The sequence below is a fragment of the Saccoglossus kowalevskii genome, chromosome 1, assembly GCF_978046115.1.
Source record: "Saccoglossus kowalevskii chromosome 1, keSacKowa6.1, whole genome shotgun sequence".
Lineage (NCBI taxonomy): Eukaryota > Metazoa > Hemichordata > Enteropneusta > Harrimaniidae > Saccoglossus > Saccoglossus kowalevskii.
In genome coordinates, this window is record NC_140641.1 from 42,839,412 (window position 1) to 42,906,101 (window position 66,690).

Consider the following 66,690-nt stretch of genomic DNA (forward strand, 5'->3'; position numbering starts at 1 on the left):
CTCGGAGGCAGAGCTACGTCACAGAACGTTTTATGTTGAAAGGACGCTCACCACTATACCATGCATTTCTATGGGCTCTGCCCAAGCTGCTGTAGAATGCAGGTTGAAGAACCGATGAAAACAGCCGAAATTGAGGAAACAGCACAAACTCAACTTTGAAGTATACATGTAGTTATGATCTTCTTACAATGTTTAGGGAAGTATCAACAACTATCCAAAAGTACTGTTTTCTGAGAGTTGTTGGCCTTTGTTTTCACCATGATGGTTGCCAGATGGCGAAAATGCCTGGATGTCTTTAATTATGCCAATTAGGTAATTAATATGCCTCTTTCTGTGCATTGTCCTATGTATCTATTTAAGTTTCATTCAAATGTGATGATTAGTACACGAGATATCAGTGTAAATCATTATGCAAATTAGGTTAATTATATGCATTTTTACCCAAAACTAATCAAATCTGTGCATTAGTCTAGAGCATCTATGTAACAAGTTTCATCAAAATCCAATGAATGGCTCTTTAGATATCAGTGGAACAGCTAAAAATTAGCCAATTATCATGCAAATTAGGTAATTAATATGCATTGATTTCAACCAAAACCTAATCAAATCTGCACATTAGTCCAAAGCATCTATGCACTAAGTTTCATTAAAAATCAACATACGGTTTTTGAGATATCAGTGGAACGGACGGACGGACGGACGGACGGACAGACAGACAGAGACACACACACACACACACACACACATACTTGTATTGCAATATGTTCCGAGGACTCCATTGGATTAACTTTTAATATAGTTGAATTAACTTTTAATATAGTTGCGATATGAACTCGATTAAAACGCGTTCCTATATAGGGTTGCGTTTTAATTGGAGTTTAATTAAACTCAATTACAATGCAATACAATGGAGAATTGCATTTTAATCAAGTTTAATTAAACAAGAGTTGAATATCCCGTGACTGAACATAGAAATGTTTGCAAAGCTTAGGTTTAGTATCAGGGTAAGGTATGGTATAATTATATTAATATTAATACAAGTCATTGTCAATGACACGTCCCCGTTCCGTTCATATTTGAGTGACATATACATTCAAAGCAGATCATGACCGAAATGCACCTGCATATGTACAACACATTGTGCTAAATCTGAACAAAATCCATCCATGCATGACTGAGATCCGGTTCTGGAATTGTGAAAATACGTGATTTTGATGCATTTTCGGCCTTAAAATGGCCATCATTTCGCTATTGTTAAGCAGATCATGAAACAAAGGCACATATCTATTTGTGACATGATGTACCATGTGTGTGTGAAGTTTGAACTTGATCAATCCAGACATGTCTTGGATACGGATCCAGAAGTGAATTCTTTAAAACAAAAAGGCCGCCAGTCGGCCATTTCGAACTTGATCCGAAAAAAAAAAAGACGTGCATCAAGGTCCTATTATGTTTAATGTATGTACCAAATTTGAACAAAATCCATCCATGCATAACTGAGATACGGGTCCGGAATGGTGAAAATGTGCGATTTCAATGCATTTTCGGCCTTAAAGCGGCCGCCATTTGGCTATCGTTAATGAGATCATGAAACAAATGCACATACATATTTGTGACATGATGTACCTTGTGTGTGTGAAGTTTGAACTCGATCAATCCAAGCATGTCTCGGATACGGATCCAGAACTGAATTCTTTAAAACAAAATGGCCGCCAGTCGGCCATTTCGAACTTGATCCGAAAAAAAAAATGACGTGCATCAAGGTCCTATTATGTTTAATGTATGTACCAAATTTGAATGCAATCCGTCCATGCATAACTGAGATCCGGGTCCGGAATGGTGAAAATGTGCAATTTCAATGCATTTTCGGCCTTAAAGCGGCCACCATTTGGCTATCGTTAATGAGATCATGAAACAAATACACATACATATTTGTGACATGATGTACCTTGTGTGTGTGAAGTTTGAACTCGATCAATCCAGACATGTCTCGGATACGGATCCAGAACTGAATTCTTTAAAACAAAATGGCCGCCAGTCGGCTATTTCGAACTTGATCCGGAAAAAAAAATGACGTGCATCAAGGTCCTATTATGTTTAATGTATGTACCAAATTTGAATGAAATCCGTCCATGCATAACTGAGATCCGGGTCCGGAATGGTGAAAATGTGCGATTTCAATGCATTTTCGGCCTTAAAGCGGCCGCCATTTGGCTATCGTTAATGAGATCATGAAACAAATGCACATACATATTTGTGACATGATGTACCTTGTGTGTGTGAAGTTTGAACTCGATCAATCCAAGCATGTCTCAGATACGGATCCAGAACTGAATTCTTTAAAACAAAATGGCCGCCAGTCGGCCATTTCGAACCCGATCCAAAAAAAAAAATGACGTGCATCAAGGTCCTATTATGTTTAATGTATGTACCAAATTTGAACAATATCCGTCCATGCATAACTGAGATCCGGGTCCGGAATGGTGAAAATGTGCGATTTTGATGCATTTTCGGCCTTAAAATGGCCGCTATTCGGCTATCGTTAATCGGATCATGAAAAAAATGCATGTGCATATGTCCCATATAATGTGTGATGTATGAGTGAAGTTTGAACTCAATCGGTCCATGCATGTTCGAGATACAGGTGATCACGGACGCACGGACGCACGGACGCACACAGGGCAAAACATAAGTCCCCGTTTTCGGACTGCGTCCGAACGGGGACTAATAACGTGAACCATACCTTCCCCCGATACTAAACCTAAGCTACGCAAAACGTATTAATAATCGAATTAACTATTAATATAAATTATGTTTTCCGAGGACTATGAAAAAGGTCCTCGGAAGGTGTGTATGTCCTCGGAAGTAGCTATATATCTGAATTTTTGTCCTCGCAACATATAGCAATCCAAGTACACACACACACACACACACACACACACACATACATACAGACAAGGTAACTGCGAAGACTCCCATTGTGTGCTTTACACACTGGAGTCAAAAAATGAGGTAAGTTTCAGTGTTATATTTGTTCCCATTAAAATCAGTTTGCACATCTCTGTGTACTTAAAAAAAATATCTGTAAAGAATGAAGCATAATATTACCTAAACTGTGTTAATCTCAAGGCGAATTAATTATTCAATAGGTTTCAATTTGTTATTGTCTGAGAAATTAAATCCATGCGAGCAAATAAAATTGCAATAGAATTTAAAATACAGTGAGCATGATCAAGCAAACCTGTGATTTTAAAACCAACGGTAAATATGCGCCATGATTATACATTGATTGACAATGAATACAAGTTTGGGAAAGATACTTGGAAAAAAATAATTTTTAACGATAATACCAGACAGATAAGCTAACCCTGAATATCATTATTTTTTTTTCTTTACAGGCCAGTCAAATAAAAATGTTAAAATATTAAATTGATGTGCCAACAATTAATTATGTCCAGTGAAAAAAACATCACCAATGTCATGCTTGTGTTTGCATATACTTCTGGAAAAATATAGATCAAAAAAGAGCTGTTAGGAAGTAATGAAGTGAAGGCATAATGATGGTAGTCAACCATCATGAAAATATGCATCCAACAATAGATTTGTTTCTTTAGAAATTATGGCCATATAGATGGAAAGTACAGATTACAGTGTACATACAAGTATGTAAGTGAAGGCAGTGGGCCAGTATATGCCAACAAAATAAGTAAATAAGCTTGGAATGACTTTGATGTTTGCTACTTGCAATTCAACACATGGCCTGTTTATACTGCTATGTACCATTCAGCAGGCAATGTGTTATATTGTCAAATCTTCATTGAATAATCTTCCTAGAAAATAAATAAATGACAAGCCACTATTGTACATTGTAATAAATCTACAGAAATCCACAAAACTGATGATCAACTGAGGATAGGAAATATCCATCTTATATTATACTGAACAATTTCAAAATTGGTTTTACACATATTTGGTGTATGAAAAAATTTGAAAAATCTGTTTTTACGAAAAATAAAACAAGCAAGATTTCTTTTGGAATCAGTAAAAATAAATTTCACTATACTCAAAGCTACATTTTGTATATGCATTGCTGCATCGCCTACATAACCTCAAAGCTATATGCATTGCTGCATTGCTGCATCGCCTACATAACCTCAAAGCTATATGCATTGCTGCATCGCCTACATAACCTCAAAGCTATATGCATTGCTGCATCGCCTACATAACCTCAAAGCTATATGCATTGCTGCATCGCCCACATAACCTCAAAGCTATATGCATTGCTGCATCGCCTACATAACCTCAAAGCTATATGCATTGCTGCATCGCCTACATAACCTCAAAACTATATGCATTGCTACATCGCCTACATAACCTCAAAGCTATATGCATTGCTGCATCGCCTACATAACCTCAGCTATATGCATTGCTGCATCGCCTACATAACCTCAAAGCTATATGCATTGCTGCATCGCCTACATAACCTCAAAGCTATATGCATTGCTGCATCGCCTACATAACCTCAAAGCTATATGTATTGCTGCATCGCCCACATAACCTCAAAGCTATATGCATTGCTGCATCGCCTACATAACCTCAAAGCTATATGCATTGCTGCATCGCCTACATAACCTCAAAGCTATATGCATTGCTGCATCGCCTACATAACCTCAAAGCTATATGCATTGCTGCATCGCCTACACGACCTCAAAGCTATATGCATTGCTGCATCGCCTACATAACCTCAAAGCTATATGCATTGCTACATCGCCTACATAGCCTCAAAGCTATATGCATTGCTGCATCGCCTACATAACCTCAAAGCTATATGTATTGCTGCATCGCCTACATAACCTCAAAGCTATATGCATTTTTCCATTGCCTACATAACCTCAAAGCTATATGCATTGCTGCATCGCCTACATAACCTCAAAGCTATATGCATTGCTACATCGCCTACATAACCTCAAAGCTATATGCATTGCTGCATCGCCTACACGACCTCAAAGCTATATGCATTTTTCCATTGCCTACATAACCTCAAAGCTATATGCATTGCTGCATCGCCTACATAACCTCAAAGCTATATGCATTTTTCCATTGCCTACATAACCTCAAAGCTATATGTATTGCTGCATCGCCTACATAACCTCAAAGCTATATGCATTTTTCCATTGCCTACATAACCTCAAAGCTATATGCATTGCTGCATCGCCTACATAACCTCAAAGCTATATGCATTGCTACATCGCCTACATAACCTCAAAGCTATATGCATTGCTGCATCGCCTACATAACCTCAAAGCTATATGCATTGCTGCATCGCCTACATAACCTCAAAGCTATATGCATTGCTGCATCGCCTACATAACCTCAAAGCTATATGCATTGCTGCATCGCCTACATAACCTCAAAGCTATATGCATTGCTGCATCGCCCACATAACCTCAGCTATATGCATTGCTGCATCGCCTACATAACCTCAAAGCTATATGCATTGCTGCATCGCCTACATAACCTCAAAGCTATATGCATTGCTGCATCGCCTACATAACCTCAAAGCTATATGCATTGCTGCATCGCCTACATAACCTCAAAGCTATATGCATTGCTGCATCGCCTACATAACCTCAAAGCTATATGCATTGCTGCATCGCCTACATAACCTCAAAGCTATATGCATTGCTGCATCGCCTACATAACCTCAAAGCTATATGCATTGCTACATCGCCTACATAACCTCAAAGCTATATGCATTGCTGCATCGCCTACATAACCTCAAAGCTATATGCATTGCTGCATCGCCTACATAACCTCAAAGCTGTATGCATTGCTGCATCGCCTACATAACCTCAAAGCTATATGCATTGCTGCATCGCCTACATAACCTCAAAGCTATATGCATTGCTGCATCGCCCACATAACCTCAAAGCTATATGCATTGCTGCATCGCCCACATAACCTCAAAGCTATATGCATTGCTGCATCGCCTACATAACCTAAAGCTATATGCATTGCTACATTGCCTACATAACCTCAAAGCTATATGCATTGCTGCATCGCCTACATAACCTCAAAGCTATATGCATTGCTGCATCGCCTACATAACCTCAAAGCTATATGCATTGCTGCATCGCCTACATAATCTCAAAGCTATATGCATTTTTCCATTGCCTACATAACCTCAAAGCTATATGCATTGTTGCATCGCCTACATAACCTCAAAGCTATATGCATTGCTGCATCGCCTACATAACCTCAAAGCTATATGCATTGCTGCATCGCCTACATAACCTCAAAGCTATATGCATTGCTGCATTGCCTACATAACCTCAAAGCTATATGCATTTTTCCATTGCCTACATAACCTCAAAGCTATATGCATTGCTGCATCGCCTACATAACCTCAAAGCTATATGCATTGCTGCATCGCCTACATAACCTCAAAGCTATATGCATTGCTGCATCGCCTACATAACCTCAAAGCTATATGCATTGCTGCATTGCCTACATAACCTCAAAGCTATATGCATTGCTACATCGCCTACATAACCTCAAAGCTATATGCATTGCTGCATCGCCTACATAACCTCAAAGCTATATGCATTGCTGCATCGCCTACATAACCTCAAAGCTATATGCATTGCTGCATCGCCTACATAATCTCAAAGCTATATGCATTTTTCCATTGCCTACATAACCTCAAAGCTATATGCATTGCTGCATCGCCTACATAACCTCAAAGCTATATGCATTGCTGCATCGCCTACATAATCTCAAAGCTATATGCATTTTTCCATTGCCTACATAACCTCAAAGCTATATGCATTGCTGCATTGCCTACACGACCTCAAAGCTATATGCATTGCTGCATCGCCTACATAACCTCAAAGCTATATGCATTGCTGCATCGCCTACATAACCTCAAAGCTATATGCATTGCTACATCGCCTACATAACCTCAAAGCTATATGCATTGCTGCATCGCCTACATAACCTCAAAGCTATATGCATTGCTACATCGCCTACATAACCTCAAAGCTATATGCATTGCTGCATCGCCTACATAACCTCAAAGCTATATGCATTGCTGCATCGCCTACATAACCTCAAAACTATATGCATTGCTACATTGCCTACATAACCTCAAAGCTATATGCATTGCTGCATTGCCTACATAACCTCAAAGCTATATGCATTGCTGCATCGCCTACATAACCTAAAGCTATATGCATTGCTGCATCGCCTACATAACCTCAAAGCTATATGCATTGCCTACATAACCTCAAAGCTATATGCATTGCTGCATCGCCTACATAACCTAAAGCTATATGCATTGCTGCATCGCCTACATAACCTCAAAGCTATATATGCATTGCTGCATCGCCTACATAACCTAAAGCTATATGCATTGCTGCATCGCTCACATAACCTCAAAGCTATATATGCATTGCTGCATCGCCTACATAACCTCAAAGCTATATGCATTGCTACATTGCCTACATAACCTCAAAGCTATATGCATTGTTGCATCGCCTACATAACCTCAAAGCTATATGCATTGCTACATTGCCTACATAACCTCAAAGCTATATGCATTGCTGCATCGCCTACATAACCTCAAAGCTATATGCATTGTTGCATCGCCTACATAACCTCAAAGCTATATGCATTGCTACATTGCCTACATAACCTCAAAGCTATATGCATTGCTGCATCGCCTACATAACCTCAAAGCTATATGCATTGTTGCATCGCCTACATAACCTCAAAGCTATATGCATTGCTACATTGCCTACATAACCTCAAAGCTATATGCATTGCTGCATCGCCCACATAACCTCAAAGCTATATGCATTGCTACATTGCCTACATAACCTCAAAGCTATATGCATTGCTGCATCGCCTACATAACCTCAAAGCTATATGCATTGCTACATTGCCTGCACAACCTCAAAGCTATATGCATTGCTGCATCGCCTACATAACCTCAAAGCTATATGCATTGCTGCATCGCCTACATAACCTCAAAGCTATATGCATTGCTACATTGCCTGCACAACCTCAAAGCTATATGCATTGCTGCATCGCCTACATAACCTCAAAGCTATATATGCATTGCTGCATCGCCTACATAACCTCAAAGCTATATGCATTGCTGCATTGCCCACATAACCTCAAAGCTATATGCATTGCTGCATCGCCTACATAACCTCAGCTATATGCATTGCTACATTGCCTACATAACCTCAAAGCTATATGCATTGCTGCATCGCCTACATAACCTCAAAGCTATATGCATTGCTGCATCGCCTACATAACCTCAAAGCTATATGCATTGCTGCATCGCCCACATAACCTCAAAGCTATATGCATTGCTGCATCGCCTACATAACCTCAAAGCTATATGCATTGCTGCATCGCCCACATAACCTCAAAGCTATATGCATTGCTGCATCGCCTACATAACCTCAAAACTTTTTTTAGTTATCTTAAATGTGGAGAGACAGAATGATATGAAAATCTCAAGCACCCAAATAATGTGATCAATTCTTTAGTTAAGATTTTATAGATTAAGATTTGTTTTTTAAAGAAATGAAGGTCTTTTTTTAAAAATCCAAAATATTTGGGGAAAAAAAAAAAATTTGTTCTGGATAAAAGAATCTTGCATTTCATATTCTGCAAATCACACAGAATAATGTACATTCAATACGCTGGTGGATTTTAATTGTACACAGGTGGTGCCAAATGATATGCATTAAAGGCACCTAATGTATTATTCACTTTACATTTCAAGGTCTATGGTCCAGATACAAAGTGAAGGCAAGCAAAAATACAACAGGAACCTATTATATTTTTACCTGAAAAATAAGCATTATATGTAAACAGAGTCTCTGCAACAAAATTTGTGCTAATTATTAAAATTTTACCATTAAAATCAAAAAATAAATTAAAAAAATTAATAAAACCAACTTGAATTTATTTAATTGCTACATCCCTTTAGAACAAGGGCTCACTAATTAAAAAAAAAATAGTAACCAAGTGTCATGAATTTTCTGGAAACAATAAAATTACATAAAACATAAAGCTATAGGAAACCTAATATAGGTCATATCATGTGACTTTCTCTTAAAACATTCAAAATTTACTACATCTATTAATTCAAATAATAACTGATGAATAGATGAATCACAAACTGTTGTCTACATATCAACAGACATTAATGGTTGATTTTTTTCTTGAAGTTCAATCTTATTTGAGGATGCCTTCAATGCGTAGCGACCAGTACGAAACTGTTCAAGTGCTGGTCCCCAGTCATCAGTTGGCTTAATCAATGACTGCACACGCTGTAATGAAAACAAGTCTTTTGTCAATGCATTGTACCAGCTTGTAATTGGCAGAACACGAAGGAAGAAGGTTATTAACCAGACATTGAATTAATAAATTGGCATGCACATAAAAACATTCTGTCCTTTCATTATACAGAATTTAAACAAAACTGATCAAGTATTACATAAAGAGAACAATAAAACAAAATGGCTGCCAGTCAAACTCCAACAAAAACATTCAAAGATAATATTATGTGTTGCCTTTGTAACAAAGCAATATGTGTGATATCCGTAATGTAATGTGTGTAGTTTAAACTTGATTAGTCCTGCCATGTATGACATATCTGATAAACTGCATTTGTTTAAACCAAATATGACCGCCATGCAGTCAGGCTCTTGAGATTTAATAGTGATAAAAATGTGTGTTTGTGAAGTTTGAACTGACCAGTCTGGCATGTAAAATTAATGGATAAAGACTTGCATGAAACAAAATGGCAGTCAGTTGGCCATTTAAACCAAATTTGTCAGCACACAAATGCCATTTGGCTATCTTGAATCAGACCATGAACAAATGCATGTGCATATGTTTGATCATATGGGTATGGAGAAGCGAATAGTATTTTGCTCTAGCACAGATTTGTTGGAAATTGCCCTCCTTCACTTGACAATTGGTATATTTGTGGAGTTTTTACCAGCCTGTGAACCGACGTGGTTTAGTATCGTAATTTTTGAAATTAATCAATAATATTTTCCCCATTTCCCCGCTCTGTCAAAAGGAGTTAGGTATGTATTCTTCACGTAACTGTCTCCTTAAAATAAAATAAAATAAAATATTACATATACAAGAAGCACCCAAATCATGTAACAAGAAGTTGCAGTTCAGTTGCTTCATACAACTATTAGATTTGAATAATAGTTAATACTAGTTGTATTTTCACATTTTTACTATCAAAACCACCATGTTTGGGCGAGCGGTTGGTGTTTTAAATGAGCGAGCGAGCAAATAAAAAGCAATCGCGGTCGGTTTCTGACAAGACCGTGCAGTCGAAAATTAAGCGATAAGCGCGTTGATTAAAAAGCAGTAAAAGTGGAAGGTTGGGTGAAATGAGTACTGTAGATGTATCACTCTGCAGAATAGTGAGCAGTATAGATGTATCACTATGAAAAATAATGTTCAATCCTGATTCTATTGTGTTTTTTTGTTTATTATAAGTAAATTTGATACACAGTATTTATAAAGAAGCATTTAGGTAAATATATATCAACACCTTTATTTACAATAATTATAATAGCAATGAAATTTTATTTCAATTTGGTATTATCTGCAGTACACCTACTTTCCCCTTGATTGCGATCACCATAAAAATTATAAAATTAATTGCCTTGGTAACAAATCTTGAAATATCGGAGCACTGAATCAAGCAGGCACTGAAGCAAGCTGACACCGAATCCGAATCAAGCCAGCACTAAATCAAGCCGGCACTGAAGCAAGTTGACACTCAATCAAGCCCGCACTGAATCAAGCCAGCACTAAATCAAGCCGGCACTGAAGCAAGTTGACACTCAATCAAGCCCGCACTAAAGCTACCCTGCACTGAGTCAAGCCGGCACTGAGTCAGGCCGGCACTGAGTCAGGCCGGCACTGAAGCAAGCTGGCACTGAAGCAAGCCGGCACTAAGTCAGGCACTGAAGCAAGCCGGCACTAAGTCAGTGCCAGCACTGAAGCAAGCCGGCACTAAGTCAAGCTGGCACTGAAGCAGGCCGGCACTGAAGTAGGCCGGCACTGAAGCAAGCTGGCACTGAATCAGACCGGCACTGAAGCAAGCCAGCACTGAATCAAGACTGCACTGAATAAAATCTGCAATAAAGCAAGTCGGCACTGAATGTCATTCTGCTAAATTACCAAACCAAACATGATGTGCATGTATGCTACTACATGATAGTAGTTACTCTAAACTATTACATGATTACCCCTGGGTACGTAGGATACAATATTTTATATTACAGGGGTCAATGAGAGGTTTTCTGCACATCATACAAAGCAAGAATGCAACTTTAATTCGCTGGTTCACTTTCTGGAACCAGGAGAGCTTAATAATTGATACTCACCTTTACAAAAGTGTCGCCCTCAGATGATGTGAAATACTCCACAACCATCCATAATGGTATCATAGCAACAGATGAAGAGGCAATGATCCAACCAATAGCTTCAGCCCAACTTGGATAAACATAGTCACCCAGGTAAATTGGTACATATCCAATACCTATCATTATGAGTATAAACTGAACAGAAAAATAGAAGAGTGTTCGATCAATCACTGGTTCCAGCAGTATATACAATTAGATCTACATCATGAATTAACTCTACTGAGTATATATACTGTTACTTACCACAATAATCAATGGAGTAATAACTGCCCACCATAGTTTCCACCATCTGAATTAACTCTACTGAGTATATATACTGTTACTTACCACAATAATCAATGGAGTAATGACTGCCCACCATAGTTTCCACCATATGAATTAACTCTACTGGGTATATATACTGTTACTCACCACAATAATCAATGGAGTAATGACTGCCCAGCATAGTTTCCACCATATGAATTAACTCTACTGAGTATATATACTGTTACTCACCACAATAATCAATGGAGTAATGACTGCCCAGCATAGTTTCCACCATATGAATTAACTCTACTGAGTATATATACTGTTACTCACCACAATAATCAATGGAGTAATGACTGCCCAGCATAGTTTCCACCATATGAATTAACTCTACTGGGTATATATACTGTTACTCACCACAATAATCAATGGAGTAATGACTGCCCAGCATAGTTTCCACCATATGAATTAACTCTACTGAGTATATATACTGTTACTCACCACAATAATCAATGGAGTAATGACTGCCCAGCATAGTTTCCACCATATGAATTAACTCTACTAAGTATATATACTGTTACTTACCACAATAATCAATGGAGTAATGACTGCCCAGCATACTGTAAAATGACTAATTTTCACTGGGTTTAAATTTCACTGATTTACCATTTCAGGCATATTCAGTGGGTTTTAAATTCACGGTTTTATCATTTAGATAATATGTTTTATGCTAAATTTTACATATTCACTGGGTTTTAATTTAGCGCATTTTCCAGTCAGCGAAATAAACCAAATTAAAACCCAGTGAATAATTAACCATTTTACAGTAGTTTCCACCATATGAATTAACTCTACTGAGTATATATACTGTTACTTACCACAATAATCAATGGAGTAATGACTGCCCAGCATAGTTTCCACCATATGAATTAACTCTACTGAGTATATATACTGTTACTCACCACAATAATCAATGGAGTAATGACTGCCCAGCATAGTTTCCACCATATGAATTAACTCTACTGAGTATATATACTGTTACTCACCACAATAATCAATGGAGTAATGACTGCCCAGCATAGTTTCCACCATATGAATTAACTCTACTGGGTATATATACTGTTACTTACCACAATAATCAATGGAGTAATGACTGCCCACCATAGTTTCCACCATATGAATTAACTCTACTGGGTATATATACTGTTACTCACCACAATAATCAATGGAGTAATGACTGCCCAGCATAGTTTCCACCATATGAATTAACTCTACTGGGTATATATACTGTTACTTACCACAATAATCAATGGAGTAATGACTGCCCAGCATAGTTTCCACCATATGAATTAACTCTACTGAGTATATATACTGTTACTTACCACAATAATCAATGGAGTAATGACTGCCCAGCATAGTTTCCACCATATGAATTAACTCTACTGAGTATATATACTGTTACTTACCACAATAATCAATGGAGTAATGACTGCCCAGCATAGTTTCCACCATATGAATTAACTCTACTGAGTATATATACTGTTACTTACCACAATAATCAATGGAGTAATGACTGCCCAGCATAGTTTCCACCATATGAATTAACTCTACTGAGTATATATACTGTTACTCACCACAATAATCAATGGAGTAATGACTTCCCAGCATAGTTTCCACCATATGAATTAACTCTACTGAGTATATATACTGTTACTCACCACAATAATCAATGGAGTAATGACTGCCCAGCATAGTTTCCACCATATGAATTAACTCTACTGAGTATATATACTGTTACTCACCACAATAATCAATGGAGTAATGACTGCCCAGCATAGTTTCCACCATATGAATTAACTCTACTGGGTATATATACTGTTACTTACCACAATAATCAATGGAGTAATGACTGCCCACCATAGTTTCCACCATATGAATTAACTCTACTGAGTATATATACTGTTACTCACCACAATAATCAATGGAGTAATGACTGCCCAGCATAGTTTCCACCATATGAATTAACTCTACTGAGTATATATACTGTTACTTACCAAAATAATCAATGGAGTAATGACTGCCCAGCATAGTTTCCACCATATGAATTAACTCTACTGAGTATATATACTGTTACTTACCACACTAATCAATGGAGTAATGACTGCCCAGCATAGTTTCCACCATATGAATTAACTCTACTGAGTATATATACTGTTACTTACCACAATAATCAATGGAGTAATGACTGCCCAGCATAGTTTCCACCATATGAATTAACTCTACTGAGTATATATACTGTTACTCACCACAATAATCAATGGAGTAATGACTGCCCAGCATAGTTTCCACCATATGAATTAACTCTACTGAGTATATATACTGTTACTTACCACAATAATCAATGGAGTAATGACTGCCCAGCATAGTTTCCACCATATGAATTAACTCTACTGAGTATATATACTGTTACTCACCACAATAATCAATGGAGTAATGACTGCCCAGCATAGTTTCCACCATATGAATTAACTCTACTGAGTATATATACTGTTACTTACCACAATAATCAATGGAGTAATGACTGCCCAGCATAGTTTCCACCATATGAATTAACTCTACTGAGTATATATACTGTTACTTACCACAATAATCAATGGAGTAATGACTGCCCAGCATAGTTTCCACCATATGAATTAACTCTACTGAGTATATATACTGTTACTCACCACAATAATCAATGGAGTAATGACTGCCCAGCATAGTTTCCACCATATGAATTAACTCTACTGAGTATATATACTGTTACTCACCACAATAATCAATGGAGTAATGACTGCCCAGCATAGTTTCCACCATATGAATTAACTCTACTGAGTATATATACTGTTACTCACCACAATAATCAATGGAGTAATGACTGCCCAGCATAGTTTCCACCATATGAATTAACTCTACTGAGTATATATACTGTTACTCACCACAATAATCAATGGAGTAATGACTGCCCAGCATAGTTTCCACCATATGAATTAACTCTACTGAGTATATATACTGTTACTTACCACAATAATCAATGGAGTAATGACTGCCCAGCATAGTTTCCACCATATGAATTAACTCTACTGAGTATATATACTGTTACTCACCACAATAATCAATGAAGTAATGACTGCCCAGCATAGTTTCCACCATATGAATTAACTCTACTGAGTATATATACTGTTACTCACCACAATAATCAATGGAGTAATGACTGCCCAGCATAGTTTCCACCATATGAATTAACTCTACTGAGTATATATACTGTTACTCACCACAATAATCAATGGAGTAATGACTGCCCAGCATAGTTTCCACCATATGAATTAACTCTACTGAGTATATATACTGTTACTCACCACAATAATCAATGGAGTAATGACTGCCCAGCATAGTTTCCACCATATGAATTAACTCTACTGAGTATATATACTGTTACTTACCACAATAATCAATGGAGTAATGACTGCCCAGCATAGTTTCCACCATATGAATTAACTCTACTGAGTATATATACTGTTACTCACCACAATAATCAATGGAGTAATGACTGCCCAGCATAGTTTCCACCATATGAATTAACTCTACTGAGTATATATACTGTTACTCACCACAATAATCAATGGAGTAATGACTGCCCAGCATAGTTTCCACCATATGAATTAACTCTACTGAGTATATATACTGTTACTCACCACAATAATCAATGGAGTAATGACTGCCCAGCATAGTTTCCACCATATGAATTAACTCTACTGAGTATATATACTGTTACTTACCACAATAATCAATGGAGTAATGACTGCCCAGCATAGTTTCCACCATATGAATTAACTCTACTGAGTATATATACTGTTACTCACCACAATAATCAATGGAGTAATGACTGCCCAGCATAGTTTCCACCATATGAATTAACTCTACTGAGTATATATACTGTTACTCACCACAATAATCAATGGAGTAATGACTGCCCAGCATAGTTTCCACCATATGAATTAACTCTACTGAGTATATATACTGTTACTCACCACAATAATCAATGGAGTAATGACTGCCCAGCATAGTTTCCACCATATGAATTAACTCTACTGAGTATATATACTGTTACTCACCACAATAATCAATGGAGTAATGACTGCCCAGCATAGTTTCCACCATATGAATTAACTCTACTGAGTATACATACTGTTACTCACCACAATAATCAATGGAGTAATGACTGCCCAGCATAGTTTCCACCATATGAATTAACTCTACTGAGTATATATACTGTTACTCACCACAATAATCAATGGAGTAATGACTGCCCAGCATAGTTTCCACCATATGAATTAACTCTACTGAGTATATATACTGTTACTCACCACAATAATCAATGGAGTAATGACTGCCCAGCATAGTTTCCACCATATAGACATTTCACGTTGAAGCATCATATAAATATCATCATAGAAATTGTTGATACCTGTGAATGAAATAAAATCAGTTTTTATTGACAGAATAACTGCAAATCAAGTACTATAATTATGTAAATAAGACAGGAAGAGACTTACCATACAAAACAACAAATATTAGACACTCTATCAGGGCAATAACCATCAAACCAATATAACTAATAAACCAATCCAGGAGATGCATTATATAATTACCACCCTGAAAATGTATACAACAATATATTGTTATTTAGATTACATGAAGAGCTGGTTTATCTCAAGCTTTCATTGTCACCTGTATTAACTACCAATCTTTGTACAAAGTCTAAATGATTAGCTAACACTCTGATGAAATGCAAATCATAACATGAATCATCTAACAAATTACAAACAAAATAGTTCATTGAGTAATATGTTGTATAACATTATGTATAGTCTTTCTAGTAATATGTTGTATAACATTATGTATAGTTTTTCTTGTAATATGTTGTATAACATTATGTATAGTCTTTCTTGTAATATGTTGTATAACATTATGTATAGTCTTTCTAGTAATATGTTGTATAACATTATGTATAGTTTTTCTTGTAATATGTTGTATAACATTATGTATAGTCTTTCTAGTAATATGTTGTATAACATTATGTATAGTCTTTCTTGTAATATGTTGTATAACATTATGTATAGTTTTTCTAGTAATATGTTGTATAACATTATGTATAGTCTTTCTAGTAATATGTTGTATAACATTATGTATAGTCTTTCTTGTAATATGATGTATAACATTATGTATAGTCTTTCTTGTAATATGTTGTATAACATTATGTATAGTCTTTCTTGTAATATGTTGTATAACATTATGTATAGTCTTTCTAGTAATATGTTGTATAACATTATAGTTTTTCTAGTAATATGTTGTATAACATTATGTATAGTCTTTCTAGTAATATGTTATATAACATTATGTATAGTTTTTCTAGTAATATGTTGTATAACATTATGTATAGTTTTTCAAGTAATATGTTGTATAACATTATGTATAGTTTTTCTAGTAATATGATGTATAACATTATGTATAGTCTTTCTTGTAATATGTTGTATAACATTATGTATAGTCTTTCTTGTAATATGTTGTATAACATTATGTATAGTCTTTCTAGTAATATGTTGTATAACATTATGTATAGTTTTTCTAGTAATATGTTGTATAACATTATGTATAGTCTTTCTAGTAATATGTTGTATAACATTATGTATAGTCTTGTAATATGTTGTATAACATTATGTATAGTCTTGTAATATGTTGTATAACATTATGTATAGTCTTTCTTGTAATATGTTGTATAACATTATGTATAGTTTTTCAAGTAATATGTTGTATAACATTATGTATAGTTTTTCTAGTAATATGTTGTATAACATTATGTATAGTCTTTCTTGTAATATGTTGTATAACATTATGTATAGTCTTTCTTGTAATATGTTGTATAACATTATGTATAGTCTTTCTTGTAATATGATGTATAACATTATGTATAGTCTTTCTTGTAATATGTTGTATAACATTATGTATAGTCTTGTAATATGTTGTATAACATTATGTATAGTTTTTCTAGTAATATGTTGTATAACATTATGTATAGTCTTTCTTGTAATATGTTGTATAACATTATGTATAGTCTTTCTTGTAATATGTTGTATAACATTATGTATAGTCTTTCTTGTAATATGATGTATAACATTATGTATAGTCTTTCTTGTAATATGTTGTATAACATTATTATGTAGTCTTTCTTGTAATATGTTGTATAACATTATGTATAGTCTTTCTTGTAATATGTTGTATAACATTATGTATAGTCTTTCTAGTAATATGTTGTATAACATTATGTATAGTCTTTCTTGTAATATGTTGTATAACATTATGTAAAGTCTTTCTAGTAATATGTTGTATAACATAATGTATAGTCTCAAGCAAGTTTGAAGAAAATCAACCTTCAAAATACCTCGAATTTGGTGCATTTTTATCACTAAAATGGCTGCCATTTTTGACCAAATCACGAAATTACCACATGTGAAAATGTATCAGATAAGTATGCACAAGGTTTGAAGTGAATCGGTACTGGAGTGTCTGAGATATAGCTGTGAACGCACACATTTGTTCAAATCAGGACTAGACATAAAAGTAGCCTACATGTATTGATTTTAGAATACAAAATAACCACAACAATTTTTTTTTAGCTTAAATCTCAGTAACATCTTTTGTGATCTATGCTGTTGTAATATTGTAATAACTTACTGATGTTGTCATGGGCAACCCAAGGACATACGAAACCATACAAACAAATAACACAAATAAAGACTTCTTTGGTCGTAACAACTTTGGAAAGTTGTCAATAAAGGCGCTGCAGACATTTTCAACCATGACAAACTGTAATTCAACAGAATACAATGTAATGTTAAGTGGTATTAACACAGCTGTCATACAATATTATGTTACTATAATCAGAGGTACATTACTTAAAGTGCCTGTGAAATGGCTGCTATTTTCACGCCTAAAATTATCAATTGATACATAAATATTATTAATTTTTATGTTTCTAAGCATGAATTATTTGTTTTAAGTGAAAAAATGTGTTTTAAACTCAGTCTACGGCAACTTTATTTTTGTGTATTTTAAAACGAGGCTCCTTATTAGCTTCTCATTTGCATACAAAAATTCCCCTTGTGACGTCAGAAGGGGAAGTCGCATGGCAGCTTGCATTGCCAATACGTGTAAATAAGGCAAAGTTCTTGTGCAGTTTTCTCGTCTTTGACTATATTGTCACTTATGTACTTGTTCGTCGAGGAAGAATGGACCATATTGAACACATAGTATCAATTTTTGTTGCATGGGGTTGAGTTAGATGCGAAATATGTCCGTTCTGGTGTAGCTGGTCACCGTGATCGTCACCGACACCGGCGCACGTTTGTACACTGTCGCTGGACAAAATAGAATTTGACGTCGGAATTATCTCGTTATTTAGCAGGTTACTAGGCACGTCACTACACTGTTTTTATTTCATCGATCGTCTGAGTAAAACTTTCAAAATTAAAATAAAAGAGAACATATTTTGACATTCTAAACATTAGACTATAGTGATCACTATAAAATAATTTAAAAAACGACAAATAACAGTTACTAAATAAATGATAGCCGCGTGGAAATAAATTGACATTTTGTTGAAACAGGTGAACGCGTTGGGTCACGGCGAGGGCAAGTGCGTTAAAAGCGGCGTTTAATTGGATAACAAAAATAATCGAGATCGACACACATACAGATAAATTCAGAGTGGATTCGAGTTATCGTGATCCATGGTGTGATTGTCATAAACATCATATTAAAACTTTATTTGGTGGAAACACATTGACAAAGCCCGGATTCTTATTTCATAAATTATTACGCAGATCATGGAGCTAAGCTCCATGCGCAGATAAAGCTGCAAGCATGGAGGTAAAAAAGAACAGAGGTGTGAATTCGACATTCAACACCAATCACCAAACAATTCAGAAACTTTTATCCTTCGAAAATGAAAACAGTCAACAGTGTGTAATTTCTTGTTTGTCTGACGCTTCGTTTTCGTGTCACTGTCAAAATTATTGCTACCTTTTACTTAACAGGGACTAAATGGTCTCTATAAAACGATAATCAGGATCGCAAAAAAAGTCAACTGATTTAAAACACTTGCCGGACGTCTCTCTCTCTTCTGAAATCCGCCTCGGTGATCATGGGCTGGTCCGGAATCTATTTCTTTCAAAAGTGTTGCGCCAGGTTTACGTTGTCGACGTTTCTCTTTAAACCTAGTCGTTTTTTTATGAACGAGGACAGTTTTTCCCCCAAAAAAGAATCCAAGTTTAAGTGATGTCGCACCTTCGGATCGATTAGAAACGTGTGAATACATACACTATGGCTATACGTTTCACTGTAACTGCCCACAACACATCTAAAACTCTCTCAAAAAAAAAAAAAAAAAAAAAATAGACAAAAAATAAGAAAAAACGCCGACCGAAAAATGTATATCGTTTAAAAGTATACTGAACGACCAGTGTTATTACGGCTCAGGGGTATGACTTCCTCTCAAATTTTGTCATTTGGTGGCGCACTTTCGGCGAGAGTCGGAAATCCGGAAACAGTCGACCGTTTCAAGATAGGTGGGCGTGGCTACAACACGAGAAATATCCCAAATTTACTTGGATACGAGTAATCATTTTCAGCAAAAAAATCAATAACTACCCTTTTCAGTGGGACACAGATCTAAAAAGGGAAACGTAAGGGTGGGCATTGCACAGGCACTTTAACTAAAATACATTAAATACTGGTACTGCATAAAAACAACAAACAATGTAATATTAATACTATAATGCAACAAGTACTGTTAACAACATGGAAACTTCAGACAAGTTTCAATAAACAAGTCATGCATGGCACAGCCCCAGTTAGTTGCAATTAAGATATATAATTTTGTTTATAGTAATAAAGTTGGAACATAAACATGCCAGAGATATTTATTTAGAAGCTGATGCTTAATTATTAATTTTTAATATTAAAATGATTGACATTCAGTCATATTGTATTTGATCACCAAACAAGTACTTGTCTATATTGAGAAATATTGATCTGGAAAAGCATTAATAACAAGCCATGCATGGTACAGTCCTCATTAGTTATGAAATTTAAAAAAGTCGACCCCTATGCCTGGTGAGTGTGCCACAGACTCAGTGGGAAGGCAAATTCCACTGGCTGAGAATGCGAATTTGGGGGAACCCTGGTTGACACAAGGGTAGCACATTAAAATTGCCATTTGATAGGGAGATGGTCACATAGCCCTGTTATGTAGTCCGAAACATGAATATGCACTAGCACTTGTAATCTGCACATACAAAAATATACTTGTCCATATTGAGAGATATTGCACTGGAACATCATTTATTAAAACAAAATGACCGCTGGTTGGCCATTTTGAATTGGATCATCAAACAAAATCCATTCATAAATAACCAAGATCCGGTTCCAGGATGCCATAAATATTTTTGGTGAGTTTTTAGCACAAAAATAGTCACCATTTGGACATTATGAATTGGATTGTCAAACCAATATATCCATGTGATGATGTACTGTATAATGAATATTTAAAATTTGAACATAATTAGTCAAAGCATGTCAGAGATATGGCACTAGAACCACAATCATTAAAACACAAGCGACCTGGCGGCCGAAATAGCTCCGCCGTCTTCATTATCATGGAACAAGAATCAGTAAAGTGGCATTGTGGTTGAAGGTTTTAGACTAGTTGTCGAAAATAAAAATTTTTACCAAAAATGACAAAAATATTCACTAAAAATCCAAATTTGCATATTTTGACACAAATTTAACGAATCTGACAGAGAACCACCGCACATATTCTTGCTGCAAATATGAAAGCAATTGGACTTATGGTTTAGGACTAGTTGTCGAAAATGACATTTTTTACCAAAATGACAAAAATACTCACTAAGAATCCAAATTTGCATATTTGACACAAATTTACCAATCTGACAGAGGACCACACCACGCATCATGGCTGGAAATATGAAAGCATTTGGACTTACGGTTTTAAACTAGTTGTCAAAAATAAAATGTTTTACCAAAAATGACAAAATTATTCACTAAAAATCCAAATTTGCATATTTTGACACAGTACCTTTTGTACGAATATGAATGGAATTGGTCAAGTACTTTCTAAGAAGAAATCGCTTAAAGAAAAACTTCACGCGGGACACCCATACCAACAGATCCGCTGAGTCATCTACGATGACAGCGGTGCTAAAAATGCCCAAAACAAAATAACGTACATTAAGGTCCCCCAATGTCCAATGTACTGTATGTAATGGTATCAGGTATGAACAAAATCCATCTGTAAACAGCTGAGAAATGCTTGATTTTGATTTTTCAGTACAAAAATGGCCGCCATTTGGCCATCATGAATAAGATCATAAAACAAATTGATGTTCATATTTTTAATATTATGTATGTGTGAATTTTGATTGTGATTGGTCCAGACATGTCTAAGATACAAGTCCGCATGCTCAGAGGTCAATCCTACATCCAAATGGGAAATAAAAAGTGCAAATTATCTAAATCATTGTTAAGGAAATGATGGCTACACTAACCTGGCTGTCTAAACACACTGTGAACATCATAAGAAAGAACAATGCTGACCAGAATGCTGATAACGGGATACGTGATAATGCTTCGGGGTAAACCACAAAGACAAGACCAGGACCTTTAATATAAATGCACATGGATTAGGAAAGCATTGTATGAACAACAAACAATTATATATAATAAATTATTATAAATGAATACTAAAGAGTAATAAATAAATGAATAAATCAATGCATTTGGTAGTATGACAGAATATTTATACATGGGGTATGTAATTTATTTTCACAAGTTATGTGGTGTATACTGTGGCCTTAAAATTACTTCTATAAGGCAGTGACCTATTTTACAATCTGTCCAATGATTGGCTAATCCACCATTCTATTCATATACAAATGTTGGCAGACATGCTCTCATCGATGTGTTTTCCACAGAGCAAGTAACAAAAATGCTTACCAAAAAAAGCAAATGATACAAAATTCTGTATTTCTTTCAAAAACGAATACAACCTTTGGACATTTCTCGAGGCAGTTTTTTTAGCGTATTTTAACATTGGTGTCAAAAAATAAATGGCACCTTTATTCTGACCGATACTTTGCATCCAGAGAGTAACATCTATATGTCATTGCCGGGACAATTTACAACAAATTTGATTCATTTTTGATACTTTACAAGCTATGTGATTTGCTGATCAATAAAGAAATGACGATTAGATGTGCTGCTCAATTTCTGAAAAAAACAAATACATATTACAGCTTGAGACATGGGCACATTACTTTGGTTTCAACATTGTTTTTAGTTTGAGTAGTACTGCACCAATTCAAGTTGTGCATGAACTGCCAAGACAAGCCACCTGACGGTTGAAATAGCTCCGCTGTCACACAAGAACATTGTGGTAGCGCACACCCATAAGACTTCTGGAAAACTGCCAGCTCAGTTTGATACCAAGTATCAAAGTAATTGAGCTAGTAGTTTTCAAGAAGAAATTGAAAATAGCATTTTTTACCAAAGATTACAAAAATATTTGCCAAATTAAAGGAATCATCATGAAATAAATAAATCTGATAAAGGTTCACCCAAGGTACATACATACATAAGTATCAAAGCAAATGAGATGGCAGTTTTCAAGATGCAGTTGAAAATACAATTGGTGACGAATAATGAACAAGCAACATTAACAGCTCTGCTCTGTCATCCACGAAGTCAGAAATAATATTTTTTATCAAAAATGTTCGTCAAAAATAGAAAAATTAAAAATATCGTTATGAAATGAACATATCTGACGGAGGTTCACCCATGCTGGCAGTTTACAAAAAAAAGTTGAAAATAAAAATTTTTACCAAAAATGAAAACAAAAATATTTGCCAAAAATAAAGGATTAAAGATGTTGTCACAAAATGAACAAATTTGACAGAGGTACCTACAAACCAAGCATCAAAGTAATTGAGCTGATAGTTTTCAAGAAGAAGTCGAAAATTCAATTATTGATGACAGTGGAGCTAAAAGAAGCGACTATCTTTGCAGCCAATATCAATATTTTTGAGCAAGATTGTAACTATGAATACCCCTGTATGTAGTAATAAAATATTAGGGTTGTACAAATTCATTTGTATACCTAATCATACCTACCAGAAAATCTGTGGAAATAATAAATTTCATTTATTACTTGTTAGGCTTAATTACAGATTACAGCGCGAACGGAAACAATTAAGGAAAATATCTGGGTCCACAAAGAACACCCTAGGGTAGCATTTCCTACAGAAAAAAAGGCCTCTCCTGTGGAGTCACCCATATGGAGCTCACGCACGCGAGACCTGATCCGTTCATTCTCACAAACGTTTCCGCTGCACCAACGGGCCGCCGGAAGCTTGTGGGGAGGTGGACGTATTCCCCAGACTTTCTGGTAGGTATGTACAACCCTAATAGTTTACTACATCACCTACCAGAAAGTCAGTGGAAATAATAAATTTCATTTATTACTCATTAGGCAGAGTAGCACGCTCCTTGGAGGTGGTAAAGCTCCGACGGCTGAAATGTATATTTTTTGACACAAAGAAGAAAGGTAAAAAAACTGAGAAATCTAAAACTACTCACTAACAAGGAGTCTCGTCCCAGGATACAACCACTCGGGCGACTCTTCAGGGACCGGGTGTCTTGAGAGTAGACCCCCCAATTTAGGGAGGCTTACTAAAGCGGGCCGACTGAACAATAAAATAGAACCCCAACAATTCTAATGCATCAAAACAGTGTATTGCTGGGGTTCGCGAGCGCTGATCAAAACCAGCAGCGTCAAGCAAAGAAGGCTGGTTTCGACTGAAGACACTATCTCACTAACGCTTTCGTGCATGGGGCCCCTTGGTGGTGTGGACTGGGTCAACGAACACTGTCTGACCCGTCACAAATGGACCCAACCTGTAGAGACCCTCCTCCAGTGCTTGGAAGTCTCTCAGGTAATAGTTAATGAAGACATTCTGAGATCTCCAGAACCCTGCTCAGAGCACCTGCTCGAGTTAGTCCCCAGACATCAAAGCCAATGAGTTGGCTACCCTGCGCACTTTGTGTGCCTTCACCTGGTGACATTCCAAACGAGCCGATGAAGAAGCAGTTAAGTTAAACTCTTCCACGATCGTATCAATCCACTGTGAAATGGTGATATTCGAGGCAGGGTGGCTCTGTTAGCCCCGCTCATAACAGACAAACATGCGCTTCTCACTGCCCCTAGACACCTTGGTGCGGTCGCAGTACCAGCTCCGAGCTCGGACAGGACATACAGTACAGTTCTCGCGGAAGCTTTGGCTTCACTTCAGCGTCAGCTTCGCTTCAGCATCGCATCAATATGGCATTGTTATGGCTTCAGCATCGCTTCAATGTCGCGACATTAAAAAGTTAGGCGATTATCGCTTCGCTTCATTGTGGCCTCATTATGGCGACAATGTGGCATCAGCATCGCTTCATCAAACAAAGAAGTACTGTACTCATTTCCCTCAAACCTGTTGACCGCTTCCGCTTTTGACCGGTCAATTTCCGTTTTATTTTCGACCGTGCAACAATTCGGACTACTAAAAATTTTCTGGTTTTCATAGATCACGGTTACTAGTTTAGTAACCGTGCATAGATGTTGAACGACCGTCAAAAGTTCAAATAATTTTTGTTTTAACTATCTATAATTATATGCACGCAATCTGACCCTTTGACCTAGATTTGGCTGGGATTGAATATTTTATTTTAGACGATATTCCGACGTGACTCACTGCTACAAAACGTATTCAACAGAAGTACAACATGGTTGTCTGGGTTTCTTTTCCTGATTGTGTTGAGTTTACGATTTGTATAATTATTGTTGTTTCCCCCCAAGCAGAAGACAAGCCGAAGGACCATGAAGCTAAATAGAATTCCCACGCATGGACGTGGACTGAGTGAAAGAAAATATTTCTAAGGCTAAAATAAAAATGACCTACTATTACACATCTTTGTGTATTTGTCAATTTTGTATATATTTGATATGACTGTATGATCGTAAATACCTAGAAAAATCTCGCCTTTCGTTAATAATTTCATTTGTTTGAAATGTCTACCGACCGTAATTTGTTTCTCCAAACGGTCCCGACGTCCGTCATTCAACACAATCAGCATTTATTTACACAATTCATGGGGATCATGTCCCGTAATTTGCGGGCTGTAAAACCAAATAATTAAACAAGTACTATTTATTGTATTTTTGTTTTACCTTGCGAAACTACAACAGAGTGTAGAGTTGTCGCGGTTAAATAGTCGCCTTGAAATCGATGGAATTTCAACTACTAGTATCCATTTCTCACCTTGAAATAAAAAAATCGAAGAGCATCGAGGGATATATTATTAACCAGTCTTACGAATCGCTAGCTTTATTTTATTCGAATTTATAAAATTCACGAGTTTTCTACATTTGTTGGCAACTTCCGCGCTAAAATGGTTGAAAATGTGGGTGTGGTTTTCTCGCAAAGTCCTGTTGATAATATGGACTAATATGGTTCTGTGACCCAGGTCGTGCTCCGATCAGGTGACTCTCAGCCAATCAATGATGTTGTAACAAAACATATTTAACGTAAATTGAAGGGACGTCGTACCATCCAATCTCCATCGTCGATTCACAAAGTTTTTTTTTGTGCTGTGACAGGCTTCGCAATTATTCACTGGAAAACATCAGTATATTTTGACAAACGGATGGGATTTTACCTAAGTTCAAAAAAAAGAAAAAAAAAAACAGGGCTGAGATACAAATCAGTTTTGCAAGTTGGGAAATAAGGTAAACCAGACTGGGGTCGATGATTTTCAGTATCGAAGGACTTCCGTGTGAATCATGACTTTCAAATTGTTCATCGGCTGGTGACCAAATATTTACGGCCACACTAAATGGACACGTTTTTTTTCTGAAGCCCAATAAATTATTTCTGCATGTCAAGTGCTATTCGATTTTTTACAGGGCATGGCTCGTTTTCATTCGAAAATATGTTTGTGAGAATACTTTTAAAGTACGTATAGATCGAGCTCAGATCACTGATCGTGACTTAATTTTGAGAATTGGTTGTCAAATTTTACCAGACCGACGCCACCACAACCAACCAATCATATGTTGGAAATGTACGCACTTGTTTTGGAACTTTGTATCAAGATGACTGGCGACGACGCCGACGCACCGTACGTGTGTGTTGCATGTTTTAGTAGTCCGGGCATGGGGTCGGACTCGGCTAAAACTAAACGAAACACAGAAAAATACCACCGAAATGAGGAATCTGAATCTGCTCTTCTAGCAGCAAATAAAATGAGCGAAAAAAGGTAAATTTTATAACAAGAACAGTTTCACTTCGTATACAGCAAATTGTGTTGTATCAGAACGACGATTGCATCGTGTGATTTGAATTTATCACGATTTTCCTTCCAGTCAATATGAAACTTGTCACCTTGCCGATTGTAATGTACTTCGCAAAGTTTTTGGTGCCCAATACTCGCAACACTAAATTAATTAAACAAGATATCTTTTTAAAATGTCATTTTACTCTTGATCATATTATTTTATTCGCCTTGAATTTCAAATCGATTACATATCGAACTTCTGTACATGTTTTTGTCTACTGCCCTTCTGCGTGCAAATAATGAGGTCATACTCATGTCACAATAAGTTGAAGCTGATGCCATGAGACTGCGAAGCTGAGGCCACGATGATGCCACAAAATAGCGAGGCGAACACAGCTTCAATTTTCAATGACGCGAAGCTGATGCCACAATGATGCGATGCTGAGGCGACAATGAAGCCATGCGTAGGCGACAATGATGCCACAAAAGCCAAAGCTTCCGCGAGAACTGTACTGTAGAGTCCGTTCGTGATGGTCCTCCTTGCCCACTAAGTTAGTGGGATTTGATTCTTGGAAAAAAGCCCAACCAAGTCTTCAAAATAACTTGTGAGTTCATAAAGGAGGCAGATCCGTCACTAAAGAACAGTGCCCCTATCTCTGAGCACCGCCTACCTGACGCCAGAGCCAAAAAAAAGGTATTTTCATAGTGACATATTTCATGCCCGCCTTATCCATAGGCTCGTCGTTAGAACCAACAACAAGTCCCAGTCAGGAGGATTCGCTAGTCCCTTGTGTGTGGCCTCTTCGAGCGGAAAGACTTAGACCGATATCCAAGAGTTGTCAATTGTAGATTTTTCTTGATCAAATAAATATAGGAAAAAACCGGCTACCTCGCTAATAGAGGGACTGAGATGATCAATCTCCCTTCCGTCACACAAATCAATGTACAGTCTCCATCTGGATTTGTGGCGTCCGACTGTGCCGAAGCGAGGAACTTGGACAACTTTGCAGAAAAGCCTTGCGCTTGAACGAGTTTATTGACAGCATCCATGCGTGAAGATGGCAGTTAGCTGCTAACAGAATCGGACGAGACCGGATGAGACCGGAGAGCTGCTAACGGAACCAGACGACGAATTGAAGTCATTTTGCCAATAAGCTACATCAGTTCGCGCATCAACGCCGATCTCATCGACCGGAGTTGGCTGGCGAGCTCTGCAATTGAGTCGGATCGCTCCTGAGAGGGACGAACAAGCCCTTGCTCTGTGTCGAACTGCATACCCAGAAAAACCAGGCTATGGGACGGCATTGGGTTGGACTTGGCTATATTTATTAAAAAGCCCAACTAGTGGAGGAGCATTTGCGTCAGTCGAACGTGCTCCACTAACAACCCCCTGTCTCGGTTGTGTAATAACCAGTCGTCGAGATGAGTTCAGATAGACCGACGACCGGTGTAGCAGCTGGGTCACCTGACTTAGCACTCTGGTGAACACATACGGTGCTGTACACAGACCGAAAGGCTGGGTGGTAAACGTTGCCCTGTAATGGGAATCTGAGATACCGGCTGCATGAGTGGTGAATGGGAATGTGGAAGTAAGCGTCGCTCAAATCCAGCGAAGCCAGCCTATCGCCCGAGTGCACTGACAGAAGTACCGAAGCTGGTGTTTCCATCCGGAAGCGATTGAGTTCCACAAACCCGTTCAGCCGACTGAGGTCCAGGACTGGACACCCCCCCCAAACTCTTGGGAACGAGGAAGATGTGGGAATAGAACTGTGGGAATAAATGGGGGTTGTCCACTAGGCGTATCACCCTTTTCTCTAGAAGACTGGCTACTTTCTGTCGGATCGTCTCCGCCTTGACCTCGTCCCTCGGCAAAAGACCTGAGGAAGAATGAGGAGTCAGGAGAGGAGGAGACCAAAGAGGAATCCGATACCCACGCGACACTACTGCGAGCGTCCAGGGATTGGAAATTCTCCTGCACCAAGCTGGTAAGTACTGCATGAGGCGCGATCCCATGGGATCAAGGAGCGGACGGGGATCAGAGCTAGTGCTTCCAGAACTCCAGCCTCCAGCATGGGAGGATGAGGACCGGGAGACTGAGCCCAAGGACTCCAGGAAGGGAGACCCGGAGTCGTACCACCATCCATGTCCAGGCAGTCAGCGAGACCTTCAAAGAGACTTCGCGGCCCCCTGGTCCCCAGAAGTGTCAGAATGCCAACCACCAAAGCCACGTTTTCTGGGCTTTTTCTGACGCTTCTCGCTACTAGTCTTCTTCTGCCCCTTCGAAGAAGACCACGTGTGCTTAGATCCTCGCTGGTTGTGGCCCCGAGCGGAGGACTTACTGCCTGAGCCACCTTGCAGTTTTGATTTGAACTGTTTACCAGAAGGACTAGCTACCAGGCAAATAAATTAACTATAAACATTGACAAAACAAATTTCATGATTTTTCAGACAGCTCAAAGAAAAACAACTATTGAGGGCGTATTATCAATTGATGATTTGTCATTAAGAATGGTGTCGTCAGCTGTTTATTTAGGTGTCACGCTTGACTCAACACTTTGTTGGAGACCCCATATCGATAACATTGTTAAAAAAATCAGTAAAACAATTGGGATAATCTCATACTTGAGGCATTATTTACCAAAATCCATTATGATATTACTTTACAACTCGTTGATTCTCCCACACATTGCTTATTGTATAGAAATATGGGGACACACTTTTAGCACATATATTGATCCAATTTTTAAATTACAAAAAAAGTTTGTCAGATTAATTTCTTTCTCTCATTTTCGAGCAAGTACCACACCACTTTTCCTGCAACTTGGCATTCTTGATGTGTATAAATTATGTAAGTACAATACATGTTTATTTGCATACGATTTGAAAAATGGCCGCCATGCACACTCTCTGGATCATTACGCCTTATCAATATCACATCCATACCATACACGATCAGTAACCTCTGAGAAACTTGCCACACCACAAATTAATTTAAGTTCAACTAAGAAAAGTCTGACATTTTCTCTTGTAAAACATTGGAATGAGCTCCCAACTTCGTTAAAAATATTAACTTTACGAAACTCGTTCAAAACGGCATTAAAAAAATATCTTTTAACTAATGTATAAATATTGCATTATTGTAGTATATGTATTAGTATTGTCTATTTTTGTTTTCTTCATTATTATTGATTATGAGAGTTTGTAGTCTCTTTACTTACTTAATTATGTATTTATTTATTTATTTTTAACTTAACAATATAATTTTTTTTGTGTATCACTATTCACAACAACGTATATTTTAACAGTTGAGTATGGTTTTGGGGCCAGGGACTAGATTAGTTCTGCTAGAACTACCTCTCTGGTCCCCACCAGGAATAATACATATATTATTATTATTCATTCAGATAAAGTTCCCTGTACAATTGTCTCTTTTTTCTGGTGGAATAAATCTATTCTATTCTATTCTACCTTGGCCAACAGGGATGCTAACCGGCCACCGAAGAGCCGGTCATGCCTCCAAGGCTTTCTCCGCAGGCAATCAAACTCGACCCCCGCTGGAGTAGGATAGGTGCACAGACTCAGAACTGCCTCTCACTCAACCGAAACCGCTCCTGCCAAGAGGGCAGTATGGACTTGCAAGATATCGCACATAGCGACTCAGCCCATCTGCCTGAGGATCGAGGTTTGTTGCTGAGCACTCAGTCAGAACCTAGCAAGGTGAGCTGGTGTTTCCGCGTTATCCAACAGCGTCCCCGCCATCTCAGAGATAAACGGGTTTGAAGGTCTAGTCTCAATCGTCGACCCCGCTACCTCGAGCAGGGAGTCAGATCGTGACAACTCTCCAACCATCTTGGTTGTCGACTGGAGGAAAGCCTCGTCGCGATTACCAAGTGGAAGGACGGATTTTTCACTCATTGAATCAGACATATCTTCGCTAGCTGCGGCTAGGGATTGCCCCTTTTTATCACGACTTTTACCTTAATCGCTTACCTTCAGCTTTCAACCTCGCCTCGCATTGCAACCACAGTTTAGGGTCCCATTGATCGCAGAGCCCCTCTAGGCAATACTCGGAGTCCCTGACGCAACCAAGGCATGAATGGCAACACATGTTAGGGTCCCAAACAGGCATTAGCTTAAAGCAGGATGAGCATGTCTTACATCCCGACTGTTGCGTCGGGACATTCTTCTTATTTTTTTGTGACTTGGGCATTATTGCAGTCTGGAAAAAATTACGAAATGAGATCGTGAAAAAACAAGAAAATTCACCGCGCCAGAATCCGGGTGAATTAAACTGAGCCGGCGATTCAACTAAAACAGGTAAAAAAAAGGGGCCCCTAATAATGGAAAGCCTTTACCGTAATGGAGTCAATCACCACACTAGATTCCTAGATAACCTCAGTCAGTAAAACTGTAACCTGCACTCTTGTCAGGTGTAGCAGCGGAGCTGAAAAATATCTGCACCCGTTGTAGCAGAAACAAGAGAGAATGAACAGATCAGGCCTAGCGAGCGCGAGCACCCTGTAGGTGACCCCTCAGGAGAGGCCTTTTTTCCTATAGGGAATGCTACCCTAGGGTGTTCTTTGTGGACCCGGGTATATACCATAATTGTTTTCGTTCAGGGCTGTAATCTGTAATTAAGCTTAACGAGTAATAAATGAAATTTATTATTTCTACACACTTTCTGGTAGGTGATGTAGTAAAGCGGTACAACTTTATCTTTATTCTACACATTATCAAATTACCTATATGGATTATATCTAATTCTACACATTATCAAATTATCTGTATGGATTATATCTAATTCTACACATTATCAAATTATCTGTATGGATTATATCTAATTGTACACACTATCAAATTACCTGCTTGTACAACTTTATCTAATTCTACACCAGTTTCTTTAGATAGAAATCCCAAAATAGAGAAGACAGCAATACCACAATATATACTGGTAGCACCATTCACAATTGGAACCAATACAGAATCTCTGTGAAAATACAAGAATTGAGTGAGTTGACATTATATGCTAAGATACTAAATGCACCAAACCAAAGGCAGTCACTTTTACATTTTTGCTTCACTCTTCATAATTTATTTTGTGATAGAAAATGGTCAAATAAACTAAGTATAAAATATCATGAACTTACCGGAGACAGTTATTGTGGAATTTGTTGTAACTTGCCATGGTTAGTAAACCTCCCCAAGATGGGCCAAGAGAGAAAAATACCTGAGTAGCTGCATCACTCCAAACCTAAACCAATGGTTAAATTATTAATACAATTACAATACATTCCAATTAGCATTATCTTTACCTACTGCTCGGTTGACTCACTAGTTAAAGTATTAAAACACAGTAATGAGGTAAATAAAATTAGCGAATGAATACGATTTTTTTTCTTTCTATATTGAATCTTTATATAACAAAACCTTGTTTTAATTTGACAGTATGTGTTAAATGAAAAAAGTGAACATGCATTACAAAAATGTATGAAAAGTTGTATTTCATTGAAAGAATACCATTTCTGTTTGCTGTCAAAAAAACTCATACACATACATTACTCATTCCGCCCAACCTCCCGCTTTCATAGCTTTTTTTTTCGACCGCTTATCGCTTAATTTCCAAACGCTCGCTGCTTTCTGACCAGAAACCGGTCACTCGCTTGCTCGCTTTTGTTCGCTCGCTCCTGCTATGGCTGGCTTCAGAAACATGGTCCCCTTGCCAACCGACCGATGGAGTAACGATGATCGTACATTGTATGTATAAACTTATGTTTTTATTCGTAATAAATTTCGATTTTAATGACGATTCAAAATACAATGCGTATTGCTTCTCTGTATTGGGAAGGGGGACAAAGACTCCTTCAAATCACTTGACACATTGTAACGTTTGCTACGCAAGTCAAACTGTGACCTGTATTTACATATTTACCTCCTTGTGTACATAGTTCAAGCAGCTATATAACTGGTCAATCAATCATGATTATATTGAGTACTAGTATTTGTGTGTTGTGTGTGTTTCTGTGTGTGATTTTGACTAAATTTATTCCGAACGGCACTCAAAATAATTTGACACTTTGTTATTTGCGAACGCAACTCACACTATGACCCTTACTCAATTTGCATAAGTAATACGAATGCTGTAGTTCAGACAATCTATCGGGTGCGCAAAACAAAACTGCACATATAATCATCGCATAGCTGAATTTCTACAAATCAATTGGACTTAAACTACTAGTATAATGACTGACGATTACTCGCTTGTCTGATCGAGTACATGCAGTGACGAATTATTGGATTGGCAGCAGCCGGACAAAAAATTAAAGAGATCTCGGAACAGTTAATTGTTGAGGAAAACATAAAACAAAACAAACGCAGCCAGTGATACATTTCGAAAATAAAAATACAAAATAAACGAAATCAGAGGCGCCGACCACGCGCATTGGAAATAAATAGAACGTGTTGTGACACAGTCTCACCAGACTCTTTCATTCATGCAATATAATTATACTATTTCCCAAAGCACTTATATTTAATACATTGACGAAAATTTAATACATTGACGAAAAACACTGCAAAAAAAATGTAAATCAGGCTTGTAATTACTAGTAACTCAACTCGAACGCAATATTGATCACTGTAAAAGTGGATAAATTCGAACCGCCATCAAATTCAAAATTCAAACGATCTCGTTGAATGTCAATCAAAAATAAACTTGATGTTTAGAAAGACAAACATAGTTGAACTCTGGTGACCTTGCCCTTTGTTATATAATATAATTCCCTTTATCTTAGTTTGTGTCAATATAAATATGCATTGTCATAATTAATTTTGAATACAAACAAGTTTTGGGGTTGAAACAGTGGGGAATCAGTCTACCGAATGTCTTTAAAAGATGTAAATATCTTACAAAAACATTGGTGCATTATTTGTTTAATTATTTTAAGGGACATAATTTCTAATAAGTAATTCAGATATTTTAGTATAAAAACAAATGCCTCATTGCAGAAAAAAAGTGCTGCATTTAGACGTGAATAGATTCATAAAACATGCAAGAGAACAGAAAATCTTAGCTGGCTTTTGTCCAAGTATTTTGTACAGGTGTCTGTCAAAAATTAATGATTCACTGAGACAAATATGAACTGCCTCATTGTGTGACTACTGTATTATATGAAAAGTAAAAAAAAAAACCCTTTATGAATAGCTATCATCGATTGGTTGATTTTTTTCAGTCTTACTATTCATGCCGACATTCTTCAATTGTTATAGCTGGTGCCACGGATTTTAACATAACTACAACTTGACCCGTGTTAAACCCAAACCATGCATGCATGACAACTGTCACCCTACACACGTTTACTCGACGAATACCGTACTCTACAGGTAGACATTTTTCGCTCTCCACCAAATATAGATGTTTTATTTCATATTAGTTGTGTCTGTGTCAGTGCCGTATTTAATTTCACATGTTTGGTCCGATCTTGTTTATGGTGGACATTATTACTACGTGTATGTATTATTACCAATTTTATATGGCCGTGTGATCCACCGTATTTTTTCAACGGTCGTTCTATAAATTTCTGATTGTATTTATTCTTATTTTAACATCATAAAAACAAAAATGATACACTTGTACATGAAACAGAAGGTAATGAACTGTAAATGCGGGCGGTTGCGCTGTCAGGCGAGCGAGCGAGCGATTGCGCGAGCGGATACTTCCGGATTTGCGCGGTCGAAAAAAATTGGCGGAAATTGTCCGGTCCGGAAGCGGACGGGAGGTTGTGCGAAATGAGTACTGTAAGCATTATCAAGATATATCTAAGTTATCCATCTTTTAGTTACCTTAGCAGAAGCCAACAATTCCCATCTTGGAATAAAAAAAAATTTTAGTCCATTTAAAGATCCTGGTAGAGTTACACCTCGTAATATGAGTATAGTTATTACAATATATGGAAACGTTGCTGTTACATACACAACCTGTAATGTACATGTAGAAAACAATGTAAGAATTCATTTTATAGGGTATTTGGTTAAGATACATCTTTTGGAGAGAAACTATTCATTTTTTGAGCTGGTCTTGAATGTTGAATTTGATCTCACCTATCTGCACACAAGTCAATTGATTACAAATTCATAGACTTTACTTTTACTTAAACTAGACATGGTTACTGTAAATTTGAATTTATGCTTCAGTGGGTAATATTACAGTAATACTGTGTACTTACCTTTCCTGATGTTTTGATTCCCCTGATCAGACACATAAATATAACCAACCAAGTGAGCAGTAGAATAAGAGCCAAATCCCAATGTACTGCGCCTAAGTCACCTATTCCATCAGTTAGACCAAGTACATGGTTACTGTAAAGTTACATTGTATTATAAATGCAATCAGTCTGTACCTAAGTCATCTATTCCATCAGTTAGACCAAGTACATGGTTACTGTAAAGTTACATTGTATTATAAATGCAATCAGTCTGTACCTAAGTCATCTACTCCATCAGTTAGACCAAGTACATGGTTACTGTAAAGTTACATTGTATTATAAATGCAATCAGTCTGTACCTAAGTCATCTATTCCATCAGTTAGACCAAGTACATGGTTACTGTAAAGTTACATTGTATTATAAATGCAATCAGTCTGTACCTAAGTCATCTATTCCATCAGTTAGACCAATTATATGGTTACTGTAAAGTTACATTGTATTATAAATGCAATCAGTCTGTACCTAAGTCATCTATTCCATCAGTTAGACCAAGTACATGGTTACTGTAAAGTTACATTGTATTATAAATGCAATCAGTCTGTACCTAAGTCATCTATTCCATCAGTTAGACCAAGTACATGGTTACTGTAAAGTTACATTGTATTATAAATGCAATCAGTCTGTACCTAAGTCATCTATTCCATCAGTTAGACCAAGTACATGGTTACTGTAAAGTTACATTGTATTATAAATGCAATCAGTCTGTACCTAAGTCATCTATTCCATCAGTTAGACCAAGTACATGGTTACTGTAAAGTTACATTGTATTATAAATGCAATCAGTCTGTACCTAAGTCATCTATTCCATCAGTTAGACCAAGTACATGGTTACTGTAAAGTTACATTGTATTATAAATGCAATCAGTCTGTACCTAAGTCATCTATTCCATCAGTTAGACCAAGTACATGGTTACTGTAAAATTACATTGTATTATAAATGCAATCAGTCTGTACCTAAGTCATCTATTCCATCAGTTAGACCAATTACATGGTTACTGTAAAGTTACATTGTATTATAAATGCAATCAGTCTGTACCTAAGTCATCTATTCCATCAGTTAGACCAAGTACATGGTTACTGTAAAGTTACATTGTATTATAAATGCAATCAGTCTGTACCTAAGTCATCTATTCCATCAGTTAGACCAAGTACATGGTTACTGTAAAGTTACATTGTATTATAAATGCAATCAGTCTGTACCTAAGTCATCTATTCCATCAGTTAGACCAATTACATGGTTACTGTAAAGTTACATTGTATTATAAATGCAATCAGTCTGTATCTAAGTCATCTATTCCATCAGTTAGACCAAGTACATGGTTACTGTAAAGTTACATTGTATTATAAATGCAATCAGTCTGTACCTAAGTCATCTATTCCATCAGTTAGACCAATTACATGGTTACTGTAAAGTTACATTGTATTATAAATGCAATCAGTCTGTATCTAAGTCATCTATTCCATCAGTTAGACCAAGTACATGGTTACTGTAAAGTTACATTGTATTATAAATGCAATCAGTCTGTACCTAAGTCATCTATTCCATCAGTTAGACCAATTACATGGTTACTGTAAAGTTACATTGTATTATAAATGCAATCAGTCTGTACCTAAGTCATCTATTCCATCAGTTAGACCAAGTACATGGTTACTGTAAAGTTACATTGTATTATAAATGCAATCAGTCTGTACCTAAGTCATCTATTCCATCAGTTAGACCAAGTACATGGTTACTGTAAAATTACATTGTATTATAAATGCAATCAGTCTGTACCTAAGTCATCTATTCCATCAGTTAGACCAAGTACATGGTTACTGTAAAGTTACATTGTATTATAAATGCAATCAGTCTGTACCTAAGTCATCTATTCCATCAGTTAGACCAAGTACATGGTTACTGTAAAGTTACATTGTATTATAAATGCAATCAGTCTGTACCTAAGTCATCTATTCCATCAGTTAGACCAATTACATGGTTACTGTAAAGTTACATTGTATTATAAATGCAATCAGTCTGTATCTAAGTCATCTATTCCATCAGTTAGACCAAGTACATGGTTACTGTAAAGTTACATTGTATTATAAATGCAATCAGTCTGTACCTAAGTCATCTATTCCATCAGTTAGACCAATTACATGGTTACTGTAAAGTTACATTGTATTATAAATGCAATCAGTCTGTATCTAAGTCATCTATTCCATCAGTTAGACCAAGTACATGGTTACTGTAAAGTTACATTGTATTATAAATGCAATCAGTCTGTACCTAAGTCATCTATTCCATCAGTTAGACCAATTACATGGTTACTGTAAAGTTACATTGTATTATAAATGCAATCAGTCTGTACCTAAGTCATCTATTCCATCAGTTAGACCAAGTACATGGTTACTGTAAAGTTACATTGTATTATAAATGCAATCAGTCTGTACCTAAGTCATCTATTCCATCAGTTAGACCAAGTACATGGTTACTGTAAAATTACATTGTATTATAAATGCAATCAGTCTGTACCTAAGTCATCTATTCCATCAGTTAGACCAATTACATGGTTACTGTAAAGTTACATTGTATTATAAATGCAATCAGTCTGTATCTAAGTCATCTATTCCATCAGTTAGACCAAGTACATGGTTACTGTAAAGTTACATTGTATTATAAATGCAATCAGTCTGTACCTAAGTCATCTATTCCATCAGTTAGACCAATTACATGGTTACTGTAAAGTTACATTGTATTATAAATGCAATCAGTCTGTATCTAAGTCATCTATTCCATCAGTTAGACCAAGTACATGGTTACTGTAAAGTTACATTGTATTATAAATGCAATCAGTCTGTACCTAAGTCAGCTACTCCATCAGTTAGACCAAGTACATGGTTACTGTAAAGTTACATTGTATTATAAATGCAATCAGTCTGTACCTAAGTCATCTATTCCATCAGTTAGACCAAGTACATGGTTACTGTAAAGTTATATTGTATTATAAATGCAATCAGTCTGTATCTAAGTCATCTATTCCATCAGTTAGACCAAGTACATGGTTACTGTAAAGTTATATTGTATTATAAATGCAATCAGTCTGTACCTAAGTCATCTACAATGTACTTCATCAGTTAGACCAAGTACATGGTTACTGTAAAGTTACATTGTATTATAAATGCAATCAGTCTGTATCTAAGTCATCTATTCCATCAGTTAGACCAAGTACATGGTTACTGTAAAGTTACATTGTATTATAAATGCAATCAGTCTGTACCTAAGTCAGCTACTCTATCAGTTAGACCAAGTACATGGTTACTGTAAAGTTACATTGTATTATAAATGCAATCAGTCTGTACCTAAGTCATCTATTCCATCAGTTAGACCAAGTACATGGTTACTGTAAAGTTATATTGTATTATAAATGCAATCAGTCTGTACCTAAGTCATCTCTTCCATCAGTTAGACCAAGTACATGGTTACTGTAAAGTTACATTGTATTATAAATGCAATCAGTCTGTACCTAAGTCATCTATTCCATCAGTTAGACCAAGTACATGGTTACTGTAAAGTTATATTGTATTATAAATGCAATCAGTCTGTATCTAAGTCATCTATTCCATCAGTTAGACCAAGTACATGGTTACTGTAAAGTTATATTGTATTATAAATGCAATCAGTCTGTACCCAAGTCATCTACTTCATCAGTTAGACCAAGTACATGGTTACTGTAAAGTTACATTGTATTATAAATGCAATCAGTCTGTACCTAAGTCATCTATTCCATCAGTTAGACCAATTACATGGTTACTGTAAAGTTACATTGTATTATAAATGCAATCAGTCTGTACCTAAGTCATCTATTCCATCAGTTAGACCAATTACATGGTTACTGTAAAGTTACATTGTATTATAAATGCAATCAGTCTGTATCTAAGTCATCTATTCCATCAGTTAGACCAAGTACATGGTTACTGTAAAGTTACATTGTATTATAAATGCAATCAGTCAGTACCTAAGTCATCTACTCCATCAGTTAGACCAAGCACATGGTTATTGTAAAGTTACATTGTAGTAATGCAGTCAGTCATTCAGTTGAGGTAATAATTCATTTGATTGCAAAATGAAATAATATGTTCTATTGTATTCTACCGGTATTCTACTTACTTCCAGAATTCCTCAGCTGGTGTAACTGGTTGTAGAAAAGATGTATTTGTCAAGGTTACCATAAATGATGCATTTACGTCAGTGCGAGAATAATTTATATACGACGTGTTTACCAACAATGTGTTATTATTGGTTATGTTTGCATGGTCCTGAACAATGGCACATGCGGGTGTATTCCATTCATTATTGCATTCGGACCATGGTACACCAGGAATGGCAGTGAAGGATGCAATAAAATAATACAATATATACATAATGAGAACATTATAATATATTGTGGTTAATCCAGTGATGATAATCATTGCATATCCAGCACCTGTTAAATATGAAAACATCAATCAGTCATTACATTTGACAATAGCCTCTTAAAGACCATGAAAGGTGTTTTATACTTTTTCCACACTCAGTTTACCTTTTCAAAAATTGTAAATCACCAAGTTTTTCTTGAATCGGTGCTAACTAACCATATTTCAAATTTTCTAATTCAAGTAATTTAATTGTATTTTGCTAATTAAAAATTACACTGTCATCTGATATAACTTCCCTATTTGACAAAAGAATATCAAATCAGTGTAGCCGTTTTTAAGATAAGAATATTCACTAAAACAAGTAAGGTTAGCAACCTAAATAAAATATGGATTCTGGATGCTAATTCAGACTTTTGGAGCCGAGTACCTGGTGTTCGATTGATTCGTACCAAATAACATTAGTGCCAATTCTATTTGTCCCACAAGTTTATTAATCCCAAAGTCAATTTGTCTGGTTCAAGGTTACCTCGAACCGAATTTCTTGATACTAACTAGCTTGAACTCAACTTGCCAACAACAACAGTATGTACTTATCATATTCATTCTGTTTTTTTTCAATAGTGAATATTGCTGAAAGACGTGTTGTGCTTTTACATGCACCAAGCATTTTGTCTTGTTACTGATATGTAAGAAAAGTCGCATATGCAGATGACATTTTTCTTTGTGAAACAAATTGCTTGACAAACAAGAGACTACAAGATAAGAACAATTTAGCAATATTACATTGGAACAATTTAGCAATATTACATTGGAACAATTTAGCAATATTACATTGGAACAATTTAGCAATATTACATTGGAACAATTTAGCAATATTACATTGGAACAATTTAGCAATATTACATTGGAACAATTTAGCAATATTACATTGGAACAAAAAGTACACACAAGTATTTGGAACCATGGTATATATGCTAGATGTTTGACAGGGGTAGATAAATTGACTAAGCACATCTCCATTGAACTCTCAACCATGTGGGACATTTTTCCTACACAAGATTGTAACGCTGACCTTCTTTTATCGTATTACCCCGGGCACGCGCCCCTCCCTGGGCTAGCACCCACCCCCTGTTTTCACATAAGTTACGTGTTGGGGACATCCTCGGTTAAACGCCCAGGGTGATTTTTAGCCAAGAACGGGGTCAACAATAAAGTTTTATTTGTCAAAAACGAACGCGTTCGATTTATTTAAATAGTGTGTTTGTTACAGTAGTTCTCTTTTTGGAGTGTGTGGTGGCCCTGAAAAGAGCCGCTTTGTTTGTGTTTTTACGTAAAAACTCATTGGAACTTAACGACGTAAGATGAACCACGCAGCATGTGGCCCACACGTTCTGCTTTCTCTTCATTCACGATGAATCCAATATTGCAACGATCCATACCTTGGTGAGTGGTTTGAAGCACTTAGCTTTGGTTTCAAAACGTAGCATTTCGCTGACTGTGAATCCATAACGGGAGCTAGCACTTTTGAGACATCACGTCGTAAACTTGCTACTTTCTTTCCATCCTTCATCACAGCATGTGGATTATTTTTCTGTCGTTGAAGAAAAAACATTTTGCCGACCTCAAGTCCATTACAATAACCATAATGAGGCAAGCCGACGATGGGAACTTGTTGCATCATCGTTATTTTTGTAATTTTGTCACATGTGTGGGTGCGTGAATAAATGATGTTAATGAGGTCGACCAGAGTTTATTTTCAGTCTGTTTTTTATGTATCGCCATTTGGATATGTTTATGTATTCACAATAGTTTGTAAACATTTCACATCTGTAATAAAAGGTTTATTTGTTTCATAACCCTGTCTGCTATTCTTCAGTAATTACGATGCGATGTATCAATACGTGCGTGAACAAAATTATGCTAATGAGGTCATCGCCATCTTGGATTACAAGCGGTAGTTTTTTCCCGGCCGTTTCGACTTGCACTGATCACGGTTACCAGTACTAAAAAGTAACCGTGCATTGATTACAATACTTACCATACTTTGTAGCCAATTTCAGTGAGTAATACAACTTCATTCGCTGACATAAAACAAGTTTTATTCTTGAAATTCGACCCTGTGTCTTAGTGTTTCCACAGTTCTTGACCGAGTGCTCACGTTTATTGAAACCTCGCATAAATCAAGAAATAAGTTCGTGTACAAAGTGTACGAAAGCATTCCTTTATTTGACCTTATCATACGATCACAAAAACAACTTTTTAAAATCTTTTTTGGGGTGGTCCTCGCATAAGCGCCCACCCCCAATTTTTCCCGATTTTGTATGTTCAGGCCCTTGGACGCGTGCCCGGAGTAATACGGTAGTGGTCTGAGGACTGACTAAAAGAGACAATGGGAGGAATGTGATTTGTGTTGCTTTCTTACCTCGAAAGAGACGACAGACTTTCCATGCTGTGATTGGTCCTTCACTGCAAAACTGTCCAAAGGCAACTTCCAAAAAGAACAACGGCATTCCACATAGCATCATAAAGATCACATAAGGAATGAGAAACGCTCCTGTAACAAGTCATTGTCAATAATTTTAGTGACATTTTAAAATCATATAAATCACTAAAACATTGATCAAAGCTACTAATACAGTGAATTTTATAATGATATATTCTTTAGGCCAGACTTTTTTTATTCCTTGTTTCTCGAGTTTTTATAAGGCAATTGTTTTGAGGAGGGTGGACAAAAAATAAAATTAATTCTTTTTTTCCCATTAGATTTGTGTGATTCTCAAAGAATTGTAAGTGAGATCATTGATCGGAGAGAAGAAATGAAATAAAATTTTATTCCATGTATAACCTTGTTTCTCATCTGTGTGAGACTTCGATAGTTTGATCATGATACTCCTACGAAAATGCAACTTGGATTTGTTATGCGGCGGGCGGTAAAAATATGAAGATAAAAATAATTTTTTTTTAGCAATTTTTTGCGCTTACAAGTCGGCGAGCACGAGAAATTATGCTGCAATTAAATTTTTATTTTTATTTCATTTTCGGCTCGTGTTCATTTGGCGGGTTCGCAAAACAAGGGATAATAAAAGTCTGGCCTTAAATACAAATGTAAATAATTACATAGCAGTAAATCAACCAATGATTGAAGAAAACCCACAAAGACTCATGGGTAATAGGTGTTAAATAATGGCTTCTGTAGCCAATGACAATACTTTCTATGGATTAGAATGAACAAGGTTCTACTAGGGTACATTTTTATAATTTTCATTTTTAAAAAATAATGCCTTTATAAATTCACTTTATGACCTTGGATATAATAAATTAATAAATAATAGTTTAAATTAAACCTAAATAGAGATAACAAATGGAAGAAAGCTGAAGATATTAAAGACATGAAGTACAAATAAGGAATACTCTATTTACTATTGCTATGTTTACACGACAGCAATTTATCAAAGCCCAATGTCGTGAGCCAGCAAAAATGGCTGTGTAGGTACGCGCATTAATATCTATTTGGTAGAGTAAAGAAATTTGAATTGAATTCTGGAAAATCTCAGCTTTAGTTCTGCTCGACATTGGAGATAATCTCCTGTTAATAGATGGGGAAAAGTAGTAATTCGGCTCCGATGGAATGTTGCCATGTAAAAGTAGTAATTCGGCTCCGATGGAATGTTGCCATGTAAACGTAGCATATATTTGAAAAGTATCTTCAATACACATAGGTCAAAAAATTGAAATATAGGCATTTAACCATACACTTGTCTTGGCCAAAATGCAATATTTTATTTTCAGCAATACTGACATAGATTTTTACCTAGTGTGGGATGGAATATTTTTTGATTTTCAGCAATATAACTTGAATGTAAAAGTAAAAAATATATTTGCATGATTGCCTTGCCTGCAAAGTAAATCAACACGATGCCTGGGTTTCTTTTCCGTACTGTTGATGTATATACTTTAGCGGAGAACACAGACTGAGTGAAATGAAACAATACAAAATAAAATAAATCTAATACCACAACCCTAACTGTTATTTGTGTGTGCGAGTTATAATAGAGTACGTGTAGTTATCCAGTGAAATATCCATGCCGCCAACTGGAACTTGATCGATAATAATTTTGAAAGTCCTGGTATTTTGAAGTTTTGCAATGTCTTAGCGGTCACCACAGTGGTTTTGAAGCCGAGTTTTATAACAATGATGTCTAGTAATCAACAAGATTACCTAAGACAAAAATAAATGAAATTTATGGGAAATGTGCAGTCACAATTCATGACTGAAAATCCAAATAATTACTAGATCATTTTTTTGCTAAAAAGAAAACTGACTTGTCGTGGGGACTGTCGCCGTGAAATTAAACTGTCCATTTCTTACCTTACTAGTAAAATGTAAAAAATATTCCAAAGGCATGAAGGAATACATTAACAATCATTCTTGCCTATCACTAACTTTATTCCATTGAAACTGTAAAATATTTGAGGTTTTCTATCAATGACTTTAGTGATAAAATGGGTGAATGGGAGATAAGGTTTTTTTTGGCGCAGGAACCAAAGGTATATGGTGAAGAAACCCATCAGTCTCAGCTGACCATCACTGATGTTGTAACAACACGTACTTGATGCAAATCAACAGTCTGACCTGTATATTTGCATTTTCGAAACAGTCAGAAACATGGTGACAAATAGTCTTCTTAGCAAATTTATTCAAGGAAAATGAGTAAATGATGATAATTTTGTAATTACCAGTAATGAAGGTGAACTGTGACCAGCCCAAATTTATATTAATTCTCACCTCATATGTATTTTTCTGGAGATGAACAAAATATTAATACATACATGGAAACAACTTATCTCAAGTTATATTTTCCCATGTTCATATTTTTTTTTTGACAGCACACATGTTTAAAAATTCTACCACTCAATTATTTAGCAGTGCTATTTAATATGTCATTGATCCAACTATGACCGGAAAATGCTCAGGGCCTACAAATCGCTCAAAGATTTGAAAATATATTCTGACAGGCCTGTGATTGATAGCATTACACAGCGGTTTCTGAAACAAGTTCACTTGGTGTCGACCTTATCTTCCGCAATTCAACACCTCTCGCAGTTACTGGTATTGGGTCTGGTATTTTCTTTTACAAAATGCAGCGAACAAACGTACGTGTCCTGGTGTCAACCGAAACAGTCGAGAGAGCAGGCACTGATCCAATGATGAGACTGTGTTTTTGGCTTAGGGAATCGCAAAAGAGAACACACCATTTACCATAACTCCCATTAAAGTTTCAAAGATCACAGATATTGGTTTGTGATGAGGTTTAAAACATGTATGGCAATGTGGTTGCCACCATATTGAACTGATAGCTTGACCTGTGTCATGTGGTTGCTAAGGTGAGTGAATCATGGTCATGCGTGATCTTGCAGTTCGAGGAACATAGCTTATTATCACTAGGTTGTTTTTAATTTCAATTTTATAATTAGATAAGAATAATTTATTGACATTAAATTTTATTTTGGTCCACTGAGATGTTAATTTGTTAAGTACAGTATTTTGTTCAATTTTATTTAGCAGGGATGTCAAAAAAACATTTATTTCAAAACACAGTATTGGGAAACTTACCTCCTCCATTACGATAACAGAGAATAGGAAATCTCCAGATGTTGCTCATCCCTACAGCATATCCAATCAATGACAGTATAAAGTCCAATTTCCCAGACCAATTACCTCTTTCGACATTTTCATCACCATAGTTACTGTCCTCTTCAGATGTTATCTCGTGTGATTTTGATACACCACAACATTTGGGAATCTGCATATGATAATTATTTGTGACAAGTTATTGTCAACTTTTAAAAAATTCATGTCAAAAATGAATAATCAACACACTTGTATAGTTTACTATTATATATAGATAATTAATTTAACAAATTTAACATACTCACAAAATACACTCACATTTTATTACAATACGATTTACATACTGTTTGAATTTACAGTGTAAAAATGATTGGGGTCTGCAGGAAAACAGTCCAAGACGCAAACAAATCAAAAGCAATTTCCGCCACGATTTAACCTGAAACCTAACCTAACAGGTGAAGTCTATTACTAACCAATCTTTTTCATACTGATGACATTTTCTGAAATTTCCAAATATTAATAATGTCCAGAAAGAGAAACAGAAAGAAGATGAACATTGTTGCATTGTCCGCCATGCATGACCTGTGAAATTAAGGTGAGTTAGCAAGAACCAACAGTCGTTGTCATGGCCACCACACACTTCAAAAAGAGAACAACCGTACCAAACATTATATTTATGCAATGAAAAACTTTTTACACATGCAGTCAAACCTGTGTTAATGGTCACCTGTATATAGCGGCCACAACCGAATAGTTCCTACAAAATTTACATGTAAAGTACGGTGTATATAGCGGCCACAACCGAATAGTTCCTACAAAATTTACATGTAAAGTACGATGTATATAGCGGCCACAACCGAATAGTTCCTACAAAATTTACATGTAAAGTACGGTGTATATAGCGGTCACAACCGAATAGTTCCTACAAAATTTACATGTAAAGTACGATGTATATAGCGGCCACAACCGAATAGTTCCTACAAAATTTACATGTAAAGTACGGTGTATATAGCGGCCACAACCGAATAGTTCCTACAAAATTTACATGTAAAGTACGGTGTATATAGCGGCCACAACCGAATAGTTCCTACAAAATTTACATGTAAAGTACGGTGTATATAGCGGCCACAACCGAATAGTTCCTACAAAATTTACATGTAAAGTACGGTGTATATAGCGGCCACAACCGAATAGTTCCTACAAAATTTACATGTAAAGTACGATGTATATAGCGGCCACCTGTACTGCCTTAAACAAGGCTCCAAAGATCACAAAAGACATTGTTTTCTTGACACGTTTTCAAGATGGCTTCATCAATTATGTTTTTTCTTGTTTATAATTCAGTTTACCATGGCCAACACACCGTACTGATGGCCTGGGAAAGCTGAAAACATAATTAAGAATTTGAAAATGTCCTGATAAAAAAATGCTGTCATCAATATTTGGTTGAAATATGTCATGTATGTTATGTGTTGAAATGGGCATGGTGCAAGTGGTTAGTGTAAGTAGCACTAGATCCAGGGGTGAAATGGCACTAGATCTAGGGGTGAAATGGCACTAGATCTAGGGGTGAAATGGCACTAGATCTAGGGGTGAAATGGCACTAGATCTAGGGGTGAAATGGCACTAGATCTAGGGGTGAAATGGCACGATACATCATTTCAAATACATTAACTTTACTATTGCTGAGCAACAGTATTGAGGCCGCAGCTTTAATAGAAGCCGCACCCCTAACTTGAAACATTGTTTCATGTTGAAATTGACAAGTTTTGATTCCAGGAAAAAGCCTGCAATATAAGCCACACCCCAAACTTTCACAAAACAGCCACCACATATTTCAGAAAAAGATATACCATTTAATTTTCAAATTAAATTAGGGACTTGACCGAGCAGTTTCAAGTCACTAATGTGCTTGGACAAACATGGCGGATATCGTATTGGATCAAGCGTTTACATGTGACTGAAATCATTCGCTTGTGGTGAAACTAAGTTGAATTTTCACAACAATTCAACAAATTTATTTTTTGCACATTATTGTAATCACTACTACATAATAATCATTAATTGTAACGCTTCGAAAACAAGTAAGTTATTCACTTGTGAAATGCAGCATGACTGGCCAGATTGCCAAACCATTTTCGTGATCATTTGCTACTGAGCAATGCATTCGTGTTTGTTTTTATTTGAAACTTTTCGTTATCAACAAAATTAAGAAAATAAATGCATATTCCATTAAATATATTGAGTATTTTTTGTAATCATGTGAACAGTTTACTTTTGATTGACTGTAATTTCCATGATGTCTAAATTAGAGCATGGAAGGTACTGGTACTAACGAATTAGAGTGACATCTATTCAAGATATTATACGGTACCATAATCTGCAAATGCGTACAAATCTATTTGTAGATATTATTTATTGTGCAGTATGTTGTACTGTGTTAATTTTCATTTGTGTACAAGTTTGTCTGTGTGAAATTCCGAAAATGTGCTTTGAATTGCAACAAAGTGTTGAGTGTTGTGCATCTTATTAGCATATCATTATCCCTTTAGGCCTTTGTTTTCTGAAAAAATTTCCCACTGTTACCAAAGTGAATGTTCTTATTAAAGCTGCACCAAGACTTCATGCATCTGAAGTTGCCCATTGAAAAAATGAATTTTAATTTAATTGCAATTAGGAATTTTAGGGAAGAGTAGGAAATCAAACTCGCGGTTTACCGCGGTCATTACCGCGGTGGTGGTGGGTGCTCGCCGGTCTACCGCATTTTATGCAAATTTATGCATAGATTCCATGACCCCGGTTTACCGCGGTCGTGTGCGGTAGGCTCGCATGGCAATTTACACCCTATTGTTAAGACTATGAATGGACACAATAGACTGGGAAACTAAAGGTTACTTGCCGCCAAGTTCAAATAATAAAAATCGAGTGGTACCAGAAGATTGGAAAATCGTCTCTATTAGTTCGCAGAAGAACACTATTTTATTTTCACGAGTCTTGGTATAACATCGCAAAGCAACCCAGAATAATGTAGACCCCACATAATGTAAAATATTATCACATTATTTTGAATTTACATCATGTATAGTCTCAGGATTTATTTTAAAAGATAAATGTTTCGCATATACCAATATAATCGGGCGAAGTATAAATTCCAAGTGTAAAACACTTGATGAGAGGCCGCAGTTTACGTTACCTCGAGACCATGCACTAAGTAGGAAAAGCAAGCCGAAGTCGAAGAGGGAGTGTCACACACTTGGTGCTACAATATATACTACAACAACTGGGTGATCAGCGAAAAAAATAGCGCACTTCTTGGCGAAACTGACTAATCTAATAAACCTTGGCCCAAGTTTAACCCCAAGTCACGCGCTGAACAAGTGGGTTGTTACCTTGGTGACCATTCGCGCTCCGCGCATTGACGTTTTTATTATACACATCCCATTACGCAAATTTTTACTGGCTCTGCGTTGCCTCCGTAAAAATTGTTACCGTTCTGGTTGTGAATATTTCACCATTGCCGACGTGATAATGCGTTGCCTTCATAATAATTACGCAAACTTGTTTTTCATTGTTTACGTACTGGCTGTGAATATTTCAACTTTGCCGACTTGATAATGCGTTGGCTTCGTAATAATTGCGCAAACTTGTTTTTCATTGTTTACGTACTGGCTGTGAATATTTCAACTTTGCCGACTTGATAATGCGTTGCCTTTGCAATAATTACGCAAACTTATTTTTTATACCCATGTCGACACCTCCAGTCAGGCTGCTATCACCCTTTCTATTTCAGTAATTGACAGTCTGTAGGTGTTAAGTTGTCACCTCCAACTGATTGAGCGGGCAATTAAATACGCGATAATAGCAGACTTAGTTTTTCTACTTTAAAACTGACGGCAAAACACAATACAATCGTCCGGAGCCATCGAACTACGCGACTTAATCGAAACCGTGACTTACTGCCTCAGAAACGGGGCCACTGAAAAACTATTGTTGATAATAATATTGTAAACAAACACGCACACACAAAACATTAAAGGGGAACTAAATAGAGCCTATTTTGGTGTTTGTATTTATCAAGTTATGTATATTGATTATAAATTTGAAAAAAAAAATTTAAAAAATGATTATCTTCAGAGTTATGATGATTTAAATATGAGAAACCATAAACCTGCGAAGGACTTCCGTTTGCGCCATCTTGCCATAAAAAAACGCCCTCATGTGGTATAAACAGGTAAGGTAACAAAGCATGATGACGAAATAGTATCTGATTAAATATAAACAACTTAGGGAGCCATAGCTGGCTGGACTGGTGAATTGACTTCTAGTCTAGGTTGTTTCGACTTTTACGTTAATGTTATTTACAAGTATATCAACATACAAACATTATGGATGTGCGATTGATCGAGACAGGCATTTTGTTTTGTTTTTTGTCTAACTGTCTAATAAATGCTGTTTCCAGTACTGCACTGTGCGGCGTGCAAATTATTCAAAGTATGGATGCTGGAGTATGTAATCTTGAGTTCGTAGGGTGGTGGTGGAAACATTTTCGTCCATGTATTCACGGGGCTGCACTGGCAAATCATGGGACAAGCGTCACAGAAACACCAAGCAGATTGTTCACAGACTTCCGTGTAATTTGAAATAAAACTTTCATCCGAACAAGGGGCATCGTCAACGATATACTCTCATCACTCACACTGGACTGATCTGAATCGTCACAGTATACCGTACTTCCCTGATCATAAGCCCGGGGGCATGAACACGTAAAGGAAAAGTAAGGGATGAGCTTGTACTCGAGGACCAACTCAGAAAAAATGATTTTGTTTTGGGGTTAAACACTGTAACCATCTTGCAAACAACGAAAAATCATCCAAAAAAAAATATTCGTTCACCACGCCGGGCTCGGGAAAATAATACTTATTTTTGAAAAAAAATGCGTCATTGATTTGAACGATACTTACAATGAAGAAACAAACATGTTCATAAAAAACACACACATTTTATTACAATACGATTTACATACCGTCTGAATTTACGGTGAAATAATGGGTAGGGTCTGTGAGGAAACAGTGGACGAAGGCATTTATCATTATCTTCGTTTTGGTATGTTTTCGATCGTACGCAAACTCTCGACGCAAAACAATTTTCCACCATGAGGTTTTTCAGCACGATTTGACCTGGAACAACTTCCTTTGACATAACAGGTCATGTCTTTCATTAACCAATCAAAATGATGTGTTGTAATGATGAAATTTTTCGATTATTGACGATGATTTTTTAGCGCAATGCGGAAGTGAATTACCGCAATGTTAAAATGCGATCTGTAGCACTGATTGCAACGAAAAAAAGATGATTTTTTCCCCTAAAAACTGGCGATTCGCAATTTCTGAGATATAAACGACGGTTAATAGTAACCGTGGGTAAACTGAGTGTGGAGGAAGAATTTAAACACCTTTCTCGGTCGCCAACATGTCTCATCGTTCACCCTAGGCCTTTCATGATAGTCTCAAAGTAAACCATGCCCAATAACCAGGTACACGCCTTGACGATCACATTTTTGGCTTTTCGAAGGCTACTACTCAAAGAAATATGGATTACTCCAGAATTGCAACATCGATGTTTATCCTGAGTAAATGACAGAATAGAAACGATGCGAATCACGTTGTGTACGTTCGCCATGTACTCTGAACTTGAAATTAATGCGAGTTTTCTCATAAAACTAAAAGCATGAACCAAACTAACATGCCAATCATGATTATTATGAAATGAAACACACCTTTTACACGCATATTTTAAAGAATATCGTCGACGCCCAGTAAAAACCAATAAATAAATACCAAGTAAAAACATAGGGATGGGCTTCATACTCGGGAGGGGCTTACGATCGGGGAAGTACGGTACTTTAACGCAATTGGGCTTTCACTCTCAGAATACTGTGTTTCAAACGCATAAGGCTCTAACCCAAGTTTTAAAAAGCACATTGTGCATATAAAAGTTGAGTTTATACTAATAGTACACAATGCTTAGCAGCATGAACGGCTATGTACAATGGCGTATACGAATGCGATCAGATACTAAAACGTCATAGCTTTGAAAAGTACCCGGATGTTAAATATGTTCGTTCGTTAATTATTCCCCTCCATGAATGGCCTCCATGGCAAGCACTTCAAATGCCTATCCAAGCTACAGTTATAATTAAAACAAAATTAAACCACTGCAATATTATTTCGAATACAGTTTAGAATATACACAACTATAAATTAAGGCCGCATTTAGGTTCGCTTTAAAGCCAGAAAAGTCAAGTCAAGAAACAACATTTCAAATAATAATAATTTTGGTTTGACATCTATATCATTTTGAAATAAACTAAATTTCATGTAAATAAAATCCATGCGTTACAATTTACAGTAATTTCAAACTCGGGGCAGCGTACTTTGAACGCAGAGTATTCGATCGCTTACATTTCGAGTGAAAAAAAACAAAACGTCAGGTGCTTTTGAACTACGTGCGGTTGGCACAGTAACGGGCAATGACCTCAGCGGTTCACACGCAATGAAATTCTAATCGAGCCAGCTAGCGTTATCGTACGTTATCATAAACTCAATAATTATTCATTCATAATGCCTTTCACACTCACGAGTACCATGGAACACGAACATGTAACAGAAAAATATTGTCTTTTGTTTAAAAAAGATTCTGTCAACCAAGAATACATGCGCAAGGCAAGATTTATGAAACGAAACAGAAAATAATCATGTCATTGTCAGTGCAATGCAGACAGCCTGACCTGTTTTGATTAGTTCGCCCATTTCTCGTTTGCTGGCCATTTTTTCTGGAGTGTGACACAAATGATGAACATGATACTGCCAAATCAATCAAGAACCAGGATACGGCTTGGATACGCTGAAACTTTGTAAATCGTCCCCTTTTCAATTGTAAATTTTATTCCAGTGTAATAAAGGTATACCTGCATGTACCATGAAAAATTGTATCGCATCACTTTGGAAATTTACGCTAAATACATGTACTAAATACTAAACAAGCGCACATATCGTATTCATTTACAGCATCGGATTTTAAAACAATGACTCGTGGAATCACAAAGAAACTGTTAAGTACGTATTTCACACATTACCGAGGACCGTGGTAGAGGCCGGTACAGCAGTAGAGACCCCTAATTATAAGCAGTCCGCGGCTCTCCCCGGCGTTCTGCGGTACACCGCGGTAATGACCGCGATGCACCACCCGTTTGGTTTCCTACTCTTCCCTTACGGTAGTAGCATCTATGACACCAGTCAGTAATTCAGTGATGTGAAGAATGAAGATTTTGTTTATTGTTTACCATAGCGAACACACCAGTACACTAAGCGTCCGGGCATATATTACTGGTCATCACCATGGCATCATAGTCAACAATATGAGAATAGCAAAGGCTACCGCACACAAAAAATCCACCGAAGTTTACAGGGACAAATTTTATATTTAGTTTAAGGCCTTTTGTCAGTTACAGCATTGTAACATAGAGATCTATGGTGCATGCCAGTGTCGGACTCGTTCGACCGTAGCATCATTGACAATGAAACCAATGTTGCAAAATTGTAGAAACCACACCTGGGAGAATGATTGAAAGCATGTTGTTTTGGCTATTTGGTAGCAGCTTGCGAATCCATAACTAGGGCAATTTTGCAATGTCACGTCGAAGACTTTTTTATCATCTTTCATCACAGCTATTGCATGTCTGGAATTTTCCATTTTCAGAACCCTGAACACAATTCAACAACAACACGTTCATCACAAACGCTACTGCCTCAGAACATGTAACAATTTATGTTTTCAACAATGATGTTCAATTGACTACAGTTCGCCAGCCAAAGTCGCCAGGCATATTTCACATGTTTCTATTGTTGCAGCAGTACAATGGAAATAATAACATGCATAACATGGAAGTGGCCATTTACTAGCATTTACCCATGAAAATTGTCTCTCTATCCTGACCAAGCAACGGCAGACGCTTCTTTGTTTCAATTTAAATTTGATCGGGGTTGCGTGTAAATACATTCCATGTGTGAGGGAAGTCTCGTAAACATGCGGACTTATCACTCAACATGCACTTTATTTCTTTATTATATACTATGTATTATGGAATTTTGTGTGCTAGTTAACACTTGGGTTGCGGCAAATTTAACACCTCTTCGAGGTGTGACTACTTTTGAAACCTGCCATTGTCTTCATTTAAACAGCGGCGCGTGACACAAGAATTCTGTGACCCTTCAGTGAACATGCACCCGTTTTTACTAACTACAATTGTAATTCTATGATTCTTTAATCGCTGACCACGGGTTCATACTAATTTTACCAAAAGAAAAAACAATTTTCACATGTTATGCGGAGTGTGCTGGCTGGTCATGGCCGTTTATTAAATTATTGTGCTTTCACGTTTCCTGTGCAATTTCGTGAAGAGCAAACATCGATTCTATGCAAACGACTGAACGAACTTTTTGATATAAACACTCAAATGAATAATAAACAAAAAGCACTGGAAATAGTAATTAAAACTGCTTTTATTTGCGACCTTCGCAATGTAATCCGCGTACACTAGTCGACTGTAATGTTGAGTACAGGGCAGCGTGCGCCGGTTGATACCTAGGCTAGATCGCGTTGACACCTATTTGCTACCATTATTTTTATATATGAATCACCCCTAAAGTAAAAACCTTAACAGCATCATGCCAATCTTAACCAACCATGTACACATCATTTCATAACCATGGTAAATGTGATAAAACACAATTGAACATACGTTGTTATATTATAAGCAAACGTTACAAGCCTTTGTATTACCCCTCGCATAGGGCTTTTTTGCTACTAGCAAACGATACATATTACCACTCGCATATGCTGTTTTTACCACTAGCATATGGCATATTTTGCTACTTGCGACTCGCAACTTGGTACTCGCATACGACACTATTTCTAGGTCGTACATACCTCCACCATTCGGACATTTTGAATAGGATCGTGAAACCAATATATCTGTATATCTACTACATGGTTTATAATGAATATTTAAAATTTAAAGATAATCAGTCCAAGCAAGTCAGAGATATGGCACTAGAACCACATTCATTAAAACATAATGGCTGCAAGTCAGCCATTTTGAATCTTACATGCATCTGAAAAACAAAATTATGTGCATCAAGGTCCTAGAATGTCCAATGTATATACCAAGTTTGAACAAAATCCATCTGTAAACAGCCAAGAAATGCTTGATTTTGATGATTTTTAGTACAAAAATGGCCGCCATTCGGACATTTTGAATCAGACCGTGAAACAAATGGAAGTGCATATGTATGATATCATGTATGATGTATGTGTGAAGTTTGATTGTGATTGGTCCAGGCATTTCTAAGATACAGGTCCGGACGCACGCACAGACGCATGCACGCACGCACGCACGCACGCACGAACGGACGGACACGTGCATGCACAGAAGTCAAAACATAAGTCCTCGTTTACGTACTACATGTACGTCTGAACGGGGACTGAAGAAGTCTGGCCTAAAGTGTTTGGATACTGTGTACAGTAGTGTGATAGTGTGTGTGAAATGGGTTGTGAGATATGTCTTTAATATATTGATTCAATGCCTAATTAACATCCATGAATAAATTAGCAAACCAGTCTATAAAGGCCACATGCCCATAAAGGCCAAAATCTCAAAGTCCCCTGGGTGGCCACTATTGGATAGACATGCCCACAATGCCTATAACCTGGGATGCCAGCAACTCCTTAAATGTCTAAAAATATAGGGGTGGGCTTATACCAAAAGAGGGGATTATGTATGGTATTAAACTGCCAGTAAGTGTTTTCTATAAATTAATTTGTGCAATAGCACATTCACCATACACAGAATGCACTGTCAGGGTTCATACACCTAAGAGGAAATGAAAGCCCCATTATAATAAAATTACAGGATATTTCTGTGCAAAGGGAATACTTATTTAGGTTTAATTAACATTCCCCATGTATAGTACTGTGATTTATAATGAAATTTACATCATAATATAGTGGTTATAAAGTATTTAACTGATAATTTGTCAAAATCATTAGTTTTAATTTTTGGGGTGTGAAGGGTTGTGTTTGTGGGGTTCTTACTTGACTTTTAACTTGAATTTAATAGATATGTGAAGGTCAATGGTTTAACATCATACTCCATTGTAGAATAAGTCATGAGTTAGAATATCCCATCATTCAAATGAATAAACTATACTGTATGCTCTCCCATATACCTTGCAACACAGTTCAGTGTGGGGCTTACCATAACAAATTTGACAAATTCCAAATTTAAATGTAATTGTGTACTCTTGAAAAGTAAATCTAAACTAATTATTCAAAAGTGGTTGGAATTTTAAATTTTTTTTAGGTACATTTAGTAGGAAGTGATCCTTGAATGTGCTGTCAAAGCAATAAAAAATGGAATTTAAAGATTTTAAAAAACAGCTCATTCTAGATCAATATGCCAGCAAACACATACATGTAGTCCCAAATAGTAGACCATTGCAGATTATGACATGTGTATCAATGAACCATCTCTGTAGTACAATGCCCCTACAACATTGTTTCCTCAGTAATAAAAAAAAATTTTACTAGGGGAATAGAGCAAGTCCATCCCAGCTGCTCTAGCAGACATACTTGAATAGTATTTTAACTGCATATCTGTTGGGATATGATTTTTAACAGAACCCAGGGACAAGTAAATGAAGATAACAGAAATTAATCATAAGATGAACAGGGGTGAATCTGTCCCTGTTTTTGGATTCTTTTCCATATTAAGACTAAAAATGCTATTATACAAGAAATATAAGGTCATAAGTAATTATTTCAAAAATTATTTTATCTTCTTGTTTCTCAGCTATATGTAATATGTAACTGTATTATTTAATCCCTTATTCATACTACTGGTACAGTGTTCTCCCCAGGATGTAAACAGCGTGGCGGCCACGCCACAGTGCTTCGATTTGCCGCCACACCGGTCTGACGCCACCATGGTGATTAGCAAGACCACCACAGTGCATTTTTCATTGGGGATCTCGTCACGCTGGTCGGCCCGACCGGCATTCATAATTAGCGACCACCACAGAAACGCTTCCGACCAGGACTATTGTCATATTGTTATTATACTTACGTACCGACCGACATGCATCCTGCCAGTCGTGGATAATAATTTATAAACAATAAACATAGTCACACGATGTGGTAGCGGCTTTAAACAATACAAGTCAATTTTGTAAAATTAGCACTTTATTGTTCGTAAGTAAATACTTTCTGGCGATAGACGCAGTCTTTAGATTGAAAGTTAAAATTCTTTCAAAATCCACCCTGATGTAACATGGGCAAAGCAGAGTTCACGATCAGTTTACGCTACTCAAGCTGAGAAAAAACAACGTGTTTATTGCGTGAATGGGTAAAATACATTTGAACTGTTATCAACTGTGGTACATAATGAAAATTAAAATGATTGTTAAGTGATTATCACAATGGTGAGTTCATGAGAATATAAATTGAATAAATGCTAGAGTATCATGCATTAACATTTTATGCTTTTAATATTACCGTACTTAGCATAAGCCCTTTTCCGAGTATAAGCCCATTCCCGAGTATAAGCCCACCCCTCTATTTTTAGACAATTAACAAGTCAAGGGCATCCAGAGTGTTTTTTTACCGGGCGTCGATAAAAAGTATATTTCATTGTATACAAATCATGACTAGTACGGTAGTTTGGTTCGCAACAATTTCAGAGAGCATGGGGGCAAACGTACGAAACATTGTTCGTATCTTTTCTATTCTGTTATTTACTAAGAGTGAACCCCAATGTTGCAAAACTGAAGTAATCCATATTTCTTTTGAGTAGTGATCGTCAAGTCATGAAACCTGGTCATTGACCATTGTTTTACTTTTCCGAATAATTGTGTCCATTGAGACTATCGTGAATGGGGTGTGAACGAACAAACTATTCTTCCACATGACTTGTTGGCGGCCGTGAAAGGTGTGAATACTTCCTCCACCCTCAGTTTATCTTTCGAAAATTGCGTATCAACAGCTTTTTTTGTCAAAATCAGATCGTATTTTAACATCGTGGTAATTCACTTCTGGATTGTGTTGAAAAAATTACTTTTCAATAATCGGAAAACTTCGTCTGTACGACACAGCATTTTGATTGGTTAATGAAAGACGTGACTTGTTAGGTCAAAGGAAGTTGTTCAGGTCAAATCATGATAAAAACACCATAGCGAAAATTGCTTTGTATCAAGAGTTTGCGTACGATCGAAAAAACATTCAACAACGAAGATAATAATAAGAATATTGCCTTTGACTGTTTTTCCACAGACCCTACCCATTTTTGCACCGTAAATTCAGATGGTATGTAAACCGTATTGTAATAAAATGTGTGTATTTTTATGAACATTTTTGTTTCTTCATTGTAAAAAGTGTCATGGAAATCAATGACGATTCGTTTTGCTTTTTTTTCCCTCAAAAAGACGTAATATTTTTCTGAGACCGGCGCTGTGAACCAAAAATATAATTTGGATAATAATTTTTCGTGGTTGGGAAGATGGTTACAATTTTAAACCCACCAAAGATGGTCCACTAGTATAAGCCTACCCCCTAATTTTCCCGATTTTACATGTTCAGGCCTCTTGGCTTATACTCGGGGAAGTACGGTATAAGTTCTATATTAATGGTCCTATTTATTATCCACATTCTCAGAATACAATACATTTTTTTTTTACTTCATTTTAACTTTAGAGCTAAGCTGATCTTATTGATCTGAGTTGATCTTATTAGTATCCATTTTTGTATCCAATTGCAGTTGTGTTTAGAAACAAAACCACATTTCTACAACTCATCCTGTTTAAGCTAAAAAGGAACATTTTCATGAATATATTGGTTTGAAAAAGATTAACATAAATTGCTTGAGTTAACCTAGTCACAATAACCATGACAACGACAATGATGACTATTCCTTGCCACTTCAATATCATCACGGGTAAGCTAAAAAATAAGGGTTTTTATCAAATTTAAGAAAGTGGTGGAATTCCATAGTTCCAAACTTTTCAGAGTTTTTCTTTTTAAATTCCAGTACATTCCAGGCTGCATGTGAACCCTGATCAATGAAGACAACTAAATATTTTGTCAAATCAAATTATTGTTAATTAATCAATTGTCAAATCTAATTATTGTTGTTTATTAATCAATTGTCAAATCAAATTATTGTTAATTAATCAATTGTCAAATCAAATTATTGTTAATTAATCGATTGTCAAGAAGAAAAACAATGATTTTTGTTTTTCTTTTCAATAAATTAAAAATATCTTTTTTTTGTGTACAGGAGTTGGGATATACAATCTTACATAAAATACCTTTTGTTTTTTACCAACTTTGCCATTTTGAGAACATCGTTAGCATAAATTACATATATCATTGACACAAGGGTTTACAGCACATGCCCACCACGGCACGAGGTCACCGGATCAAACAAAGATGTAGTGAATGATAATGATTTGTTCCTTACGATGTTTTTATTCGGTAAAAAATAAACAATTTCGTCTAAACGGTGGTAGCAAACGCGTCAGCTATACTAACTGGCAAATTATGACAAAATGAATACTTCAACATCCCGAATTACTTTCAGGCATCTTTACCGTTATTTTACGGAAACAGAACACATGGCACGCCATTCAATGTTCTTGTTGTTTTTTTCTCGCTGTAAAGTAATGCAGACCTTGTATTTCGTTGAGTTATATGTAATTGAGAGATCGTGGTTATAAATAAGCAAACTTGTATTGCTTAGTATTGCTTAATTAATCTACCGGATTGATTAACGAGATCAAGTCCACATTCACAACGTGGTCGGCATTCGTCGAACATTGTGAATTCAAAAATAGCACATGATGAAGTAAGTTGCCTTTCCATTACGTCACAGTCCTGTGTGATTACACTAAACAATTATTCGTTGAATATAATGGATCATTAAAATACATGTAGGTTTGACTTACCGATTTACAAACCATGTTTTCTTTGGATTAAATGAGAAACTAAAGAGGAGAAATGAGGTCACACCGACTATAGAAAGTGATCACCGAAAGCTCAACATCTGGTCGGATAGCGCCCTCATCGAGAACTACGACTTTTAAGGATGAGACCCAGGTTCGTGGGCGCTTATATTCAAACATGTATTTCACAGTGAAAATGGAATGTGACTACCTACAATAATAATACAGTTTTATTAAACCGTAATGAAATTACAAATTCATTTTTGGCTGAAAGTAATAAAGGGTAAGGTAAAAAGGTAAGTAAAAAACAGAATGTTAAAATAACATAAGATTAGGTAGTAAAACATTAATGCAGTTTGTGTTTTTTAAAACACACTTTCAGATACCGTGTCACATGTCTAATTAGTTTAGGATGGTTAGTATTAATAAGGATAATAAACTTGTTGATATTGTTTCAGACTGGAAAGTGGGGATTTCCTAGGTAAATTCAGTGTACATAATATCCCTTTCATCAGTGTAATAGCTACAGTCTGTAATAAAATGAACTTCGTCTTCAATACTGTCACTTCTACACTGATCACAAATCCTACATGTTACTCTGTGTGTGAATTGTGTGAATATGTTTTTCTCAAACCAGTATATATGTCTGGACGCCCATTTGTTAATAAACAACTGATAAACGTTGTGTGAAAGTTTCACTTGAAATAAACAAGTATTGTGAGAGCTATTTAGATTTGAACTGCCCTGGTAAACTGAAAAACACAAGTGAAGATAATGGTTAATTTGCCATAATCATTCACTCAGTAAGAAGTTTGCTAATGCTCATAATTAAAATGGCTGTAACAGTTCCAAATTTAAACCTATTATCTTTTTGTAAAAACTTATACGTAGTGCATACTATGGAGATTCCGTCATTACTTTTTTCACCATGTTTCTTTTTGATTATTTATGTACAGCCTTGCTAAATCTTGCTAAGCATTCAAAAATGTTTGTATCTGTTTTCTATATTTTAAAATCGTCTTTTGAATATGTTCCACTATTCACACGATTCATGCTGCGAAATGTTAACAGTCTATAGCCAAGACTGTTTGGATAATAAAAAGCAAAAACAAAAAGTGCTATACCTTAATCTTATCACCAAAAAAAGCGTAATGAATACGTGGGATTATCCAGATTACATTCATTAGTCTTGTTAGCGTGATCCGGAAGTTCTATCTAATCCTCAGTCCTGTCCTGAAAGTAAAAACAGTTGTTGCCGCTAAACAACCCACGTGAGCAATTTAAACTACGAATATATTACACAAAATTATTTATACCCAAAAAAGACGTCGATTCGTGTAATATTAATTTTCTTCGACGGCATTGCTGCTTCGATTTGAGTCAGAACTCAAGAAAGCATCTTGGTCGTAATATGAACCAACATTAGATAATTTTAGGTCGGAATGTACCTCTGTATTCATGCGTTTTTTGTTTCGTTTTTTGTTTGTTTGTTTTTGGCGGACCAGGTTTTCTATTTTTACGAGAAACTTGCGATATAAACGTGTCAGCACCGGCGGCAGCCATGTTGTCATGTTGTTGACGTTAAGACTGAGTGAAGCATGCGCAGAACTTATCAACGAGAATAATAATAAATAATAATAATAATATTTTATTAGCTTTTGAAACGGCGTAAAAAGTAACATACAAGTCAACAAGGAGAAGTAGGCAGTGATTTGAATAATTCTCTGTCAATCTATTTTAGTAAGTCTCGTCGTTAAGCCCACAGAACACAGTGTTATTAATATTTAGCATTTTTCTAAGTACAAAATCAACTACTTTGTTTTACTAATGTGGAGACAACCTTGTAACATTTGAAAATATCCAAAGAAAATTTTTCCAAAAATATTTAACGAACCTGGGTCTCACCATTCTCTCGGGCAGAGAGTGGACAAGGGGTCGCTTGTACAGGTTACATTTAATAAAAAAAGGAATTTTACGTTTTTGCAGGAAATAAAATGAAAGTTTCATATACAGTAAAAATTGGGTTTTTACACTTTACAGATAAAGCAAATTCCTAATTACATTTTACGTTTTTGTAATATTTTTGATAATTTGAATTTATGAATCAAAATTGGAAATTACACCATTTAAGTTGGAAAATGCTTTATACACTTACAAAAAATAATATTATTGTACACATTACGGATGAATAAAATAGCTGATTACATTTTACACCTGGCCCATGTCTACGAATTTACGTGTTTTATTTATTTAAATTACATTATTACGAAAATAAAAACAATTGATTACAGCTTACGAAAATACCTCTTGCCAACCCTACAGGCAGAGTTCTATTTCTACGAATATACATTCGGTGTTCTTACCGCAAAGAAGTCTGGGAAGGAGAATGCATTATAGACCACTTTCCCGGAAGTAACGAGACTGGGTTGCAGAAATACGCCTGCCCTGCCATGGCGAACATACAAACACGTAAATTCGCTGATATTCGATAGAAGGAAATTTGATTTTTGTGATGTCGATTGTGACACCTGGAAGTGCAATATCACGCGTGCAAATTTAGGTTATACCCAAATTTTACATCCCATTTCCAGCATGAGCGCGCATTCGAAACGGCGTATATTCGACTTTGGGGAAAGTGGTCTATTTTGTCATCCATAAAAAAAAAAAAAACTTGATTTTTTACTTAAAAAATCATTTTGTACCCAAAATAAATCGAAATTGGATATTCTGATGTTATATTCAGACTAGTGTTCTGTTTAAAATAAAGACTCAGTTTTAGGGATTTTTATTTCAAAACAGTCGTTCTTGGGCGTGTTGCTGCTAATTCAAATTAAATTTCTTGTTGTGTGCCCAGAAATAAACAATAAATAAAAAAATTATCGAACTTTTTATTTAAATAAAATTTAGACAACCTGTGATTGAGTATTATAATTAGCGTGGTGTTTCATGGTGTGCCAATCAGGTACCAGTACTGTGATCCGTCTATTTGTTCGAGGTGCGTACATCTGCCACAGACAGTCTTTTATTTTGAGGTCATTCATTATACCTGAAAATGTACAGAAAAAGTTTTTAAAAATGTTGTGACAACTGAACAATTTATTAATTAACACGTAAATATGAACAACTTCATCTGGAACTACGTTGTGCAATGATACACTAAAACAAATGGGGGAAAACAACATTCTGTTGGAAAAGAAACATTAAGCACTGATTCCACTCGAAATAATTTTCTAATATCTCCCTTTACCTTGATTTTTTTGTAAATATTTAGATACTCTTTCTCTTAATGGAACCACCTTGCTTGAACGGACTAGATTTTCCGTGTCAGGCAACCATAGAACACAATACTTCTATTCAGTGTATAAAGTTTGTCATTTATTGTACAGTGAGGGACAGAAATCTGTGTCTTAGTTTATAAAGTTTGTCATTTATTTACAGTGAGGGACAGAAAGCTGTGTCTTAGTTTATAAAGTTTGTTATTTATTGTACAGTGAGGGACAGAAAGCTGTGTCTTAGTTTATAAAGTTTGTTATTTATTGTACAGTGAGGGACAGAAAGCTGTGTCTTAGTTTATAAAGTTTGTCATTTATTATATAGCGAAGGACAGAAAGCTGTGTCTTAGTTTATAAAGTTTGTCATTTATTATATAGCGAAGGGCAGAAAGCTGTGTCTTAGTTTATAAAGTTTGTTATTTATTGTACAGTGAGGGACAGAAAGCTGTGTCTTAGTTTATAAAGTTTGTCATTTATTATATAGCGAAGGGCAGAAAGCTGTGTCTTAGTTTATAAAGTTTGTTATTTATTGTACAGTGAGGGACAGAAAGCTGTGTCTTAGTTTATAAAGTTTGTTATTTATTGTACAGTGAGGGACAGAAAGCTGTGTCTTAGTTTATAAAGTTTGTCATTTATTGTACAGTGAGGGACAGAAAGCTGTGTCTTAGTTTATAAAGTTTGTCATTTATTATATAGCGAAGGACAGAAAGCTGTGTCTTAGTTTATAAAGTTTGTTATTTATTGTACAGTGAGGGACAGAAAGCTGTGTCTTAGTTTATAAAGTTTGTTATTTATTGTACAGTGAGGGACAGAAAGCTGTGTCTTAGTTTATAAAGTTTGTCATTTATTGTACAGCGAAGGACAGAAAGCTGTGTCTTAGTTTATAAAGTGTGTTATTTATTGTACAGCGAAGGACAGAAAGCTGTGTCTTAGTTTATAAAGTTTGTTATTTATTGTACAGTGAGGGACAGAAAGCTGTGTCTTAGTTTATAAAGTTTGTCATTTATTGTATAGCGAAGGACAGAAAGCTGTGTCTTAGTTTATAAAGTTTGTCATTTATTGTACAGTGAAGGACGGAAAGCTGTGTCTTATTATATAAACATATTTATTTAAAAAAAATTAAACACCGTGTTGCATACGACTAATTTACCACTTTCGTGTCACTGAGAATGTTCTAGAACCGTAATGTGTCTGGGTGGAATATTCTAGATTTTTTTTTTAGAAACTGGTTGAATAGAAGGTAATGGAACATTCTAGAAATTTATAGTAAATTCCAGACTCATTATGTATGCTGATGTAATGGTCTATTTATAGACAGTGTGGGTATATATAGGGGAGTTGTTCAGCACTGAGTAGAGATCGGAGATCTCGTTGAATTGTATTGGAGTTTAAGTATCTAGTTATTGGAGTAGTGGAGTCCTACCACGTTATTGTACTTGATGTTTGCAGAGTATAATAATACCAGTACCAGTTGAAACCTCATTTGTTGGCTCCGTGTTCGCATGTTATCATCGCCGCCAGGGAAGTCTTTCTGTTACTGTTGCCATTTTGGTATTTGAACCATCACACCTGTACTATACCAATTACGGTAATATTACGTTGCGTGTGACACACCGATCATCAGCTTTCATTTAAATATTTAATAGCGATTGGCTGCGCCTATAAGCGCGCTCTGTACTTTACGTGAGTCAGTAATTACGATCACCCATTTTATTCAAAATAAAGTTTGAATTGATCAACTGTGACCGCCATAATGATTTACGAAAACTCTGCACTCTTAATGTCATTAACCGGTTATTTCATTAAGCTTTAGAACGTAAAAGCGTTATTGAACTGATTAGAGTAACCGGATGACTTGTCGAGGGCATGATGAAAAAGTACATAACGGACAAAATAGACGATCAGCTGAAACATTGTCTGTCGCCATATTGTTCCCGTTATAGAGCAAATTATACAAGCCAATATATTAATAATGATTTATTTGCTCAATTCACAATAAAAAGCAGTTCAAATAGTTCAAATAAAAAAATATGGCGGTATTTGAAGTTTTTATTTATCACAATGTCCATATTTTAAATGTTATTCGAGCATATCGCAATACAGCGAGGTAGAGTAACAGATTTTATGCAGGCGTCAAAGAAGCAAAACTTAGGTATTTATTTTGCACATTTTACAACTGCTTGTTATTTCAGCGCCACGACAAGCTGTAAAACAAATAATAAATACTCTAAATTTGTTTTTGTTGTCTACTATTTTAAATACGTCACTTAAAGCGGGGGTGTCGTCACTTGCGCCGCATGCTGGAATTGAGTCCCAAGCGACGATAATAACACACGCTAAAAACGCAAAGGCTCATGGGCAGATATTGTTTGTAAACACTGGCACGCCATGGCATCTGACGCATGCCCCGCTTTAACTATTCTGGGGCGGACATCCGGGCATTTTCACTTCCTGGCAACCATCATGAAAACAAAGGCCAAAAACTGTCAGAAAACTGTACTTTGGGTTAGTTGATGAGACTCTACAAATATTTATTGGTATTAAAAGATTCTCTTAACAGCATGGTTAATATGTACTGCTACACTTTTTATATGTTTTCACAAATTTGTGTAACTATCTCATTGGGAACCCCGTCAAATCTACTAAGTTGAGGGAATGCCACGGTGGCCACATGTTTTAAAGTGTCTGTGAAATGCCTGCTACTTTCTCGCCTAAAATCATTTATTGGTACATCAATATTATTAATTTTTGTGTTTTTGAGCATAAAATATTTTTTTTAAGTGAAAAAATTGGGTTTTAAACTCTACGGCAACTTTATTTTTGTGTATTTTAAAACAAGGCTCCTCATTAGTTTCTCATTTGCATACAGAAATACTGATGTCGTATGAAAGGGATTGCTGGGCAGCATGCACAAGGCACATTTTCTCGTCTTTGACTAAATTGACAACTATGTTAGTCTATGTACTTGTTCATCTGGAAGAAGTGGACCATAAAGAACACGTATAGGGTTGTGTAGATACGAAATATGTCCCTTCTGGCGTAGCTGGTCGCCGCGGTCAACGGCGTACTGTAATCACAATAACATACGTGGTAGTCGATGATGTCGGTTGAAGCCAGTGTGAAGTATTGACATCTAATACCATGGAATTCTCGGCGATCTCTACGTCTATGTCGATTTTTTCCAAGTTTGTTATAATCGAGTTTGAGGTTTGGCTTGTCTTCTAGTTATTTCTAAGGTTACTTGGTATGTTATTAGTATTCCATGGATCGTCACGGTCTACTAGTAAGTAAAATAAAAAGATTCAATATTAAAATAAAAAAAGCATTGAACTAATAGCCATCAATAAAAATAGGGAAATAATAACAAATGATATAATAAGTCGATGGTTCGATGGTTCGTTAATTAGTTCCTAAATGATAGCCGCGTACTAGGGAATTGAAATGGTGAATACGTCGGTGACGACGGGGACAAGTGCGTGAATGGCAGAGTTGTGTTCAAACACAACAACAAATCAGAGTGTTATTCGAGTTAGCGTGATTGTCATAATTACGACATAATTACCTAAAAACGTTAGGTAATCAAATTCCAAGAAGTTGACTATCCCTGATACGGGTATTGCTAAATCGCCAGCTGTGAACTTTATCAGGATTCCCATATGAAGTTACACATAATTCTAGCAAGGAAAAATATTGATTACTTTTGTGCAGGTTATTTAATAAAATAATTAATATTTCATTTTTGTATCTTTAATTTGTATTTATTTTTATTTGTATTTGTGTATCTTTAATTTTATTTATTAAAATATGTACACATTATATATAATTGGGGTGATAATTGCCAAGCCAATTTATAAAATTATAAACAA

At 36.2% G+C, this 66,690-nt stretch overlaps 1 protein-coding gene and 1 long non-coding RNA gene across 2 annotated transcripts; both read right to left on the minus strand.

The window, feature by feature from the left end:
- Positions 1–6,162: 6,162 nt before the first annotated feature.
- Positions 6,163–8,140, minus strand: LOC146750905 (uncharacterized). Its single transcript, XR_014928832.1, has 2 exons — positions 7,805–8,140; positions 6,163–7,108 (listed from the first exon to the last, which is right to left on the minus strand). It is a non-coding gene; the product is annotated as an uncharacterized LOC146750905 (long non-coding RNA).
- Positions 8,141–8,959: 819 nt separating this feature from the next.
- Positions 8,960–59,657, minus strand: LOC100373142 (sodium- and chloride-dependent glycine transporter 1-like). The gene is made up of 14 exons (XM_085496440.1): positions 59,556–59,657; positions 45,484–45,673; positions 42,292–42,423; positions 39,622–39,937; positions 35,435–35,567; positions 35,052–35,186; positions 32,360–32,463; positions 32,075–32,199; positions 22,388–22,500; positions 18,498–18,629; positions 16,319–16,418; positions 16,130–16,230; positions 11,439–11,612; positions 8,960–9,347 (listed from the first exon to the last, which is right to left on the minus strand). Exons 1-14 carry the CDS (start codon positions 59,568–59,570, stop codon positions 9,204–9,206), a joined length of 1,914 nt encoding a protein of 637 aa, XP_085352566.1. The 5' UTR covers positions 59,571–59,657; the 3' UTR covers positions 8,960–9,203.
- Positions 59,658–66,690: the final 7,033 nt, after the last annotated feature.

Coding starts and splice junctions, on each gene's coding strand:
- LOC100373142 (XM_085496440.1), bottom strand. Junction 32,464..35,051: donor AATTGTTGGCTTCTGCTAAG/GTAACTAAAAGA, acceptor CCATTGGTTTAG/GTTTGGAGTGATGCAGCTAC. Junction 11,613..16,129: donor TTACTCCATTGATTATTGTG/GTGAGTAACAGT, acceptor TTTTCTGTTCAG/TTTATACTCATAATGATAGG.